This window comes from Hydractinia symbiolongicarpus, chromosome 14, assembly GCF_029227915.1.
Source record: "Hydractinia symbiolongicarpus strain clone_291-10 chromosome 14, HSymV2.1, whole genome shotgun sequence".
NCBI lineage: Eukaryota > Metazoa > Cnidaria > Hydrozoa > Anthoathecata > Hydractiniidae > Hydractinia > Hydractinia symbiolongicarpus.
Genome location: NC_079888.1, coordinates 14,918,287 through 14,981,825, shown reverse-complemented (window position 1 = coordinate 14,981,825; position 63,539 = coordinate 14,918,287). Strand labels below are relative to the sequence as shown.

Genomic DNA, 63,539 nt, shown 5'->3' with positions numbered 1-63,539 from the left:
TTTACAATATTTTATGTATAGCACACTGCCTTAATTGGCACCCTCACCCACGGTGCGATTTGCAATGCAAACACCAAGGAAAGAATCTATAAAACAGGCCAAAAGGTTAGTCAGGTAATAAGAGAAATATATGCAATGAAAAACCACCATTGTGAAGGAATAGAGGCGTGGACAGTTAGAAGTAAAAAAGAAAATATGTCATAAAAAACATCCACGTATCAACATTTAATAACTACTATTATACACATGTTATGTTCAAAAACTGTAAATTGAGTTGCCAAGCAACATCAAATTTTGAGGCAATAATATATCAGTTTATTGCCGTAAAAGCATGTACAAAAAATTTAATAACTTTCACAACATGCCATTCGTCAATTGAACGTCTTTGTCTTTTTTTCTCACCATGCGTTTTTTGTGTACCTATCAAAGTTAGATTTACTTTCCCACAGTTGATTTCTCCAGCTTCACATGCCTTTAACTTCGTTTGTGCAGGTGTTGTTTGAACAGGTTTTTGACATGCCACTGTCCCCAGATCACATCTTTTGGCAAAGGTATCAGGTTGGTTATTCTTTTTATGTTGCAAAGATCGCCTTATCAATGATTTCTTTCCCATTTTCTCAGAATCGACGACAAAGGAGGTAATATCAAAACCAAGGCTTGTTTTCTGTTTCTGTAATGTAATAAATGCCGTTCCAATGTTGTTATTCCCTATGTTCTTTACAATTGGTTTGGGACAAGCGAAATCTGATCGGCCATCCAAACATCTTCTGTACTTTTGCAATGCTATCTTAAGCTTTGCTGCATTTGAGCTAGTGAGTTTAAATATGCAAGGATAAGTAAAATAAAACATTTTAAGTAAATCATGATTGTTATTTTACTTGTAGAACTTTTGATTTAGGCCTTTCAAAGACTTGCTCGTGAAGAAAGCTGCTTGGTATAACATTTTATTTCTTCGTTTTTATGTGATTGAGCCAAAAACTAAAAAATTACCCTGATCACACGCCCGTTTTCTCCTGTATTTCCCTTGATTGGCAAAAACGGAAAAGATTTCGGTAATCAAAAGTGAACCGGAAAATTAATGTTCTGCAACTGAATATAGAACATAAATATGAAAATACGCAGGGAAATATTCTTAGATTAGATAATGTTACTAGAAATTGTAACTAATAATAATTTAAATTTAAACTATATAGATGCGAAATTTAATAATACGCACTTCTCGATAAAGCAAATGTGTGATTTAAAAAGATGCTTAACAGTCTTTTGTTACACCACTGTGATTGAACATTTGATAAAAAACGAATTTTCTCATGGCACTTTTAATATTCAGACTGCGCCTTTTTACACATTATTACACGTTCCTCACAATTCTCCTCACACTGTTCAAAAAATAGAAGTCCTACGAAAACAACATTTTAACTTCCTCATTCAAGACGTTATAGGGATATGCTCATCGTAGTCAAACGCTTTATATTTTCCGATTTAACATTCTATGCCTCGTTTTTAAAGTAAGAAACACAGAGTAAGATGGTTACAGCAGTTGGTAAATTCACATTATAATTTTAGCACTCATCAAGCAAAATAGATTGCTACAGCAGTTAGTATATTTGCAGAATAGTTTTTCAATATTTGTCAGCTTTTTAGAGAGGATTCAAACTATATGGTATTTACTTTATGTATCAAACAATACAAAAAACGGAGTGCCAAAAAGTCGAATGAGAGAAAGTTTTTTTGCCTTAAATAAAAATGAGTTATTTTTAGGATTTAAATAAAGATATGAGAATCTCAAGGTGGCGAGAAACAAAATTTCTCATGGATCGGTCTAGGTCGTTTCGTCAATGTTCGAAAAACTAGATCCTGTTTCAGAACAAACAGAGAATTTTATAAATATCTTAGCAACAAGAAACAAAGTAAAAATAGAAGCTCAGTGTGTTGCGTTGGCTCTGTCATTACTCGCTTTGTTAAGCTTAAAATAAATCGAGCCTAATTGAATCTAATTAAGTTGCTAATACCAAGACTAATTATTATATAGTTCCGTATCATATATTGCAGGTTAGACAATAACGTTTTAACGTCTCCTGGCGTTACGATTCTTTGCAAACTACCATTTTTATTACCTGCATCGCCAACCATAGATCATAGTCTCATATTATTCTATCTTTATTCGGCCAAAAATATCTAGTTTCAACTGTATCACGAGCATTAATTTGTTTTATACATACCTTTAATTAGGTACATTATCGACAACTGTGTTTTTTTCTCTATATTGAAGTGAAAAAGGGTATCCTAGGGTAGAAACAATTTGTGTGTGTTTGCGAGCTTAAGGGCGTCGTCTTAATGTGCACCTATTGCGAAAAGGGAAGGGTGTGAACACTGACTTTCGGCATACAGGAAAATTTTGATATGATTTGTTGTCGCGTATGCTGACGTAGCTCACAAGAATTAGGCAGATTAATATTTAAGAACCTGTTTTAATCTTTACGTGATCTGTAATCAATGCAAAAGAATTTTTTATAATGTAAACACTATGTTGTTCAATTAATACAAAACGGGAAATGAAAGCAGAGCTATGGTAACCTGTTCAAAGAATAGGATTATTATAAGTGGTCGAACTCGCTGAAGCATTGTGTGTTAATAAGCTGAAGGTTGACCCCGGTTTGAACTAAATAATATCGCGTATCGTATTTAAATGGCGGCCTACCTTGTGATAATTTGTCGTAATGGAAAGAAACCAAGGACGAAACTGAACGTTATTTAGGAAGGGCACTTTTTAAATTACTCCAGTGAATATTATCCAACCATTCAATTTCAAAACGGTAAGGGACTTTCTTGACATTCTTCTACGCCACAAATGCTATCGTTTGTGCTTTAGTATGTATGTTTCTGAAGATTTAAAAAAAAATATTTGCCGATAAGTTTTCCTTAACAATTGTTACAGTATGTCCTGCGATGAATTAATGCTTTTACAATTGTTAAATATTTTTCACATTTACCAACTTCAACAGTCATGACAAAAATTATGTTCAACGAAATTATACTGCATAACCTATATAGATTTGCTTCAATCTTTCATAGCTCTTAATAATTCTCATAGGATCTAATAGGACTCGTATTATCTTCTTACAGCTCTAAAACATCCTTCGTTTCAGTTTCATTTGTTGCTATATATACAAAAAGGTTTATATACAAATTTATTAACTGATGGCTACTTTTAACAGATTTATATAGGAAATCCGCTGCGCAGATTGGCCAAAAAGCCGGGCGTTATGCAGCACGGTATAAATTTTAACCTCATAGCAACCAAAATGTAGCTATAATTGTAAACAAGCTATTTTAATAAAAGAATTAGTTACATAGCTAGCTACACATGGACTCAAAAACAACTTAGCTGCAGTATATCCGAAACCTCGCATCACTCAACTAGAAAAACAGCAAAAAATGTTGTTAATTTTAAATCCACTGTGTTTTTTATATTAACATTCATTGCAGCAATGAGCACAAGCAAAACGGCGTTCAATTTTCTTTAAAAAAATTTTTTATACATTATTATTCTATTGTTTTGTTTTCTTATTGTATATATATTTGAAAAAATGATAGAATGAACATTTTCTTTTTCTATCAAACCTAGCTTTTACAACCTTTTACCTTCAATCTTTCATAGCTCTTAATAATTCTCATAGGATTTACTAGGACTTTTATTATCTTCTTACAGCTCTAAAACATCCTTCGTTTCAGTTTCATTTGTTGCTATACATACAAAACGGTTTATTTACAAGTTTATTAACTGATGGCTATTTTTAACAGATTTATACGTGAAATCCGCTGCGCGGATTGGTCAAAAAGCCTTCACTAAGGGCGTTATACCGCACGGTATGACCTTAAATCTCATAGCAACTAAAATGTAGCTATAATTGTAAACAAGAAATTTTACTAAAAAATTGGTGACATAGCTAGCTACACATGGACTATAAAACAACTTAGCTGCAGTATATCTGAAACTTCGCATCACTCTACTTGAAACACAGCAATAAATGTTGATAATTTTAAATCCACTGCGTTTTTCATATTAACATTCATTGCAACAATGAGCACAAGCAAAACGGCGTTTTATGCATTCTATGCATTGATATTCCATTGTTTTATGAACGTTTTCTTTCTTTATCTAAACCTAGCTTTTACAAATTTTTACAAACCTAAACAATATAGCTATCACTTAATAAATACAGTATAAACTGTTTTATCTATCTCTTCTAAAGGAATTTTATCAACCTCGGGTAACATTTCTCGGCATAGATACCTCAAACAGTTTATGTTGTAATTTTCCTGCCAAGAATTATTATTTCCTTTTCAAAATAAATCTTCTATTAATTAAAAGCTTCAAACATTTGGCAAAAAAAATTAAAAAAATATGTTTACTTAAATCCTCAAATCGTTTTCATCTCTAAAAGCTTCGACTGCGTCGTTCTAGAAACTTCAGGCTCGTTAAAAATACCTTGTTTTGACAATATGATTTTTAAAAACGGTATGCCAAGCATGAGCTTGTAATATACAGGCTTTTAAAAGATAGTTCACCCTTTGCAACAGTTCACATATTTCTTCGCTTTGTTATTCTTTTCCTGTGTTTTAGAAGCTATAACTGCTGTAATAAATTTTATGCAAAATTGAAAAATTAGTTTTTTAGAGAAGAACTGAGAAATGCTGAGAACGCAGTTAATTTAGAACATATCCTTTCTGTTTAGACAGGTAAATCGTTACTTTAACTAGGAAATATTTTCGTCTCCTTTGTTCTAATCTCTCATTAACATCATTTACAATTGAATAAAAGTAATTTCCGTCGATATGACTGACTTTAATCTGGCGTATCTGCTAGAGGGCTCATGCTCAAATAAGCTTGCCTCACTAAGAAAGTTTATCTCAACTGTTTACACTTTTTTTACGGGAAATTGATGTATTGCCTTAATTGGTCTTATTTTTGCGGAGCCAAGCGAGCGTAAGCAAGCTGTGCGCAGCAAGGCCCATTTACTCCTGAATTAGCCAAATATAAATGAAAAGAAAGTACGGTGGAGAGTGTATAGGACTTCCGCACCTCGCCCCCACTATACATCCAAATTTTTCAAATTTCGTCAATATTCTCGACGCGACGGCCAAGTAGTTTAATCTAGCCATTTTCTCTTGAATATTTAATTAACCGAGAAAACATGTTTTGACACGGCTTTTAATTCTTTTAAAGATGGCCTGGCATGCGTAGAAGAATAAACTAATTCGGAATGCTGTCTTAGAATACCGCCTTCGTAATTTTTCAAGCTCCCTAATAATAGGATACAACGGACAATTCATGAAACTAAAGAATGTTGATATATATCCTTCCCCAGTACATGTTTTAAAACCAACATGTCCTCCCAAGAATAAACTATGATAATCATACTTTCTGAAATTTAAAAAATATTATGTTAATGATAGTAATTTAGTCTACTTTACAGAACATATTTTGCAGAACAAATATTAACTCGTTCTGCTTTTAATAAAAAAAAGTAACGAGCCACCACGTGCGGAGCGAACGAAAGGAACAACAAAGAATAAATATATATACGTAGCTAGCTAGCTATTAATTCTAAAAAATAAAAGAAATGGAAGATACTGAATCTCGACAAGAAAGTAGTGAATCTAACAAGTTGAGCAATGAAAGTAAGATATGACGGTTGATGTTTTTATAACCTTGGGATAAAACAGAGTTTTAGCTAGCTATAGCTACCTTCATTTTAATCTGTAAGAAAGAGAGAGAGAAGAAAATTATTCGAAACTAGCTAGCTAGCTAAGACCCACTCTGTGTTTAAAATGAAATACCTAGCATTGACAAATAAGTTTTTACATAGTTATACACAGTGTAGCCATAGCTAGCTAGCACAGGGGTGAAAAATTCTCAGGGGTTATCCTAGCACCTTTTGTTGAACTTTTTTATAGTTATAACTGACCTGGCTTTGTGGAAACTAAAAAATATGTCCACTGTTTGTTTATTTTGTGTAAATCGCTACAAAAACTTTTTGTTGCACATCCTAGGCCTGGGTGACTAGCTAGGCAGTTTTGCTAAATGAAATTTATCTGACAAATCAGTGCCCATAAACACGTATGTTACATAAGTTAGTGCCTACTGTAAGTCTTCCAGGTTTACGTCAAAACCATTTTTGTTATTTTCTGACAAGTAACTTTCATCCTGTTTGACAATGATATTTTTCATAAATAGAGTTGGGGACTGACTCCTTCACACAAAAAATCTAAAATCTTAAATCGATGTCACCAATATTTATTCACTGTTTCCTCTTCAGTGAGCAGCTTAATGACATAAGATTATATACAAATTTTGACGAACAGCTAGCTGATAAGATATATAGCTATATATAAATAAAAAATATGTATATGTATATATGCGGGATTCAATCCTGTAGTGAGAGAAAAGGCAATTGCAAACTTGTCTCAGTACAGACCGATAGCTCAGTTGGCAGAGCAGTGGGGCACTAACCCAGTTTTTAATAAATCTTACATTGACATTATTTTTTATTTCTTTAGCATCGTCAAGTCACTTTACATATAAATAATATATAAAGGTAATCAAATCTGAATTTTGTGTTGATATCTGTAATCTTCCTAAACAGGTGGATTTTTTCATAGGTTATTAATCTATAACAATATTCATATTTTTGTGTGTTAAAAGTGGTCATTACAACAGGCAAATCCTTGTGGACTTTCTGATGTGCTAACAATGAATTTTGGGTTATTACAGTATCTTAGTCATAACGTAGTTATGGAAAACTGTTTGTTTATTTTAGAAATGTGAGGAATGCAATGCAAAAAATGAGATTGCAACTAAAAAATACATTGAATGTGGTCATAAAGTAAATATTTTTTTGTTTAGTGTTACCAAAATCAGACATAACTGTTGGGCATATATTGTCTGTATATGCTCAACCTGATGACGATGAAACATTATGGCTTTTAAAAGTAGTGTCTTCAACTGGGCGTAAAATTGAAGGCATGTGGCTGAATAAGCTATCAGAATGTAGATATGGCATTGGTGACCCAAGTAAGGTTGTGTGGAGAATTTCGAAGGATGGTAAAACATACTTACGTTCTTCATGCTCTGAGTGAGGCTGGTGTGCTCCATATATCAGGAGAAGCTCAGCAATTACTCATATCTAATTGTAACTAATACAGTTTATTTTTGTCTCTATGACATAGAATTGTATACTTTTCTATCTATACATAGATTTGTATTGCGAATATGCTTTGAGAAATTTGCACATTTTACAACACATTGTTACATTATTTTACGTAAATCCAAATATACAGATCCAAAAGAGAAACTGCTGATGTAAATTGAATGTATATTAATGTATATTGAAATACATATGATGTAAATATATATGTTTTTGTTCTTTTTTTTGTTCATTAGTGTGGATAAATTTTCAAAATTGAATAAAGGCATGTAAAATTTGCGCTCTGTTAATAGAAGAAAAATGTTACTTGTTGAGAAAATGTCTATATATACGTTCTTTCATTAGGTCATTATAAATAAAAAACAATGTTAAAATCGAATGAATAGAAGTTCAAGTATTCTGGTGATCGAAACTTTTATCCAGGTACTTTTTTTATAATATCTGTATATCTATATAAACGAGTTTTAATTTCTTTGGTCACATTTTATACACATTTTAAATATTGGCTTACACTTTGATCGTATATATTCTTTATGTTTTTTAATTATGCTGTTTTACTTGTTCGCTTGTAATCCTGAAATTATTGTATATCTTCTTATGATCGATTAGCTTTTTAAGTCTCCTTCCATTTGGAAATTTTAATCATTACCTTGATACTATATCTATGTGGGAAATGAATACTAGAAATAAGGGAAGTCCTGTATTAATAACAACATTACCTTAAAAGTACTATTTGTGTGTTTTTATTATTTTATTATTTAGAACTGCCATTTATTCACAACATTCCTGCCGACAACAATCCAAGGTAGTTAAATAATTCACTCTAGTTGTTGTTGTTGTTTTTGCTGTTGTTATTGTTTTGGTTCATTGTACATTGCCAAAATTTTAATTTTGCTTGAATTAAAAATGCGAAAGTTAATGCGAAAATGTTTTTTACTTAAAGAAATTACTATATTATGCATTATAAATTTCAGACATATTCAGGCTATTAACTTCGTGCGTCGACGGTGCACTGAGATCCTAAGCGATCTACAGAATCATCTTGGTAGTACAGATGCTGTAAAGGTCATAGCAATAAATAGCAGAATAATATATGAAGTGAAATGTCCATTCAATAGATGTCAATATATAGGAGGTAAAGTTGACCGTCATATGAAAGCTGTGCACTAGGTTTCAGACAAGTTGGCTGGACTTTTCAAATTAAGACAAGTTAGACTGCTTAATTATTACACGAAGATTTATCATATTGGTCAAGTCAAACCTCTTCCTTGTAAAGCTTGTAACAGGTATATGTTATTTTATTTTTTATTATGAAAAGTCCGTACAAAAATATATATTTTGACTATTTTTACGTGTCTTGTCAATGCTATATTAACGAAAGGGCCTCTCGCCTTAAAGCTCTTTTTTTCCACATTATGAAACATGTAGTTTGTTTATTTTAGATACTTCGACAGATTTATGACACACGTCAAAAACACACTACAGAAAACAGTAAAAGAGTTTTGTCGATTTCCCGCCGTTTCGATAAGGCTTTAAAGAAGAAATATGATAGTTTTTAGGGTTTTATTCTTTTTATGTAACTTGTAAGACCAATTTATTTTTTGAAATATATATTCAGCAATTGGCGCTAATTGTTAAAATCATTTCCCAGCTTGAAAATAGGTTAAAGAAATAAGAAATTTTATTAGCACCAAAGCTTCCGATACTTATCGTGTTCTGTGAGTTCAGTATGAAAAACGTAAAAGCTAGCCTAAATGTGAATTTGGTCGACGTTATTTGTTAATAAACAGCTTAGTCTTTAAAAATAAGAACAAGCAATATCAAGTCACACTTAATTTCTTTTTTGTTGCTTACAAAAAAAAACCTGTACCTAAAAAGGACAGGCAAACCCGTGGATTTTTCCAGTAGTACAGTATAAACGCGTGCATTCGACCTTTCATGAAAAGGAAACTGTAAAAAAAAAATAATTTACAAAGAGGTGGCAAGCCACCGCAATGATGAACTCAACCTGTTAGGTCTTTGGAAATAAGCTAGAGTTGTACTCCTCTAGAGAACATGCCTCAAAAAGCACAATTCTCCCTTTTTACAAGGAATTAATTAAAAAAATATAAAAAAATAAAAAGGACACACACATTTGAAAAGATGAACAGAACTTTAACTAAGGGTAGGTAGGTTTCAACTAATATTTCTGAACCTAAGTAGATGTCTAGCTGGGTCACCTCGAAGACGTCCGCGGACGGTCATCAGCAGAAACTAGACATCCCTATCTTCTTATAATAAACTTTGATCACTTTCTGTTCAACTTTGCTGTTCTTTATTTTTAACTCAGGTAATAATAGAGTCGTTACTCTCCAAAGACAAGATCATGTGTGATCAAACCCCCCTGCTAATATTATATTTTTTATTTTTTTTATTTTTTTTTAACTGGGGTAATAAGTGGAGTCGTCACTCTCCAAAGACAAGACTGAGTGTAGCCAAGCACAATTGCTGACTCATTCTGGTTAAAATATTCTTACCTCAGCTCTTCTAAAAAGAAAACATATGACTCGTGACTGTTAATAAGGCGGTCATCACAGAAAATTACTGCTCTACCGTTGCAATGTATCCACCTGTGAACCATTTGGTCGAAGGCTATGGTTGTTTAGTGACCATTATTTAAGTTGCCGCAATGGTTGATAATAGCCCTTAATTGAAAATTTTTACGAAATTTCACTTCTCCATCTACGGTAAAAGGTATGAAAAGGGTACCAGGGTAAGCAGTAATACGAGAGACAATTTTTGACACAAGGCCGTTGGCACTGGCAAAACGTTTTAGCTGTAAAATGAGATGGGAACCGCACGACACTACCTCTTTTTCAACTAGAGCAGTTTGATGAGCGTTGCAAACATGGCAGAAGTAGGCATTGGTGTGTGACAACTCCTCGCTTTCAAAGAACTTATCTAAAGAAGATTGTAACGTAGGGTGCAGAGAAAGTTGGATGCATGGTGTTATAACTTCTGAGGAGCTGGTAATATGACATGAATTGCAAGTGGTTCATGTCTTGATGCCAATACTAAAAAGACTAATGGCAGACCAGGTAGGAGATATTCAAGAACCTCGGGGACGTCGTGCTAAGCAAAGATACTAAATGCACTTCCCTTCGCAGCTGAGATATGATGTTGCATAGCACGCAAAAAAATGGGAGGGATCAACTGGACTTCTAAAAACAGCCAAACTTTGAAAAACACCTACAAATGCTTCGCCTAACTTTGAGGTTGTTTTGCTGCCAGAAATGGCTTCTTTAACTTTTGGAAGGTTATAAAAACATTGTAAGATTGAGTTTGCATAACATGTGTTTCCCAAGTTTTTTAGACCGCTATTCCTAAAATCCGGGTTAGATGGCAATGCGCCTGTTGTTTTGGAAGACCTTGTAGCAAGTTTTTCGGGTTTTTTGATTTTACAAGAGTTTGTGGCACTTGCGGAAGATTTCTCAGGGTTTTTTGATTTCTCACATTCCATATTTGTAACAAACTTCAGGAATGATTGGAGCTTTTTCAGGCTCAACCCAAGTGGTAGAATTTCGAGACATCCAGATGTAAAAAGAAGCACTCATGGAGGCAAAAGTTAGGGATTTTAATAGGGAACGCAAAGGCTTGTTAGGGAAACCAAAGCGACGAAAACAGGTCCTTACTGATTCTGAACAGAAACCCCTTGCACCCACCTCAATGGCAAAGAAATGCACGATCCATCCATTGTTTTTCATAGCATAACATAGTGAAGAATATTTGTTAAGCTTTCGTTTGTGCCAATATTCCGTATTCTCTTCACATGGACAAGTCAGTTCTAACATAATTACAGTTTTTAATAACGTCTGGGCGTAGTTGTGTTATTGCAATGTATGGTGGAACAACTAAAACGGAATCTAAATCTGACAGTATTTTCCAATCGGAAGCAAGGTGAAGAAGGCCTGGACACTTTGTATGACTCTTCTTAGATGGTGATTGACCGGCTGGAATGAAATTAATTTCGTTGCACTTGGAAACCTTAAGAGGTTCATATGATACAAAAAACTCTTTTAATGCCTTAACCAAAACTATTAAAACCGAGTCATGACATAAGTGCCTTTTGGTGATATATTTTTGTGGTGTAAGAGCCCTAAACCAGCTCGACCAGTCTGATGCAAACCTAAAATCCTTTTGAAATAAGAACCACACACGACGCAGACTAATAAACAAGCGAATTACGCATGAAGGCATAAGAAATACGCTCTACCCAAGAGGAACACAAAGAAAAAAAAGTGGCTACAAGCGAATAACACAATAACAAAACGCAAAGAAGGAAATCCAAGTATTTTTTTTCTTGTCGAGTTTAAGGCCTACATAATCAACATTTAATCAACATTATGTCAAGACATGCTGTCATCAGTTACGATAAAAGGGTACAACTCATTTTCACTAAATCATAAATTTGTAATTTTGGTCGCCTGTTTTTCTCGCAAAATAAAAATATTTTGGGGGTCTAAACTTAAAAATATTTTTGTATAAACCAGAATCTTTATGTCATGTATGTTATATAAAATATTATTACAAAAAAAACATACTTGGCAGTCGTGGGCATGTGCCTTAGCATGCATAATAGATAGAGCTGGTTTAATTGCAATTGAAATGTCAGTTGCATGTTTGCAGATGAATTTCCAAAGTTTACATATTACATCAGCAAAATAAAATGTCACACTGTTTGGAATCACGAATTCCTTCATTATAAACAAGGAATACCTAAAAACCTCTCCTTGGAACATATTTACAGCTTTCTGTCCTATAACATGCCTTCAAGGCCTGTTTTATCTAGCGATTTCGCTTTTCTTTTCACATTTCTTGCTGCTGACCATCGCCCCCACATTGTGTGTCACCCTTGTTAAGTAAAATCAAAACACATTTTTCAAATATATGGATATTACAAAGTATATTTCAATTTACTATTACAGATAACATGAAAAGAGATACATTTAAGAAAAAACACAAACCTTGCTTACAAAAGAGCAATTTTCATATAGTTGTTCCATATATGAATATACTTTTTCATTTGACCAAAAGAGCAATTCACCATATCATGATGGCCTTCTTCGCCTTATAAAAATTAATAATTGTCTTTTATACTTAATGCATTAAAAATACCTTTAAGATAGAAATTTGCACTTGAATAATAAAACTGGTACTTATATGGCAAAAACTTGTTAGTTTAGTCTTACTTGCCGGAGGAGGAATATCTGTATAATTTACAGTTTCCATCTACATGACACCTGTGTTGTTTTACTGTACATGGCGGACAATCAAGCCAGTTCATCTTTTGAATCACGTCTTTCTCATGTCTTCAATATTTCCATTCTTTAAATGACGATGAGAATGTGTTGACATTGATCATGTTTGTCTAGAAAATGTATATATATATATACACGTAAGCAAATTTTTTATTGAGCATACAAAATATTTTCAGAATTTGAAATATGCATGAACTATATATCATTTCTTAATATAGAACAAAGTAAAAAATATTGAAGCAATAAACGTACCCTTCCATAGTATTCACCAATATCACATAATGATGTAAGGAATGCCTTTAAAGAGCTACCAGGCATTCTGCTACGAAATGCATCCCATAATATAAAAACATCTTCTTTAATCAGATGATTAATGGAACACGGACTCCCAGGCCAATACCCTGATTTTAGCACTGAGCTAATATCAAATGGGAATGCCGCCACAGTCTTCACATAAATTCTATATTTGAAAATGTCATACCGCCCTATAAATATACAATACACATGGATATAAATTAATATGAATATATTGAAAATAACGTTATTTGTCGCATATGTTTATCTGACATACAAACCTTTCAATGTAACCACCATACAGATATCATCAGTATCCTCTTGTCTTATGTTTTTTCCATCGCAATGCTCACAAGAGAAACACTTGAGCTTTACGGATTTTACTGCAGCATAAAAAACAATATTTACATTATAATTATTTAGTTAGGACAACCTCTTCAGTTCCTATTGGCACAGTTATCAATGAAGGTGTGAAAGTTATAAAAGCAGTGCCTTACACTAAATCATTATACAATAAATGCTACTGTATACATGCCTGTTGGTTCAATGTCCATGTTATCATTTATTGCTTCCAACGGAGTTATACGTTGTTGAATTCCATCCAAAAAGAGCACTGTTACAGCAATCATCACATCTAATGACTGCACCTCTGTCATTGCATACAGAACAAAACCCAGTAAGTTCTTCTACTGCCAACATAATTTCCCAAATTAAAGGTCTATTTCTTCGCCACTTATCTTTATTAGATTTTGTTCGGTCAAACCAAGATTTATTTTTTTATTTTTTACTACCAACTGGCCGAATCATAGTCCTTAACAACTCAGTGCTCCTGGTGAACACATCTTCCCTTCTATTAGGAATTTCATTGCTGATTTCAGTACCTTAAAATAGATGTAATTATATTTATTTTAATTACTTTATTACTAGCTTGCTTTGCCAGATTGAATGCTCTTTAGCAGCTGGGTAGTTATTGTTAACTTAGTGGATATATAATTCAAGAAATATACCATATATATTTTCAGTATTATTGACAATTTCATTTGTTGCAATACTACTTTCAGGCGTGACATTATCTAAAAAGAAAACAAAGATATAATATGAATGCATAGCTATCATTTTCCATTTCATAATTTTCTCTTCTTTTATCCAAAATATATAGGAGTACTGGCACAGTACTGCCTATGTATGTATAACACCTAGAGCAAATAACTCTCTGTTTTGATGAGTATGTTTCTGCAGTTCTATTTCTCGGCTTTGTTTTCTTTTTGTACCTGCGTTTTGGTATTACGTGCTACTCGAGTATTCTTTCTCCAGTCTTGGAACTTCTGCTGTATTCATAAAATCTTGCTTTTTTTTCTGGTCGGTAAACCAGGTTTCAGCAGTGTTTGCAAGAGTTTGTGAGCTATAATAATGAAAAAAATTTTTCTTACTGTAGTAGGAAGCGAGAACAAATTCAAGGAATTTCTGAAACATTTAAAACCGTCTAGCTGCTAGCTCAAGTACAAAAGTGAAGAAAATGCCCACTGAGCTGAACATGTGTTGTATGCTATAATACACGGTACAAAGAAAATTCAGTGGCAAACAGATTCAAATTCAAATGCAATAAAAACATGGAAAGAGGTTTTTTAGGTAGTTTTATAGCTTTAGGACTAGGGTATATCATATCCTACTAAATATTATACTGGCCTGGGCTGGGGCCCATAATAGAGCTCATAACATTATAGCATCTAGCTTACCTTCCTTCACCTCCCCGCGAGTCCCTTCAGCTTTCCCACTTTTACTGCTATCCATGTGAATAAAATTCTGTTCATATAACCAACTAGTTTCTACTTATTAATGTCATCTCACAGCCATCAAACCAAAACGCAAGATCTGCCACAATCTGTGTCAATCTGCAATATGCCTGCCATTATTATCAACAATCGCCTAATGAAAATCACGGCAACCAATTTACACGGTTTTTTCAACTTTATGACTGAAAAATTTATCCGAACCAGTTAAGTACATATGAGCGCATTGGTATCCAGCGGAAATATGATTATCATAGTTTAACGCAAATATTAGAGAGTATGATTATCATAGTTTTTTTTCGCAATGATGGGTTGTTAAAACAATCAGACCAGTATAGAAGCAGGAATTGGCGAAGTTCTGTAACTATCGAACATTTAAAATCATTTAGCCTTCTGGACTGTCTTGTTATTTCCTTTGGTATAGTACCATTAAACTGCTGAAAATTGTCAGAGAGTTGACCAATTTGTCTTGATGAAAACTTATATATACGAGGATCTTTTTTAATACAGTAGCACTCGCCTTACTACTGCTACACAAATTATATGCATATAGCCCAATGCAAAATTCCTGATACATAGGATAGGAGCATCCTCAAAAAAAGGCTTATGTTTTATTGAGATTTTCTCACCATGAATTTAAATCCCATTTGTTTCCGACCGACTTTCTAAATAAATTAGATATTGTTAGTGGGTTTACAATTGGGATTTAGGTATAGCTGTGGCTACAGTATTAAAAGTGTGAGGAGCTGGTAACAATTTTTTGTTATCAATGGGCAGATCGTTATGTCCATTGGTACGTAGCAGCTAAAGGCAAAAATCATTTTAAATAAAAAATAATCATAGATTTCATTCAGGGCACCTTTATGCATGGCTATGATACTTACTAAGTTTTAATATTTATCTATTAGACACATGTATGCCATATTTTTAGGTCCCATAGCTTTCAGAGGCATTGATATTGGCCATCACTAGAAACTACTCCTAAAAATCGCCATAAAATCCTAATAATAGGGAAAATAACTAATATTTGCCTTTCTGAAACTTCAAGCAGATTGTAAAAAATCGCTATATAACTAAAGCAATTTAGTTTTAAGTAGATATTAGCATTTTGAGCAAATTTTAAGCTTTTGATGACGTCACAAAAAATATGCTAACGCAAACAAAAATTTATTGCTGCCTTTTTTTCCCTTTTTTGAAGTAGTAGAAAGTGTCCCTAGTTTGATTGAATTTGGACAAGCTTATGAAAAGTTATTACGGGGCGCCGAATAGGGTTAAGCCAAGAAAAACATTGTCTTTCAAAATTTTGTATCTTGTGTACAACCAAGAATGACAGCGAACCAAGCCAACCTAGCCGTATATGTCCAGGCCCTATGTTCTTACAAATATAACTTGCAACCATCCTAGCAAGTTTATATAGTATAGATAATTACATTACACGAGGAAAATTTTTTTAAGTTTTGATGCTGTCTCGGGTTTAATTATGGAGCAAAGTGAACCTGATTAATTTTTGTTCTTTAGGAAATGTAAGAAAAAGAGAATTTCCCCCCTAGTATGAACCAGGTAAATTAATATTGCTGGCTTGCAATGTCCGAAGGAATAACATGTCTCTTATTGTAAACTACATGGATAGACTTTTTAATATACGCTGATGTTATATGCTTCGACTTTCTCTTAATCTATTTCAGACCATTTGTGATGAAACTGTTATAAAAGAAGCAAATTTCGATCCTACAGTTGATGATGGTAACGATATGACACTTCGTAAGGTTTGTAATACGTAGTTAATTTAACACGTTGCATAATGTAATGCGTAATGCCTTATTTTTTGTTTTTACAAATTTATTCACTTACGTATAGTGTCCAACCATAAAAGAGATTAAGTTGGCTTGTCAAGTGGAGATAATTTAAAATGTATACGTCTTGTAAAGAATAATGAAGAACGTTTTAAATTGATGCTAAATTACCTATGCGATTACGTTATTTCATTAGGCTGTTGTTAGACTTGACAACGATGACAATTTGGACCACCTGGTGAAGGCAATAATGCTAGTGTGCTCAATCATGTAAGTAAATAGTATAGTGTGGGGCGTGGTGAAGTAATAAAGATTTTTTTGTCAAGATATTTGGTAACGTATTTTAAGATCAAAAGGTACACTGATTCAGTTACTTGTTTGCTTGTTGCTGTTTTTTTGTTTGAACGAACCTTAGCTATGGCTGATATTACTCTTTCTGACGAAGTATTTGATTTGTTGTTGCTTTAAATTTTAAGATGTCATTAGGGAACGACTCTGGATTATTTAGAGACTTCCCTAGCATATGCGACACAGTAAATGAGGACGTAGAAAGTTATGATGACGATGCTGAATCTGTTCAGTCTACAAAGAGAATATCTTTGATTCTTTATATTTTATATCACAGAATATCTAATAAACAACCGCTAATCTAAGCAAGACAGGTCTAATCTGACTTCAATAATAAAAACAAAAGTACAGGACTCCACATATTAAAAAATTAAGACGGAAAGTTTAATGAAAAAAAAGGAGGTTTCTCTCCAAAGAATAAGAAGCCGCTGAGGAACTTCTGCATTCTCCTTTTACAAGGATAATCGGAAAGGTAATGGATTTCGACTGTACAGAAACAAACACGTATGAATGTGGAAACATGAGGATTGGTAAAATTCACTCATGCTTGGGATCTGGTGCATGCACTTGAGTAAGTATCCCCTGCCTCCCGCAAGAAACTAGCCACATTCATTGACACTGTCTGCCAAAACCAATAACTGTTGTTAAACTTTGAGAAAAGAAAAGTCGACAGCAGCAAATCGTATCGTTGTTGCCTTGAACTACTGACGCTATTTTAAAGGAATCGATTTACTGTTGGCACATAAATCAAAAGAAGGTTTGCGAATTTATGACAGAAGTGACGCTTGCTACTATTGTGGAGAAATAGTGAGCAAACTGCCACGGCATTTATTTCGCCACCATCAAAAACGAAGATCTTGTCAGCAGTATCTTGGCTCTATCCGTACAGGTTGTAAAGGAGGCCAAGGAACGCAAATTGATGATGAAGTGACAAAGCAGGTGGCTGTTGTGATATAGCTTGTCTAATGACGGCTGGTTAGATATTATAGAGGTTGTAACTCTCCCTTTTAAAAATGGATTCTCTCAGAAAAAATAATGACCATTAAAAAGGGCAAAGCACAAAACACTAATAAAAAAACATTAAAGGACTTATCACTAAACTATCCTTAAACGGATAAATCATAGAATAATTTCTAACGAAACAAAAGTAAACTAAAGCATGCAACGATCTGTGCGCCAGGACTTGTGAACCTGGCTGTAGCTTTACACGTGTTAAATTCTACTCGAGACGTTAAGAAAATAACGGGACTTTTTTCATAATTCTAAGGTTGGTTAAGCTGGTTATGGGGACATAATTGTTTGTAGACAGTCGAATGAAAAAACAATCTGCTTGGGATTTTACTTTTCTGGTGATATGAAAAGGCATTGTCATAGATGCGTGCAGAAAAGAGTCATCCGATAGTTTTACTGGTATTCAAAGTCAGTGCGAACTGGTACTTTACCCACATAAAAAGCCAGCTGGAGGTTCTTTAGAGTTGGAAGAGTTTGTTGTGTGACCCATTAACAATGATGAAACTAAGCACTTAGTCATGGAAGACGAGTTAATCCTTACCTATGGTTCTTTCATTGTAAGTGGGAAAGGATTAAAAAAGGCTTCAAACATTTCACAGAAGATGCGAATTTTAGGCGGACTCGTTTTCGAAATGCGTAAAAACGAATCCATGCATTGTATTTAATTAAAAGGTTGTCTTCTTCACAAATATTTTTATTTGGTTTTAGAAGCAACCAAACGTTTGGCTGGGTTTTCCTTCGAAATGATGATGGAGAAAACGTACCTAGCTTTTAAGGGGAAGTTCGGTCAAAGATTATATTTTCATAATCAATGGTCATAAAGGAAAAAAAACAATACGATAACTTATTTTTTTGAAATAATCTGTGTTAACCACACGTAAAAACACCTTCGTATACTGACCCCTTTACGTTTTTTCGAAGGGTTGGTCGAGTTTGAATTATGACGTTTTATACTTCAAAAAGCGAAGTTTGCTGTTAGGAATTAGGTGTAATTACATGAAGAAGCGTGTTGTTTATACATACTTATTATTTCAATATGCCAAACTGTGCTGCCATCGGTTGTACAAATCGAAGTAGCAATAATAAAAAAACAAAAAAGGGTAAGGAAAGCGAGGAAAATAAGGAGGTAGACAACGAAAAGCTTACGAGAAAGGAAAATGTAACAATGAAAGAAAAATCCGCGTAGTATTTTATTAGATTCCTAGTGCGAAAAAAGATAAAGAGCTTCGGAATAATGGCTACAGAATATAAAAAGAAGTGGTACCTTGCCGAAAGTCTCTTGGGTTTTATATTTGTTCTCAACAATTTGAAGCAGAGTGCTTCGAAAGAGATTTACAAGTAAGTCCTTTTGTTACCTATGTTTCACCAAACAGCCAAACTTTGTCTTTCTCGTATTTAGAAACATTCAACACAGTTTCATTTATTATAGCCATTTCCAAACCAAAACCATGTTAATCATTATATTTCCTCCGCATGTTCGCATTTTCTTTCTCCCAGTGCTGAATGTTTTTTTCACATCAAAAAACCCTACAAGAACATGTGCTTTCGTAAGACAGGGGCAATGAAAATCTATTATTTTTAAATTTCTAGGCTGAATTAATGGGTTCCCCACCGGGAAAGAAATTAAAAGATGGTGCTGTTCCGACCTTGTTTAATTTTACGAAACAGCCTGAGAAACATAACAGAACAGTAAAAAGAATCGAAGACCGAAACGACAGGTAAAATAAGTGTCTATATGTTTTTGCAATACAAAGGGTTGGTTTAAAATGAAGTTTTGTTTGGTTATCTTCTAGCTAATTGACTCTATGCTGGAAATAGACGCAAGTGATACTACACAACCTGAAAAAAACAAGTAATGGAAACCCAGACTGAAACAAATGGCATTGATAAATATGGCAATGCTATCAAGTCATTAAAGACATTTCAATGTCAATCATCACTATGTGTGAGTCATGAGAAGGTTAGAATCTAGTTGCTACAATAAAAGTAAAGATTCCAAAAGCAAAAAAAAAAAAGAAGGACAAATGTTGTAATACCAATTTTTCGTTCTCACCCGACGTAGAAAAAATATCGATGTCTCTCATAGAAGAATTTTCAGAATACAAGGAAGAAACAATTAGTAATGAGAAAAGTCAAGACGAATCGTTCAACTTGGAAAATCTACCAGATAGTGAGAATGATATCGACTCCTATGCGGACATTCCCAACCTAAACTGCACGTGTTTTATCGTTTGTTGGTCTTGCCTTCTACCTCTGCTACGATTTTGTTTCAATGTTTTAACCCTATTTGGTCCGGGTTTTTTTGAACATACTATGACCGGGGGGAAGGGGGGGGGGGCGGATTCCCTCAATAACTTTCCATAGGATTGTTCCAATTGGATCAAACTTGGCACACTTATAGTACGTCATAAAAGGCACAAAATGGTGGCAAAAATTTTTTGCTTGCGTCAGTACATATTCTGTGACGTTATCATAAGCTTGAAAATTGATAAAAATGCAACTATCTGCTTAAAATATAATTACTTTTGTTCTAGAGCGAATTTTTACATTCTGTTTGATGTTTCTGAAAGCTAAATGAAATTTTTTAACATATCTTCCGGTTTTTACATGAAGCGGATAAAAAATTGCCAAAAATTGCCCGTAAATTCGTTTTTTCCGATTTTTGGGTAAAATCCGACAAAATCGGGAAATTGGATTAATCACGTGTCAAAATTATTCAAAATGATTCTTCTTGATGAAAAAAAGTTGTGTTGCAAGTTTCAAGTTCTAAGGATAATCCTAACAGGAGTTATTACATTTTCCCCATATCAATATCAAAGCCTCTGAAAGGTATGGGACCTAACAATTTAGCATGCAGGTGTTTAATAGATAAATGTTGAAACTCAGTAAGTATCATAGCCATATAAGAAAGCAATTAGGAGTTATTAAAAAAAAACCGTCAGGGGGGCGGAATCCGCCCCCCCCCCGGACCGAATAGGGTTAAGCCAACTGAAATGAATAAAATTGCAGTTAAAAGGACTCAACTAATCGTACATTTGTTGTGCAGTGATCATCATGCTGACGAATGGTCATCGCAACCACTGGTGAGTAAGCCATTTTAATTTCCGGTAACACACACCAACGCGTTAAAGAAATGATGCAGATCGCAAAAAATACATTTTTGTCCAAAACCACCTTTTACGAAATACAAAAAAGTACATATTCCAAGCGATTCACAAAATATATTTTCGGAGAATACGATTTCAGTCTTACCTAGAAAGCAAAAAGGTACTACACATAACAGGCGAAGGGAGGTGTGATTCACCAGGTTACAGTGCAAAGTACAGAACTTGCACGTTACATAATTTAAAATCAAATGAAATAGTTGACTTTCATGCAGTTCATGCCGGCCAAGTTGGAAATTCGTCACGCATGGAAAAACAAGGATTGATTGTTATTTTTAATTGATGGCATTGCAACTGACAGGCACGTTCAAATTCGAAAGTACACGCGAGAACGGAAGGATATCAAACACCATTTTGTCCGGAAGTACATGCGAGAAGAACGTTAGGATATTAAACACTATTTTGATGTATGGCAAATGGGAAAAAACATTAAAAAGAAGTTGGTCAATTGTGCCAAGAAAACAAATGCTAAAGATTTGCTTCCTTGAGTAAAAGCTGTCGCAAATCATTTCTGGTGGTGTTGCGCCTCTTGTAATGGTAACGTGGCAGAGTTACGAGAGAAATGACTGAGTTTGTTATGTCATGTAAAGAACAAACACAAATGGGAAAGCAACAAAATATGTGACAAATGTGAACACGCTAAACTATCTAAATTAGAACAACGATCAAAAAAATGGTTGATGGAAGGAACGCCTGTCTACAAAGACCTTGAAACTGTAGTTTAAGTCTTTGTTGCGTGATTTAAAGTACTTCGTCGAGTTCAAACAGACAAGAAAATTCGAATTTTACCACTCACTCTACAACAAATATTGCCCAAAGAGGTTACATTTTACCTTTGCAGGAGTGATTGCTAGTCACAACTCGCCGTTCTTAGCTTTAATGCAGGAGCTGGCTCCTCCCACGCACAAACATCGTCTGGAGAGCATCACTATAAGCAACAATACTCGATGATTACAGACTCATGGGTTGTCAAAAAAGTCTACATGGAAAAGTAGAGGATATTGTTAGTGAAGTGAAGCATTTGGTTACAACTAAAGAAGGGTACCCAGCTCCCAAAGTCGGCGATGTTCCAAATTATATAGCGCCAAGAGAGGAACTAGATAAAAAAGAAGCCATTGAAAATATGAAAACAAGGTTTACATAGTAATATTTTTTTTAATATTAGTATTCAATCCCTTCTTTAGCTCTAAGGTTGAAGTTGGTTCTTTTACGCAGAATCAGAATCGTGTTTTCATACAGCCGTTTGTCGTCGGATATGCTCTCCGCAAATGGAATATAAATACTATTTTCAGATGGATATTTAATACGAATTGCCCATAAAGCACACGACGGTATAACTTTTTGCACACCTTCTCTCAATCTGCTATGTATCCACCACGTGTACTGTTTATAACCGGCAAAACGTAGTGAACTAAAAAGAAATTGTGATATAACACAAGTTTGTTCTGAAGTCCTTTCTTGCCCTGAACCCCTAAAATAAGATGTAATGAAAAAACGTAACAATTATCCGTGTGCGTTGTACGCCCCTAAAATTACTTAGGGCAGACAGTGCAGTGGTTAGTACTGGTTTACACTGACAAACCATCCCGAAAGTTTCGGCTTCAGTTATACATTGTTTTCCTAAAAAGAAAATCTTAAAAAATGATCCCCGTCTCAAGTTTTGATTTTTGAGCGCACGTTCTCATTCGATTTGTAAAGCTGAATATTTTTTTGGGAGATTGTTGTGGCAGTAGCGAATGATAAATAAAATATATGCAAAGGAGAGTTTAATGTTTTTAAGAAAACACTCATGTTACGCAAAATATTTTGAAAGAAGTTTTGCGTCAGTTGACCTGTTCGTAGGCATATTTTTTATCAACGCAAAGAGCAATATTTAAAGGGAATATGCAGAGTTTTGTTATGGTTTTAAACACGAAAAAGAAAATTATGCTTGGCTAATTTTTTTGTTTATTTTACCTTTAAAATGATTGTCAGGAATTTCATTTGTATCCCATTCACTGTACGACTTAATTGCTCTACAGTGACCAACGCATTAGCATCAGTTATTATTGCCGATCCTTGAAACTTCATTCTCTTTGTCATCACTCGGAACTACACGTTTCTAATTTATTCAGTTCTTCCAAAGAAAGTTCTGGTTCAAAATTAAAGGGTCTGAGAGTGGATAAATCAGGTATGTCATCATTTTCATCTTCATAAGAACTTGAATCGCTTCGAATTTAATCCATTGCTTACAAAACTAACACTGTATTTTCAAAGAAGTAAGTTGTTACAGATTTGAAAATATAGCTAGACAAAAGTAGATTGTTCTAGCAAATCGTGTAGCCTGTGTTGTGACTCTTTCATACGATGCAATGTCTTGAACTATGAAACGTCACACTAGAGTTAGAACCCAGCTTTTTTTCAGACGCGCTTTTTAAAAAACTTTGTGTAAACATTGGGGACATTTTCGAAACTCCAAGTTTAATGAAGTAAAGTTTTATAAAATAAAAAACTTTTTTTTGACCGAACTTTCCCTTTAACAAACTTTCTTTGGCTTCAAAGCTTGCTTACGGCCATGTTAATGCAAGGTTTAGGGTTGAAACAAGGGGACAACGGAGATTGCAAAGAAGTTTCATGAGTTAAGAAAACTTTACAATACAGCAAGCTGCACTGAAGTATCTTGTCTACAGGGACGGTGGTTGTAAAAACTAGGATTCGGCTCCCAGAAGAAGGTGCTGAATACACTTTCTTGCTTCTTACAAGCATGAGTACTGTCCAACTTGGAACTAAAGCTATTTTTTAAGAAAATCGTGAAGAGAAAAACAATCCTTCTATCACAAACAATACGACAAAAGACAGAGCTAACAGCATAAACGGACTGGTTACAGTTTGAACAGATATAGAAAAAATGTGTGTCAAAAATATATTAATATAAAAAAGAATTAAATAAAACCTTCCTGTGTGACTCTGGCTTTCCACATGTGTTACAGGGCCCCAACATTCAGCCTTACACAGGAGGTTGTCACGACAGGACCACCCTGTCGATATTTTGACTAAGGACGGCAGGGTTGTTAAGGTAGCGGTATTGTAAATTACACCTCTTCTGTATAAAGCATTTTTTTCAACTTTCCTTTAAAAAAACATTATAAAAGCATACATGTACTTGTTAATATAAAAGTTTGTTCTACAATATTATTATTAAAAAAGTATAGTCGAAAGTCTTAAAAAGTGGGTGTGGCCAACTGTGAAGGGATTTGTCTCAAAAGTTTACAAGTTTACAGAAAAAAAATATGTCCACATATTCACCATAGTCTGAATTTAAATCGCGTGTATCATTTTTCTCAACTTTAATCGTTTTTAAAATATACCGTAAATGAAGAATGAAAATTACAAAGTGCACGCACAATGATAAACTCGACCAGTTAAGTCTTAAAATTTAAATTCTAGAGGTTTTGCTCCTCTAAAGAATATGCTTATTTAAAGGAACACAATTCTTCCTTTTTCCAAGAAGATAATTGGCACAAAAATTGAACAAACAAACAGACAGAGAGAGTAGGACAGGACTTCTGTAAAGGGTACAAGGGTTTCGACTCATATTCCTGAACCAAGGTGCCCAAAATGTCTAGCTGAGTCACCTCAAAAGAGGTCTGCGAACAGTCTTCAGCAGGAACTAGACATTTCTTTTATCCATAACTTTTCATCTGTTCTACTCTGTACAATCTTGTGTGTCTGGGGTAAGAAGTGAAGTCGTCACTCTCCAAAGAAGAGATCAGTGCAGTCAAACCCCCTTGCTGACATAATGTTTTTTTTTTTTGTTTTTTCCTTTTTGACTGGGGTAATAAGTGGAGTCGTCACTCTTCAAAGATAGGACCTGGTACAGTCAAACCCTCCTCGCTGGCGTAATTCTTTTGTTTTTCGCTTTTATTTTGACTGGGGTAATAGGTGGAGTCGTCACTCTCCAAAGACAAGACTACAAAAAAATAAAAAAAATAAAAATAAATAAAAAAAATAAGAATAGTCAAACCCCCTTGCTCACATAAGCCGGAAGTTGTGGTGCTGACTGCAATTTACCTAAGCTCTTCAAGGAAAAGGATGTAAGGTTGTACACCATTAAGCAAGCTTTGTTTGCAAGGGACCACTGCTCTGTCGTTGCATCGAAACCACTTACCATGCACTTGGTTATAAGCAACAGTAGTGTATGGCCATTTTTCAAATTTCCAGCGTGATTAATTACAACCCTTAAGTTGAAGTGCTTGCGACAAGAGACTTCACTGTCTACGGTGATAGGTATAGAAACGGTGCCCAGGTAAGATGCGGCAGGAAAACAAACCTTGGACACAAAAATTTTGTTATAGGCAAAGCGCTTTAATTGCAGAACCAAAATTGAACTGCACTCTGCGACCTCTTTTTCAACTGTTGCAGTTTGGTGACTATTGCAGTAGTGACAGAAGTACGAGTTGACACTTGACAATTCTTCGCTCAAATGGACATGGATGGAATGTCAACGGTGAGAAACTAGAGATCATTTGGCTATTAAGACGACCTGCACCAGATACTCTATTGGAAATGGTTTCTTGCTCTTGCCGTAAGTCATCATCTTGCGCCAAAGAAACTTGTGTTTGCCTTGCATAGATTTATGCTCATGTAACTGTGTTGATCAAGGATCAGACAACGACGAGATAATTCTCGAAGATGATGTTGAAGTCGATAGTTCTGATGACGAAAGTGAGGATGACACAGAAGATGAAGAAACTTTATTTTCAGATTAACATTAATATTCTTGGTTTTTAAGTATATGTTAGATAATAAATTAGTTAGTGTATTTCCTGTCAAATATTTGATATTTTCTCATACAGAGGTTTGGTGACAAGATTTATGCGCATTAATATCATAATTACGGAGCCGAAAGTAACTTCAGCGTTATTGAGTCCCATTTTGTTTTACATTTCGACAAAAAATGCTCACGGCAATATGTTTTCTGTGGGGTTTTATAGTTGTGGCTGTTAGCTTTTTTATGCTGTGACGTCATTTCTAAAAATAGGACAAGCAAGACAATTCAAGAAGGCCAGTCAATGTTTTTTAAATGCTTTTATATATACGATTGTGCTGTGTGAATATCAGAAGTTCTCCTAAATTTCCCAACTCACCGCCCCGACTGTTAGGCAAACCAGGAAGGGTCGAAAGCGGTATCTCGTATAAGGGATCAATTAACACTGAAGCTTTGTGGGGATCTAGGGATTCTTTAGGAACATTAAGCCTAATAGAGCATTTGGGATCCAGCAGATCATTACCAGCCTGTTAAGGATTCTTACCAAATGCACGGTTTGCATTGCGGATCTTCTATCGCTTTTTACTGTTCCGTTCTCCCCGGCGTAATGTTGTTAACTTTAATTTAACATTGCCTAGCGAAGTTTGTAAATGTTGCCTCTGCATTAAGTCTGACACGTTTTACAGTTGTTGAATAGAGGAATTTTTCTCTTTTACCAACGAGATGGACTGTAAGGCACGTCTGTTTAAACCAGATAGGGCATGTCCGGGTTGAGCCTTAAATCCAAAGAGAAGGGAAGCATGATGGATTCTAGAATTTCCATTCTTTCTGACAGAGGGTGAGATCATAAAAATAAAACCTTTTTTTTTTCCTTTCTCTTTCAATCACTTTTGCATCCAAATTCGCTGACAATTAAAATGAGACACGCGAATAGAGATCAAACACTCGTGAAGCCGAAAACGAAAGTTTCATGACGTCATCTAATGAATTTTTCAAACAGATCCCTTTTAAGAAGAGTAGGCAACTAAAAATTTTACAAAAAAATTATTCAGGGATAACTTTTTTATTTCGACCTGTGATTGTTTGCAAGAAATTGAAAATGAAAAAGGTTTACAGTAACGCAAGCTGCACTGAAGTATCTTGTCTCCAGGGACGGTGGTTGTCAAAACTTGGATTAGGCTCCCAGAAGAAGGTGCTGAATACACTTTCTTGCTTCTTAAAAGCATGAGTACTGTCCAACTTGGATCAAAACTATTCTTTAAGAAAATCGTAAAGAGAAAAAGCAATCCTTCTATCACAAACAATACGACACAAGACAGAGCTAACAACATAAACGGACTGGTCACAGATCAAACATAAATAGAAAAATGTAATGTCAAAAATATATTAATATAAAAAAGAATTAAATAAGGAGAATATTTAATTATTCATTAGTGATTTAAAGTGAACTTGCAGAACTCTTATTCAACATTTTTTGTGCATACGAATGCCTCCTGTCATAATAAAACAAAATTAATAATTCTCAAAGCATTTGTTTCTAATATGATAATATTTTTGTCACGTCAGGGGGTTTGAGGGCATAATATGAATATAAATGTTCAAAAACAGAATAATCGAGAAAACGTTTCTATTCAACTTTCATTTTTGTTTTGTGAAAATATTTGTGACAATAAGAATATAAAAATGTCAAAAGCAAATAAAACACTGCAGAAAAAACAGCAAAGGAAACCCAGACAATCTTTTGTCGTTGGAAGAACAAGTTAGAAAAAACATGAGAGATGTAGGGTAAGCAGTTTTGATTTGTTCAATAAACAAGCTTTCACCTTGTTTACATTCTTTCAAATAATTCAATTTTTATTTTATCTAGATACGATGGCAGCCTGCTCATTTCTACACTAAAAGATGCCGTAAATATTAGAAAGAAAACATCGAAAACATCAAGAAAAATTCGATTTTCTTTTTATTGCTATTGGGCTAGAAACCTCTTGGTAAAAAAAATAATTCGATTACTTCCACTCTCGATGCTATCCTATCTTCGATCCTTCTGTACAGGAGATATAGTAGGCGAATTTAGAGAGGTTAGTAAAATAAAGCTAAACTATGAAATTGAAGTATAATTGTTTTATATAAAAGAATTTCTATTTTTCTTTTAGAACGCATACGAAGTTTCAATGACAGAATTCTGCGGATCTTTAGAACTTTCACTAATAACAGCATGAAATATAAAAAAAATATATAAAAATGAGAATGAAAATTACAAAGTGCACGCACAATGATAAACTCGACCAGTTAAGTCTTAAAATTTAAATTCTAGAGGTTTTGCTCCTCTGAAGAATATGCTCATATAAAGGAACACAATTCTTACTTTTTCCATTGTCAAACGAGGAAAAATATGAAAAAAATAAAATACATAAACGCAATTATTTCTTTTTTCGTTTCGAGCCACACTCTCTTGTTGAACAGTTTGACTGAAAGCCCCTAACTTGTATTGAGTATGCTTCTTACATCCTGCTTCTTACAACGCGGCCGTTTCTTTTCCTTCCGACGTAGTTTTGCAGTTTCTTGGTTCTTATACTCAACATTCTTCATGCGCTCATTATCAATTGCTTTCCACTTATTTGACATGGTTTCAGTGTAGTGCAGGGAACATTTTTTGAATAAACTTGTTAGGGTGTAATTTATACCATTATTGAAGGACGCATACACAAAGACTGATTCCAAGCGATATTTCTTCAGTACAGTTGTTTTGCTCCTTAGGCACAATTGCCCAAATTAAGTGGTGGAGGGATTCGTTTGGATTCTGTGTATAGCATTGTTTTACACCTTCTAAAAACTCCTGATTGGTTAAACGCGTAAACAGTGGAATCAAAGCTTCGCGAACAGCAGGTCTCAGTGGATTTTTCAACGGTTTATGAGCATTAATGCCTAAGCACAAATCACGGTTATAGCTGCAAGATGTGGACCCGACTGGGCATCTTTAATTGTCGTGGATCATCAGAGCAACTTAAATAATGCTCTAGAATTGCCCAAACAGCCTCTGACATCGCTTTTGCATCTCCCTTATTATCGCGGATTGATTTACCGTAAAAATTCTGAATAACGTCACACCTCCTCCTCTGCCTCCAAAACTTTTTCCATCAGAAAGTTTTCTGCCCAAAATAATAAATAAAATCTTTCCACTCTGTGAAAACTTGATTAGACACGGGTCACAGTGAAATCATACATGATACATAGACCATGTAATAATCTCACACTTAAACTCTTTTAAAAGTGATCTCAATCCAGTTCCCATTCTTTTTGTATTATGATTCACGGACTCATGTTTTTTGATATTCATGCATAACCACATGCTTACCATCTATAGCACCAAGGCAATGGGAAAATTCCATTTTTATCCAACTTTATGAGAAATCCTTATCCATTCCTTAACTGTTGAGGGAACAGCAACAGAACCTTTGTCTTGATGAATGTTCCAAATTACAAAACACGTCTCTCGGATTATTCGACTTACAACTGACGGACTTACTGGATAACAACTAGCAATTGTTCCTTGTGCATCACCAGTAGCTACATACCTTTATGTAATACAAAGTCATTCACTGAGTGTTGCTGCGTCTCGAGTTCCAAAACTCTTAAATGCTAATGGTGAAACCCAAGACAGAAGTTCTTCAATTCTCCTTTGGATTTACGTTCTTTAAAAAGTCTTCACATCCACATTCTTTTTTAGGAATTGGTTTTCCTCTTTGAGCGTGCTGATACATTAACATTACTGTTATTATCTTCAGAGAATAGGAGCAACTACATCGCAATGCAGATATACCTGGGGTTTTAAGACAGAGATGTTAATGAAAAAAAGGAGGTTTTTCTCCAAAGAATAAGAAGCAATTGGAAAACCTCTGTATTCTCCCCTTTACAGGGATGATGGAAAAGCTAATGCATTGCGGCTGTACTGAAACAAACACCTATGAGTGTGGAAACATGAGGATTGGTGAAATTCACTCTAGCTTGGGATCTGGTGCGGGTCCTTGAGTAAGCATCCCCTGCCTCATGCAAGACACCAGCCACATTCATTGACAACATCCGCCAAAACCAAAAACTTTTGTTAAACGTTGGAAAAATGTTAACAGACGAATATCACCATCAAAAGAATGTTTCATTCACCGGCCTAACCATGTGCATTCTCATAGAATGCATGTGCATTCTCATAGAATAAAAATGAGCGATATCAGCAAACTGTATCCCAGTTTTCCGAGTGCACCTGCGCAAAGCGCCGATATGCAGGATGAATGACAAGTCTTTAGGCTTAAAAAGATAGAGGAAATAGAGCAATATCTACGAAATGAAATCAAAAAGCGGAACAGGTTTGCCAAGAAGTTTAAAATGCATAATGCGTGGGTACGCTTCTGCGACCACGGTCTGCTTGGTATAGGCGTGATTACGTCGGGACTTGGTATTGGGGCTATAGCATCGGGTATGGCGGTTCCCCTAGCCGTTACCATGAGGGGACTCACGATTGCAGCTGGAATAGGCCAAACCGGTCTCCGGAATGCTTTGAAAAGTCTTGGGGTTAAGAGTAAAAAGCATGAGGGGATCAGGCTATTGGCCGAATCTAAACTGAACTCCATCATTGATCTCATCTCAAAGCCAATGGAAAACGGTGTGATTAGTGACTACGAGTACAGTTTGATCAGCAATTTTTACAGTGTTCCACTTACTCCATAATCTTCAAGACGATCATCTAGGGCTTAAATCTTCCGCTCATTCTCCTTCTCCCTCTCCGATTGTTGTACTAATGTCAGGGCCATGAGGGGTATGGAGATGCCGATACCGGCCATAAAGGTCATCAATGCTGCAGTTCCGAAGATATCAAATTTTGAATGACAGCTGATGCACATTTGTTATACTAGTATCTTGCAACAAGGTTGTAAGATAACGTTTAGCACCAGTATATATCATTCCGATAGGGTCCGAAGCTACATATTGGACATATGTTGAGGTACATTTCTCGCGTCCTGAACCTTTTTGGGACACTTAAATAGGTAGGGATATTTTTCAACGGCCTTGCCGCACATGTCTTGCGTCTTGAACCCATTAGGGGCATCCATGAGCACCCAGGGCATACTCTCAACAGCCTCGTTGCACGTGTATTGCCTCTTGAACTGACTCATTTATATGTATATATGTAACAAAGCCCGAAGATTGCTGAGCAGCTACTGCACATGCATTGATTTAATTCCCCCTGCGCTAGAATTTTAGACTCATTTGCTGCATTATATAACGTCATCACTTACTAGGGATATACCCTTACTATGTACTGTATTATACAGAATAACCCCTTGAATTCCATGGCTGAGCACTACATGGTATTGGATGGTACTGGATTTGTTGTGACGTCACTGCGTGCGCGTACGCGACTGCGCTAGAACATACATTTCCCAATCTCTGGCGTTAATGAAGTCTTTAATAATCTGAAAATTGAGAAGATTAGCGTCACCTTTGAGGGAGAACCCAATGAACTCTATTCGCATGCCATGCTTCCCAAAGATCATCTCGAACAGATCGTGAACATTTTCGGTGCCCACAATAGCAATTGGCCAATTCTTCAACGAAAGATATGCGCTCTTCAAGGATTTCCGAGCCTTTCCTAACGATAATCTACATGGCTCCGGAAGACCCCTACAATGCCTGAGTGATTGCATCACATTGCATATGACCAAGAAAGCCGACGGAGTTGGGGATTTTAGGTGCTACGTTTACCTTCTGCAGGATGCTCAGCTGAATCTCTTATATGGCAGGTTTCATAGCGTGGAATACTAATGACCACAACTCGTGTTTGTCCTCCAAGGGTAAAAATGAGTCAATATGGAAAACAAGAGCTGTTCAAAATGTAATAGGGATCTTTTGCTAGATGCATTTAGGGTGTTGGGAAATGCTCAAACTACAAATACATGCATCAAATGCCTGCATAAAAAGAAGGCGTAACGGGAACGTAACAAATGTCCTCATGATAGGCAAAGATCAGAGTGTAAAGAATGTGCAGGGTGTTAAATATGCCACCATCAAAGGATGAGGGCCTATTGTAAAGAATGCGGGGGCAGTCAGATTTGTCCCCATCAAAGGCAGAGATGCATCTGCAAAGACTGCAAGGGCAGTCAGATTTGTCCTCATGAAAGGATGAGATCTCGGTGTAAAGAATGCAAGAGTAGTCAAATCTGTCAGCATAAAAGGAGGAGAGCTTGCTGTAAAAAATGCAAGGGTAGTGAAATCTGCCAGACTGAAAGCAGGAGAGCATGCTGTAAAGAATACAAGGATAGTCAGATTTGCCCTCATGAGAAATTAAGGTATCGCTGTAAGGAATGCAAGAAGGATAAACAATTAGAGGGAACCAGGAGCTGCCCGAAGTGTAAAAACGTGTTGGGCCTAGATGAATTTAGAGTGCTGAGAAATGGAAAGACGGCAATAATTTGTATATGTTGCCAGGATAAAAAGAAGGAATCACGGGAACGTAACAGATGCCCCCATGGTAGGCGGAGGTCTCAATGTAAAGAATGATGCGGTAGAGATATATACCAGCATGAAAGGAGGAAGGCTTATTGTAAAAACTGTAAGGGCGGTCAGATTTGTGAGCATGAGAGACATAAGGTTTGCTGTAAGGACTGTAGGAAGGGCAAACAGCTGGAATAAATACAGCTTTATTCTGTGGAATATGAGTGACCACAACGCGTGTTTGTCCTCTGGGGCAAAAACCAATCAATATGTATGAGACTAAGAGCTGCACGCAATGTAAGCGCTATCTTTGTTTGGACAATTTTAGGATCAAGGGGAATGGTCAACTAACAAAAATGTGCATAGCTTTCCCGGATAAAAGGAAGGCGTCACGTGAACGTAAAAAATGCCCCTATTAAAGGCAGAGATCTCGTTGAAAGGACTGAAAGGGAAGTGAAATCTGCAAACATGAAAGGATAAGAACAACGTGTAAGGACTGTGGGTAAAGTCAGGTGTGCAGTGAACATGGTAGGATAAGATATCAGTGTAAAGAGTGTGGGGGTGGAAGTTTCTGCGGTGAACATGGCAGGCGAAGATCCCGGTGCAAAGCCTGAGGGGGTGGAAGCATCTGCAAGGATAAAAAAGTGAGGGACTATTGCAAAGAGTGTAAGGACACGTTTTTGCGCGGCAAAAAAAGCAAGATTTTGGATAACTAAGTTTGACGTGGCTTGAGAAATATAACTTGTAGCGTACAACTTTTTCAAATTATGGACACAATTAGAAAAAGATTGAAATTGTGTCCTGTTTTTTCCCTTTTTAAAACAATGTTTTGTTTCGGAGTATTAAGTCATTCTTTTCCGGAGCAAGACTGGAGCAAAAAAGTCTTTCATAAGATTTGAGGTAAAAAATCTTTAGATTTTTTCCATTTTAATCCCAATTTTTTTAAATATTTTTTATTGATATAGGTTTATTAGGTATTACTGCTTTCGATTACAAAAAAATATATGAAAAAAAGAGCAAGTTTGGAGCTAATAGTCCCTAGCAATAAATTTAGCGACTAACTGTAATAGAATGGTATCTTACAAAAATCCCGAAGTGTTCTTTTATTTTATGTTAAACTATTCTTCAAGCTGTGCATTTTTCGGGTATTTGAATATCTATAATCCGATGTGCAAATGTTAATTTGTGCAAAAGCATAAAGCGTATTATCATTAATGACTATTTGCTGCAAAATTGCTCTTATTTTAGTCTATTTTCTCATATTTAGTGTTATATTACAGTTCACACTATTTAAAATGTTAATAAATTGTATGTATCGGATTAATTGTTAGGTAAAACATGAATATTATTACGAAAACTACTTTACTCAATATCTACTCTAAAATTTGTTCAAACTTGCTCCTCTTTCAAATTTTCCCATCAGTAACTCTTATTTTACGAGTCCAAATCACTAATTTAAGTATTTTAGCATTAATGAGCACTCGTAAAGTGACAATTCACTCCAATCATGCTCATATTCTGAAGAATAACTATCTCAAATCATGCTATGAAAATACATCTGCAACATAGATTTTGTAGCAAAAAGACTATCACAGCTCCAGAAATGTTCATTTATATGATTTTCCATAATTTTGCAACCGAGAAAATTTGCCACGCAAAAAAACATCTCCGTAAAGAAAGTCAATTTTGCAAGCATGAAAAAAGGAGATCCACCTGTCAAATTTGCGACACTGTCGGACAAATCGTTGGTGTTGTAAGAAGCCAAACCTACCACGCCCTGAGGGAAAACAAGGAGCTCAGTTCCCAGGCGTACTTAGGTTGCGATATCGCTACCCTGTAGGCCCATATTGACAAACAGCTTTCCGAGGATATGAATTGGGACAATTACGGGGAGTGGCATATCGATCACAAGGTGCCAATTTAATATAAGGAAAACGAGGATGCTCCATCGCTTGTCGAGGTAGGGAAAAGACTGCACTACACCAACACGCGACCTATGTGGATGAGTGAGAACATTTTAAAAGGCAATCGTTTGTCTCAAAATAGAGCATGGCGACAATAGCTGTTATCGTAGCAGGTGCTGCGATAAATGCATTTGTATTCAGCGGCACAAACTTCTTATTTTCTAAACTTGCAGGACACGGTGTGGCAGAGAGGAAAAGACATGATAGGGTGATGGAACAACTACAAGCCGCCCAAGCAAAGCGGATACAAGATAGACAAGCCAAATTAGACTGGTTCAACGAACAGCGGGAACTGCAAATAAAGGCCGGTAAAAGCCTGCGTGAATTGGATGACGACATGTACAGCTATTGCATTGCTTCAGACAAGAATGTCCGCAATTGAAAGATTTCTAAGTATCCTTAAAGCAACAACAGGATGGGAATTTGGCCTTCCTTGTTGGCTCCCTATCTCTACTAGGGTTTGTTGCCTATAAGAATCTGTAGGAACGTTTTTTTGACATATAATGTCAGAAGAATTACCACATATTGTTACCAATGAGGAGGCTGAAAAGCTAAGCAATATCTACTACACCCCGGAACCTCTCTGGACCGGGAGCAAAGCCATCAAGTTGCTCGCAAAGAAGAGCGGTCTCTCATAAAAAAGGTTACTCATTGTCTGAGTAAACAGCTCTTACGGCACATCAGGGGCCCAAAACGTATCGATTACCTTCATTGACCCTGTACCTGAATATTATAGCTGATTGTAAATTGATTCCTTTGTAGATAAGCTTCCAACTTTTTGATATTTCACTACCTTTTAACATACAGCTGAAAGGGTTAATAGGGAAGAGCTTTAAAAGCCTGCCCTTGATGCGGTAATTTTTACTACCCACAAGAGAAATTTGCGCCTGCTTACGACATATCAATGTCAAACATTCCCTCGAATAGATCACGCGTATCATCGTTGGGTAACGTAAAATGGTTGAGGTAAAAGCTCTCAATGCCTAGGGTATGGTCCCTGAATCGCCACCAGGCATGTACAGCATTCGGATCATCGCATTCCGGTTTCCTCGCTGTCATATTAGGGTACATTGCTTTTAACGTGTTTATTCTTGCACCGAGTTGCTACGCTGGCATCGGATCATATAGTGCTTATGTATACCTTTTTTCTATGCTCGTGAGGATCGTTTTTATCAACCACACATAGCACAGTATCATATTGATATCTGTGCGAAACATATCTTTTTTTAAGTCCTGCGTTTTCCTTAGTCCGTACCTCACGTTCGTCCTCGAGTACCATGAGCTGACTATCTCTGCCGTCAAGATCATAACGACGGCAATATCTCTGTCCTCAAGGGCCTGGCGCTGCTTCTCAAGTTGGTCTTGTAGTTTTTTCACACCTGCCCGGGTTAACCATTTGATTAGGCCCACCGCCCTAGGATTTTTTGACCTACGCAGAATCTCTAATGCGTCGTCTAACGTCACAAAAGAGTCATACCTATTTTGATCTCCTTTTAGTAGTTGGTTTGTAACCAACCCTTAATCACGGCGTGGAAGGGTGGGAATATCTCGATAAGACTCTTTTCGATGACCAAGAAACGTCCGAAATCAGCGCGTTTAAACATAGGTTGATCCTGGTTGTTGACCAGGGTCCTTATGGTTCCTGTGTTGAACATAACTTGCGATGACATCTTTCTAATATATCAACGTAAGCCAGAAGATTTCACTTGGGTCATTCCAATCTTCCAGGTCCCGGGGTGTTCAAGCCTTACGTATAGGCATGCATGCTTGGATTTTTTCAATTCGGCTCTGATATCATCCCAATCTGAAATAAGGTTGGTTTCCTCGTCTATCATTTTCATGTCACTCCTCTTAGATGGGTACCAGGCAAAAATCTGTTTCTTTTGACGTCTCAAATTTTTATGTAATGCAGTATACGATTGGGTTAACAGCCAAAAGTTATGTTTGCGATGCCTTCCCGAAATAGCCAATTTAAGTAGGGATTGCCGATGCTTGTCGAGGTTTTCATCAGGTATGACGTCGTCAATCACAAGTAACGTGCCCTCGGACGCCAAAAATGAGGACAATTTTTGGATCCATTCAAAACGTTCATTTTCGGGGTCTATCAGAAACACGTAAGAGTCCTTCCAAAGCGAGTCCCTCTACAAAGAGGTGGTATTCCATCGCAGGGTAGGGCAAAGTATCACTATATTGCGGAAGTGCTTCCTATACTCATTCCTGAGTAGATTCAAAACACGTTGTGTCTTGCCACAACTTGTCGGGCCGGTAAAAATTGAAGTATGCGACTCCTTCACAACATCCATTTATTTAGTAGTTGCTCCATTTTCTGTCGTGAACTTTAGGAACATATTAAGACGCCACCGTGATTATTAACCAAGGACTCTCGACAGGCAGGGCAGAGTTTGGTATTTGGGGTCCTATATTCGATGGCTAGAGTAGGATAGGATAATTTTCCCTGTAGGCATCGCAGTACCTTGCGGTACCTTTGGATTAGTAGTGCCTTCTCCTGGCTCTCTCCGATGAGTTCAATGTACCGGGTATAATGTCATATGTCAACAGTGTATATAGAAGTAGACAATTCCGATCCTGTTGAAGCCCTCTAATCTCTTTGTCAATAGCAAGAGCGTCTACCTTGTGTTCGATAACATGGTCCTTGCATTTGATACGCCGCCGTTTTCCCTTGGCTTTATCTAGGCAATTTATACAACTCTTTGTTCGACTACTGCCCCTAATCATAAACTTGTCGGGGGCTAGAATGTGTTTGCATTTTGAACATGCCCTGATCTCTATTTACTATCCAGGTAGTAGCCTTGTCTATTGCCTTGGCAACCTCGGCGAGCGTGGGCTGCCTTCCAGTTTCCACATACTGAAACAGTATCTTATGGTGAACGTGCAAATGCTTTTAGAGCACCTAGGTACGAACCTCGGAAAACTGGCTTCAATATAACCTCTACAGATAGTCATGAGCTCATATAGAGGGTGGAAGCCGGTGCGTATGTGCTGCCCCTTGACATTTTCTTTCCAGTTAGGCACCATGTTCATGTTTTTGTAGTTTGACCATTTACCTTGACCTTAAAATTGTCTGGGGCACTTGGTTCCTTCCATATTGATTTCTATCTTCTCCATGGGAAATAGAAATTTTACTAGACGCTCATTTAGGTTTTGGCACGATACTCGCGGGGAGCCATCCCTTCTTCACAGCCGTCTCACGGCCCGCCCGACCTGCAGAAAAATACAACACCATTTTAAGAACGTCATTTGTATCCATTCTTGTAGATGGACTTGTTATACCCAAACATTCCTTACCTGCCATGGCATAGGCAAGGGTGAAACTAAGGTCTACGACTATTTCGTACAACATGTCCAGAATCTCCTTCTCTTTAGGGGTTACGTTGCTTGCTGCCATTTATTTAGTGTCATTTTTTGAAAAAATCCAATGCATCTTAAGTATTTCGATATTTGGCTGGGATTTATCCTGTTTTCCCTGCTGGGGCTCAGGTGTGATGTTTTGAGATTTGTTTCCGGACCTATACCACCATATCCCGACACCTATGGCAAGCACGGCCAGCGTACCGGCCCCATAGATGTGAACCGACTGTACGGAACTTGTCCCAGAAGAGGCTTTGACTGCAGGCTCTACAGTATCCTCTTGTTGCTTTATTTCTTCCTTCCTCTTCTTCATCAGTGCAGCCAACTTGTGTCCTTGGGCCACACGACCAGGATGCTTTGGTGGTTTTGTAATGACTCTCTCTTCTTGTTTTTGTCCCTCCCCACTCCTTTTATTATACCACCATCCGAGACTCTTCCTCGTTAGTCTCTGCATCCTCCTTTTTCTTAGACATATGTCTCGCCGTGTGTCATGCCACCAGGACTGGGGCAAGACACCTTCCTATGGTGCAGTACACCAGGATACCAAGATCTGTCATAGAGTGTCGGATTATAGGGTATTCTTCGATATCTCGACGTAATTCATCTACATTGTCGATGTCGACGAAGTTCCCATTCAAATTTGCATACAGGCTAATAACATGGGTAATCAACGCCTTTGTGGTATTCTCCCTTTTCTCTTGAAGCTCACGTTGTACATACACGTTATGGACTTTGTCGATGGCCTCATCTGGAGCCTTGTTGACAAACCCTTCTGTGCATTTTTCAGGTAGGAGATGGCCCTTGCCCTTCCGTAGGGCTTCCTTCAGGACTTGGAGTCTATCCATAGGTTTCTCTATCTGTTCGTATTCTGCAGAGCCATTGTCAAATACTCGTGCAATATCAGACATTCTCTTTGTTATACGTCTATATTGAAAGAAGCAAAACGCAATCAGTGCATGCGGTAAAAGTATAGCGATATGCAAACACACCTCCCTTTATTTCCGCGTAGACATCAGGCGGTAACGGCTACGGGAAAGTGTCGTAATTTGATTGTGTTGTACAAGCCTTTTATCATCCTCCCTGTTAAGGGCTAATTTGTTGACCTTTTGGGTGTAGATTTGGTGGTTTTTGTTTTGAATCAACACCTAGCTCTTGTAGACGTCAACGCCCTCTTCCAGATATCGCCGATAGTCATCAAAGGTGATGGATTTTTTGGTTACGCATCTCTTCATGCCCTTCGTTTTGAGATCACCGATCTCTTTTTTAAGGCTCTTGTAGGCATATAGTTTGGCCCTAAGAGTTATGAATTCTGTCATGATCTTTCCATTTAACGTCCTTCATGAGGCCTACGACCTTCTTGTTTTTCCCTACGGGAAGAGGTCTTTTATCTTCCGCACTATAGGCACTCGTATTGAAGTGTGTCTTGACGTCTTGGGCAATGTCACGGTAAAAGTCTTCTATTCGTATGTGGAATACAAAGCTGTCTGTGTCCATGTAGCACAGTTGCAATTTGCTACCGTATTTGGGTTGTATGAAATCATAGTGAAACTCATACATCACCATTTTTGACATATCTAGTATCGCCTGACCAATGTATACGGCTTGTTCATCTTGACCTCCGTCTTGCCCTTTTCAACGGTGCTTTCTAAACCGACTTCCACTCTTGAAATTAGGCTTCATCACGAGCTTCATGTACTTGTCCTCATTGGTGACCAGCTGAATGTTGCGGTGATTTCTAATACTCTCCATCGTCTTGTCAAACACGCTCAAATTCATCAGGTTGTAGAAATCCTTCTCGAACTTGTTTTTGGCAGTTGTTCTCAGGCTCGTGTTGTGATCTATATGGCCCCTAAGCCATGGCTTTTGGTTGAATTGGATGACCCCGCGTACTCTCTTCAATTTAAGCACAGGTTTTAAGGCCTCGTAAAGGCCTCTGATATGTACCACGTACTTTGGTTTGTTCTCTAAATTTGGTACTAGTTTCTCTACCCTGTGGACCGTCCTGCGTTCGGGTAGGAACGGCAACCCGTTATGCCTGTCGTGTAGCCTCTCGGGGTAATCGATATCAACTTCTAGAATGTACCCATGCTTATTGTCCATAACGAAATTCTCGATTCGCTTTTCTGTAAATGCCTCGACGTTCGATACCCATTTGAAGTCGTCTGTTGGTAGGTCCTACCTCATAGCCCATCCGTATAGGTTGTTCGCATCTAAACACTGGGGGTAGGAGGATTCAACCTCTGGATCATACTGGTCTCCCATGTACTTGTTGCTAGCCTTAACATACTGGTGTACAGCTTGGGTTATACCTCCACGGATACTTTTTTCAAACATCGGGGTCCGTAAGGAGCTCTAGCCTGATTCGAGTATACTTAAGTGCCGCCTTCCATGCCGATCCGGGTGTACTGTAAAAGTGTGCAAGATCAAGCTTGTAGTTTGTCAAACACACGTCTAGGAGCGTTTCAAACACGTCGGCCAATAGCAGGACGTCTATGGTCAGGTATATGTCATGGTAGTCCCCCATGGTGAAGCTATCACCTTCCGGGGTTATACACTTCCATACTATTTTTGCGCATTGATAATCTTCATCACTAATCCCATTCATTTTTAACTTGCTGTAAAATGCATCCTTGGAAGATAGCTGTGCCTCTTCAAATCGCTGCCAATCGTCCATGTATTCTTAAGGGTGCACGCCTTTTCGAAGAATCAGCCTGAAGGTATCATCTTTGTCGATGAACGTTAGCATGGATGGGACGTTTGCCTTTACCTGGTCCCAATTAAGTTGCTTAATGGTATTCGAATCGCAATTTTTACACCAAAACTTTGCCATGTATTCAGTGTCTATGCTATGGAATTGAAGACAGGTATCTGCACAGTGGCAGCATTTCATTCCAGCGGCGTTTGTTCCAATGAGGTTGCTTGCCAATTTTTCTAGACTTGAGGGCATTATCTACAACTATCGATATACCTAATCTCTATGGTTTTATACGTTTCTCCATCGGCATACCCCATACCTGGCAGTGGTACCTTGATTTTAACGTTGAAACTGATATATTTCTCGGTATTCTCTGCGATGCACCCGATGTCCTGTGTGTCGTATTTTCACCCAGTTCTTGGATAAACAGGTGTGAGTCGTATCCGCTTAAATTGTGGAATATCACAGGTATATGGCTAGGTATCTTGTATTTCATGTTGCAGATGTTATGCGCCGCTGGTCTCGAACTTTGTGGTTATTCTCACAACCGTCAAATGGCTTTTGGCAGATGTGGCATATCGATGCCTCGTCATATTCTCTTTTCAAGACCTCCGTTAGAGCAGCATATTTTGCTGCGGGAAGGTATTGAATAGCCTTTTAACTTTATCCTCCAGGTGATTCACGAACGTTGTCACACAGTCCTCACCCCTGTACACTGTTAGGGAATCTGGTACACTTCCATACGGTACGTGCTTCCTCAGCTTTTTTGTCTTAGTCTCCCTGGCATCTTCTACTGGTATCAATAAGCTATCGAAATCTGCATATATAGCAAAGGGTACCTTGATCTGCATCTGACCATCTCTATAGAATAGCCATTTTTCAGCCTTTGTTAGCATTGTTATTTTAACGGCCTCGTGGTCCTTGCAATATCTTTAGTGCTTGTTCCTCCACTCAACCGTCTTGAAGCGATGTAGGCAGTTCAGGCAAAAATGCATCGATTTTGTGTTTTTTGATGTCCCACTGCCTAAGAGTCGTGAAAGACTCTTAACAACCGTGTAGTGGGTCTTTTTATCATCGATGATAAGCGGAAGAGTCACCACCTTAGTACGTCTGTTGTGCACCGATCGACGTAGGATGTTGGTCTTCTTCCCCATTGTATATAGGATGTTTACCGCAATGTCCTTGTTATTGTCCTCAAACTTTTATATACTCTTAGTGCTTGTAGGGAACTCTATACCATCCCAATTATAGAGGTCTGCGTAGGGACTCATCTGAGATATTCGATTCGGGTTCCTCCCAATTTCCTCATGATGTAATGAAGCTATGATATACCACTTGAAACAATCCTCGTCTTCATTTACCGGGTTAATGATAGCCTTTTTCGAAGGTATCCACTTGGGTAGCGCTATATATGACGAACCTCTCGTTAACCGCAGTTTATGAAAGTCTACATCGCGGTGTATGATTCGACTGATGGTGAATCCGCTTTGGGGTAGTGCTGGATGTTCTACATGTGTTTTAATCTGAGCAAACATTCTATCCAGCAAGTCGTCCACGTTGCTACCCTGGAAGACTGAGGCCATTTTACTTTTGAAGACTTTTTTTACCTCAATATTCTCATCGTTGGCCTTCTCCGAGTTTGTTTTCCACAGGGACAAATGTACCTCCCCGAACGCATATCTTTTACCTGGTCCTCAATCAAGGTTTTCACGTTTGGTCGCACCATCCCTATATACATGTCGACATCAGCTCCTCCTACACCGGGAATTCTAAAACTTCGAAATGTCTTGTGGAGAGCATGCTTATGTTACTGAGGCGTAAAATCTTATAGAGATCATATAGATCTTGGATGTCTTCTATATAGTCTTCCTCGGAATATGCATTAATAGCGGACATCGAGCAGATGTTTCACAAAGTGTAGGTACGACCAGCAGATCGAGACGCTCATAGGTTTGTTTAGAGGAATAAGAAAATCGACAAAATAGAAGATTACAAAATTTCAACCTTTTTTGGAAGGCAGATTCGCTCTGTTGTACCAACTGGGCGTTAAAGAAAATAGCAACCTACGAAAAGAACAACTTTGAAAACGAAGTCATCAAGGCACTCAAACAAGATTTTTACATGGATGACTTTCTGAATTCTGAACCGACTACTGCAAAAGCGATCTTCATAGCCACTCAAATCACTAAGCTACTTAAAACAGGAAGTTTTCGACTTACGAAATGGCTATCAAATAATCGAGAAATCATGAAAGCTTTACCGCCATTGAAATTACCAAAGAAAATTATCAACCTCAATTAGAGTAATCTGCCTTTCGAAAGAGCCCTGGGTGTACTATGGGACACAGAAATTGACGTTCTACAAATCAAATTGGTCTTAAAGGAGTTGCCTTCTACCACAAGAGGACTCTTTAGCTTCGTGAGCTCAATATTCGATCCCCTCAGAATAGTAGTTCCTGCCGTCCTGGAATAGAAGTTGATCGTGCAAGATCCTTGGAAACGTAAAATTGATTGGGATGAAGATTTGCCCAACGATTTCTAATACGATGGAACAAGTGGAAAACCAATGTCAAACAAATGAATAGCATTCAGATTCCAAGATGGTACAAATTTCACAGAACAGAAAATCCCAACATTGAACTGCACATCGTAGCGTATTTCAGAGCTGAAAACGAAAATGAAATTAATTGCTGTTTCGTTATGGGAAAATCTCGTCTCGCGCCAATGAAAGAAAATTTCTTTAACGATACCAAGGTTGGAATTACAAGCAGCAGTTATAACTTCAAGGATGAAATGTGTGATAACGAGCGAAATCAGCTTTAGGGTCGATAGCGTTTTTCTTTGGAGTGATTCTCAAAGTGTATTAAGCTATATACGTAATGAAAGTTCTCGTTTTAGTTAGTATATTGCACACAGAGTCAACGAAATACGTGAAAATACACAAATTAACAGTTGGTACTTCATACCTGGTGTGCTGAACGTTGCTTTCGATAGCACCAAAAACATCAACTTTGGAATATTGTCTACAGAATACCGCTGGATAAAAGGCTTAGAGTTCCTTTGAAAAGTGCGAAAGGATTGTCCAGTGAAACCTGAAATCGCCGAAAACACCGTTAACATTGCTACGACACAATTGGTTAACAACAAAATTTTCCCCGTGACTAAATGGAATCACTACTCATCATGGAGAAAATTGATTCCACATACAGCATGGATTATCAAACTTAAGTCGAATTGGTTAAAGTGGAAACGAGACTGTTCATAAATAGAATCGTTTACAACCTTAACAGCATGCAATATCTCAGATACCGAATTAGAGGTTTGTCGTATCTCTCAGATAGAATCGTACCCTAATGAATATCGATCCTTGAAGACGAACAACGTTATTTCTAAAAGTAGCTGGATCTTGCCACTTCAGTCTCGCTTCATATCAGCAATTAATCCGAGTCGGTGGACGTCTCAGTAGAGCTGAACTTCCAGAGAATGTGAAGCATCAATTTATCTTGTACCCAAAACATCCCATAGCAGCACTGGTAATCAAACACATGCACGAAGTTAACCAACATGTCGCAAGAGAGCATATCTAGCAAATGTCCGTCAGCGCTATTGCAAAACATCTGGGAAAAATCTAACTCGAAAAATTCTTCGAAATTGTTCACATTGTAAACGTGAACGTGTCAAGCCTTAAGCACCATACATGAGTGACCTACCAAGGGAGAGATTGGCGATCGGCGAAAAACCATTTACATATACCGGTATTGATTACTTTGGACCCATCATGGTTAAACTATCTAGAAAAACTAGATCAAATGCAGTACTAGCGCAACGGTATGGTGCGATTTTCACATGTCTTAACACACGAGCCGTTCATCTCGAATTAGCCGGCGACCTATCCACAGATGGCTTCAAAATGTCACTAAGAAGGTTCTATAGTCGAAGAGGAAATATCAAGATTATCAGAAGTGACAACGGTACGAATTTTATTGGAGCGGAAGGCGAGCTAAAAGAACCGCTATCCCAGTTAGATTAATCGAAGGTGACAAAGATGTTAAGCGATTATAAAATTGAATGGAAACTTTACCCTGCAGCTAACCCATGGATGGAAGATACATGGGAATCGATCATAAAATCAGTCAAACGTGCGGTAAAGGTCATTGTCAAAGGCCGATTATTCATCCCTGGAATTTTCTGTGAGAACGAAATTAATCTTCGCAAAAAGTGGCGATCAGTGCAAGCCGCAAAAAACATGTTTAGGAGCAGATGGGTACGTGAGTATTGCCGTTATTACCGTGGAGAAAAAAATGGCTACAAAACAGTCGAAACTTTCGTGTTGCAGACTTAGTAATTGTTCAAACTGTCAACGTTCCTCAATCATATTGGCCCCTAGCCCGAATTACCTATGTGCATTCAGGTGACGACGGAATTATACGTTCGGTGCAGATGAAAACGAATAGTGGCACGATTGTGTTTGTTGGAAGAGTCTGCTGATTAAATTCATTCGAATATTCGCTCTCTCTGGGTGTAGAGGAATGGAGTGGAAATGCCGTGCTTTATGTCTACTTTGCCTGTATGGCATTTTATACGAATGATTGTAATTAGAAACTTCGCGCGGTGCTTTCTTCAGTTGAAACAAAGAAGGCATAGTAAAAGGTCGAAGTCTATCTTTAAGTCAAGCCCGCTCAAAATCAAAGTCAGTCTATAATTCGAAGTCCGCCAAATCAAAGTCTGCAAACAAAGGTAAATACAAGAGGAATCCAGCGTCAGTACTTGTACGCGATACAACAGTGAATTGATATATTTATCAATTTTTTACGTTTATTTTGTACGTTTATTTTGTACGCTTATTTTATACGCTTATTTTATACGTTTTTGTTATTATTTTAGCTTTGAACTCAAGTCGAAGTTAAAAGTTGATCGAAAATTTGTAGTTATCTCTTCTTTACCGTACCCCATATATTGGACCTTATAGCAACAGGATAATTATATTAGACATAAGAACTTGTTTATAAATCTGAGAATGATCTGGTGTGCAGTAAATGTGCAGTAAGTCAAAAACAACATGAAGATTTAAATTCTAAATACCTCGTAATTGTCCTAATTGATCACCTTTTTCGGTTTGCTTCTTATTTTATCAAGTGTTACTACAAACACACCTTTTCATGATTGGGCGTATAGTCTTCCTCGGAATATGCTTAAAAAGGAAAATTAATTAACCATTAACTTGTATTTTATTGAGCGTTATCAATGTTCACTACGCATGTAAAAAGTTTGATTCTGATTAAACTGATGGTATGTATAGAGAATTGATCAGCAAATGTGCGCAAACTATAAACCTAACAATCCATGCATTTCGTTATTTCGTTGCGTATATAATGTTGCGTTTGCTCGCCGTTAACTTTAAGAAGACCATACCTTTGTCATGTATACATTTTATTGTAAAAATAAAACAAAGAGAAAATGATATCGCACTTTAAATTTCTTTATGTATTGGCTGCGTCCAATGTGGTGCTATTTTACTCATTTTTACCAGTTGTTCTACTCGTTGTCACACTACTGCATATGAGAAATCAGTAATCAAATGTTGAACTCGGACAAAGCTGTTAAAAGGCAACGACAATGACTTTAAAATCGTATAAAGCTATTAATAGCCTTACTAAAGCTATCAATATAGTATTTTTTACCAAGTACAGCTCCTCTTGTTGTTCTTAATTTCTCGTTAAAAGAAACTGTTTTTTTATAGTTTTGATACATTTTGCAGATTGTAACTTTTCGTACCACTAAAACGAATACTGTCAAACTCTAAAGTAACTAAGTACAAAGGTTTTTGCATGTTCCATTCAAATGGCAGGCTCTTCCTCCACTTTTACTGTAACAATCTAACTTTATCACCAGACATATGTCTAACAATGCTCTGACTTGCTTGCTTTCTTGCATGCTTGCCAGACAAATTGGCGTTTCGTTGATGACTGACAAGACTGCATTAATTGTGCGCTGGAGTGAGGATCTAATACTATGTGAGTACGAGCAGAATGCGCTACCGCTACTCCATTTTGTCTCTATTGTTTGAAAGCAGTGGCAAAAAAGAAAAAAAATCATTATCAAAAAGCAAATATCATGAACAGGTTGTCTATAAGTGCGAATAACTTCTTAAATCTCACTTTTTGAATAGTTTGTTTATGACTGTCCTTAAGAGTATCTGTTTATTGTTTATATTGTGCAAGAATAAAGAATACCATCAATGACGGAGATCTTCTATTACCAATCCTGCAGTCCAATAGCTCTTTGACAGCATGGACACAACAATCGTTCGCGAATTATGTCGAGTCTGACAACCTTACTCGAAAAAAATAGCAAAATCAACAAAAAACATATAACTTCTGCAGATATTACACCCGTCTACACTAATTTTTAGTGTTGGTACAACAGTTATCACCGCAGCAATTTCGCTACCTCAGTCAGCCACAAAATTCATCTTTCAAAATTGAATGACGGGAGTGGGTAGAAGCAAGACCCATGCCTTTTGTACACGATTGAAGATTGCGAATCAAGAATGCTTTTCTATATATTAATACGCCTTGTGTGTGTGTGCGCACGGTGAGGCCATTGAAAAGAATTACGGGTTTCCTGCCCTAGGTCCGATGGTCACTCCTTCATAAGCGTGGGCAAGCGGGATCTCAATCCTTTTGTTTTGGCTTTGTAACGGTTTCTTATTGTTATCATGTGACGTTTTTCGAACGCGTTCATTGGTTCAGAACGTTCGATTAAGAATCTAATTCTTTTACGTCGCTAAGAAAAAATAAACAAAACAAACTGTGCAAAAGAAAAAAGTTTTTGTTTACAGCGAAGAGATTTACAAGGTAAATGATTTGCTAATTTGCATATAAGGCTACACCTTACCTAGGTTAGGTATGTTTGTAAGAACACCAAACTCCAAAAATTACGTAAGCATTTGTTTTGAACCTACATGCTTTTTGTTTAACGTGTGAACCACGATATTGATAAACGACCTTATTTTTGCTTCATAGCTTTTCTCCAAATTTAGTCTGTAGCCACATTTTATGCATTTAATTTATAAAATCCTGTTTTATTGTTTTGAACCTACATGCTTTTTGTTTAACGTGTGAACCACGATATTGATAAACGACCTTATTTTTGCTTCATAGCTTTTCTCCAAATTTAGTCTGTAGCCACATTTTATGCATCTAATTTATAAAATCCTGTTTTATTCTGAATTGTAAAAATTGTAAAAAAAGGTGATTGAATTAGCTAGCTACATATCGAGTAATGATTTGTGCCTTATAAGAACATGTGTATACATAGTTATTGTAATTACATAATATGCTGAAGTTTCCGGCTATAATTCTCTATTATATAGTCTATTATACTCATTTTTTGGAGATGTAACAGATACATCTTTTTTATTTTAGGACAACTTAATCTTGTGTGTACGTAAGTAATGGCTGGTAGCAATGGGTTTAGAGTAGTTTTAAACTCATTAGGCAGATTTGTTTTGCAGCGGCCTGCTAATAATACCAACCATTCTAATAATAATATAGATAGTAATAATGCACCAAATAATATAGCAGAAGAGTTTGAAAATGATCCACTAGGTAATGTTAGTTCTTCCTCCAGAATATCCACCTTACCGCATGTTGAAGTGAGAAGTCGACGGTCCACCAATACTTCTCGCATGTTAGCACACAGGGCATTTGAAACTCCTGCTGAAGCGGAAGTTAGAAGGAGGCGCAATGCACAGCAGGTAGCTGCTGCGAGGAGAGTAGAGCAAGTAGGAGTACGAGAAGAGAGACTTGCACGTAATGCTGAAAACATGAGGCATGTCAGAGAAAACGCACGTAGAGTTTTTCATAATATTGCAAGGGATTTTGGTGTTGTTTCTCAAACTTCTGTACACACACTTGGTCCTATGTCTGACACATGTCCATATTGTTCCAGTAAAAAATTTCAAAATGAAGGAAATTTTAAATGTTGTCAATCCGGTAAAGTAGCCCTTCCTGAATTAAATGAATACCCTGAAGAGCTGACTCACTTGCTTACGGGAAGGGAGCAATTATGTAAAAATTTTCAAACAAATATACGAAAATATAATTCATCTTTTGCTTTTGCCTCTCTAGGAGCAAATATAAGACCTCCACAAGGACATGGGCCCCCTTGCTTTAGGATAAGTGGACAGCTTTTTCATCGGTCTGGCTGTTTGCATCCTCCTGAAAATGTTACACCCTCCTTCAACCAGTTGTATATAATAGATTCAACAGAAGCACTTAACATTCGTTTGAATAATCCAGCAAATGCCGAGTGTTTAGAAGAGGTAATGCACATGCTTCATACTGTAATGGAAAGAGAATCTCCTTTCAGTGCAGCGTTCAAAAATATGTTTGCAGTTGAAATGGAGGAAAATCAACGAGCAGTGCGTGAAAATCGCCCAGCTTCTCAAGTAACGATGCGAATGCTCGCTGGTGGAGATAGGAGGCGATATAACACTCCAACTCAAGATGAAGTAGCTGTGGTATTTGTTGGCGAAGATGGTGCACCACCGACCACACGAGATATTGTAATATATCCAAAGGATCGACCATTAACTAATCTCTCTACGATGTCGGCAAATGTTGACCCAATGATGTATCCCGTTTTTTTTCCAAGGGGAGATCCAGGATGGTATAATAACATTCTCCACGTTGAAGAACACCGCACAGCAAGACGTCAAACAGTAACAATGTTACAGTTCTATGTGTATCGACTTGCAGTAAGGAATAGCTTCAGTTCTATTCATTACGGCAAAAAATTATTGCAGCAGTACATTGTTGATGCATATACTAAGGTTGAAGGTCAACGTTTAGATTTTATACGCAGAAATCAAGCGCAACTAAGAGCTGAGTCTTACCAGGGCTTGGTAGATCATTTGAGTATCAGAGCTGACGAAAGACAGCTCAATCCAGGACGTATTATAATTCTTCCATCTTCATTTCAAGGTAGCCCAAGAGCAATGCGTCAAAATTACATGGACGCAATGGCCATTGTTGCAAAATATGGAAAGCCTGATTTATTCTTAACTTTCACATGTAATCCAAATTGGCCAGAGGTTAAAGACAATCTCTTTCCCGGTCAAAGTCCATGCGATCGGCCAGACCTTATAGCAAGGGTCTTTAATTTAAAATTGAGAGAACTTCTTGCAGATATACACACGCGAGGAGTACTAGGTAAAACCATAGCTTATGTTCATGTAATAGAATTTCAAAAAAGGGGACTTCCACATGTCCATATGCTTATACATTTGACTCACGAAGACAAGCTCCGCCATGCTGATGATATTGATACCATAATATCAGCGGAAATTCCTCTTGAAATAGATGATCCGCAATTATATAAAACAATAAAAAGTTGCATGATTCATGGTCCATGCGGACATTTAAATCCTGTTTCTGTTTGCATGGTAGATGGGAAATGCTCCAAAGAATTCCCTAAAGATTTCTCAAATTCCACAGTTTCAAATCGTAATGGTTATCCAAAATATAGGCGTCGTGATAATGGAAGGACTATTACTATCAGAAATTCAGATATTGATAACAGATGGATTGTTCCTTATAACCCTTATTTGTCAAAAAAATACAATGCTCATATAAATATTGAGGCCTGTATGACGGTTAAAGCTGTAAAATATCTTTATAAGTATATATATAAAGGTTTTGACTGTGCGAATATTCAGATAAACGAAAGGTTAGATCATGATGAAGTAACAACTTTTCTTGATGCAAGGTACGTATCTTCTCCAGAGGCATGTTGGCGTCTTTTTGCTTACAATTTGCATGACCAATCACATGTTATATTCAGACTAGCTCTTCATTTGCCAAATTATGAAAGGGTTTACTTTCGTGAAGGTGATGAAGCAGCTGCAGTTGAGAGAGCTGAAAATCGCCTTTCTCATCTCACTGCTTGGTTTCTACTTAATCAGCAAAATGCAAATGCAAATATGTACTTATACACTGACATTCCGTACCATTTTGTGTTTGATAAATCACAAAATAAATGGAAGGTGAGAAGAAGAGGGGGTGGTAAAATTATCAGCAGAATGTATTCTTCAAACCCTAAGGAAGGTGAAAGATTTTACCTTAGAGTGCTATTGCTTCATGTTCCTGGTGCAACTTCTTTTGAATTTTTAAGAACGTTCAATGACCACTTGTACCCAACTTTTCGCGAGGCTTGCCTTGCAAGAGGTCTTCTTGAAGGTGATGATGAGTGGGAGAGGACGTTGGAAGAAGTGACTGCTGTCGGTTCTCCAAGGCAATTAAGGCAAACCTTTTGTTTCTTACTTACCCATTGTGATTTAAACAATCCACTACAGCTGTGGCTGGATAACCGCATGGGTATGATTGAAGATTTCAGTCGTACTATGGAAGAAGTTAATGCAGAACTTGCTGCTCTAAGCAATATAGCAACAACTATCAGACAATCAGGTAAAAGTCTTGCTGATTTTGGCTTACCAGAAGTAGAAGAACTTCCAGCAGACCCAGATCCGGATTTGGGTTTGATAGCTCAAGACGTAGCCCAAATTCGACCTACATTAAATCGTGATCAGGTGAATGCAGCAGATACCATTATTGGCGCTGTAACAAATGTTTGTAATGGTAATCCACAGAACTCCCGCTTATTTTATCTAGATGGTCCTGGTGGCACAGGAAAAACATATACTTACAACTACATTATAAAATATTTGCAAAGTAGGGAGATAAAAGTAGCAACCTGTGCTTGGACTGGAATAGCTGCAACTCTTTTGAATAAGGGTGTCACTGTACACTCTTTATTTAGGCTACCCGTTCCTATAGTGGATACAAGTACGTGTAATTTGTCTCCTACAAGTCATCAAGCTTTATCTTTAAGGGAAAAAGATCTTATTGTATTTGACGAGTGTAGCATGATTCCAAAGTATGCTTTACAGGCTATTGACACTATGCTTAGAGATATTACCAACGTCAATCTCCCTTTTGGAGGAAAAGTTGTTCTTTTAGGCGGAGATTTTAGACAAATTTTACCTGTAGTCAAAAAAGCAAGACCTGCAGAAGTGATTGATGTATGTTTAAAGAGCTCATATATATGGCCATTAATAACTTCTTTTCAACTACGGTTAAATATGCGAGCCGGACTACAAGAGCAGGAATTTGCAGATTGGCTTTTGCAGCTTGGAAGTGACCAACTTCCCACAAAACCAGCTGATCCTTTTAGGGACTGCATAGAAATACCTCCTACTTGTGTATTAAAAAACAGTGAAAATCTCATCGATATCATGTTTGATGGCATTATTATTGAAGACTATTCGTCGAGAGTTATATTATCTGCGACAAATGAAGATACGTTGCAGATAAATGATGAAGTTCTTGAAAAGATCCCAGGGGATGTAATAACATACAATAGCGCTGACTCTGTTGTAGCAGATGATGTTGAAGAACAAAATTTGTATCCTTTAGAGTTTTTAAATTCTCTTACTCCGTCAGGTATGCCACCACATTCTCTTAAACTAAAGGTTGGCGCGGTAGTAATGCTGTTAAGAAATCTTGACTTAAAATCAGGATTGTGTAATGGCACAAGGTTAGTTGTGCGCCACTTAAGGATAAACACAATTGATGCAGAAATATTAACTGGTATAGCGCAAGGTCACAGAGTTCTCATTCCAAAGGTTCAATTAACGCCTTCTGACACTGGCTTACCTTTTCAGCTCCGAAGGCGTCAGTTTCCGTTGCGATTGTCATATGCAATGACAATTAATAAAGCACAAGGACAAACCTTTGAAAAAGTTGGGATTTTTCTCCGAAGACCTTGCTTTTCTCATGGTCAACTTTACGTGGCTTTTTCAAGGGCGCGTTCATTCAACGATATTAAAGTTAAAGTGTTAAGAACAGACAAACAAGGATATGTTTTAAATAAATCCTACACAAAAAATGTTGTTTATCAGCAAGTACTTTAGTCCAGCTAGCAGTAAGTTTTTGTCATTTTTGAAATTGAGAAATGTTGCCTGTCTGGCAGGATTTTGCATCTTTACATGCACATTATTTTCCGTTTAAAATTGTTAGAATAAAATTTTTTTTAAATTTTATTTTATTGTAGGAGTTGTTTTGTTATATCAAAATGAAACAAAAAATACAAAAAAAAACAAATTTTCAAAAAAGTTGTTAACAAGCTTTAAGTTCTTTAAAAGCATTCTTTTTAGGACAGTCAATTGTTAAAAATTACATTATTTGAATTTTTACATTATTAATTCACAAACATTTAATTGCACAATTTTTTTCTAAAATTGAATTTGTTAATAATAATCTTTTTTGAGTTCTCGCTTTCTTTTTTCTGATTAAAGTATGATGTTAATTCACAGTAACCAGGTGGGATGAGATGATTCCTGCGCAAGATGATATGATTCTTGCAAGAAGAATGCTATGGATTAACATTTACTTTAAAATTGCACACAGGTGAAATTTGAAAAGCACTTTTATTACATACAGGATTTCAGTGCAATCCACTGATAAAAAAAACGTCAATAAATAAATGATTTAACTCAAATTTAAAGTCTTTCACTTTAATATTTTGCTTTGCATTGCTTTTCAATGTTCACCAACTGTTGTCAAGCGCTTGTACTGTAATATGCAAACAGTTTATTTCATATGTTATATCCAATGACCTCTCCTCTATATATATAAATATCGTATATGTCAGCGCAAGAATAGGTTTATAGTTCTTAATCAAAACACCATATAAAAGAATTGGAAATTGGAAAGCATGTGTAAATAACTGTCTAGGCAAGTGCAATGTGAAGAACTTGATAGCTTTAATGTGTGTGCAAGCCTAAAAAGGGTAGAATCATAAAGACTTAGCTTTATGTCTTTTTAGGTGAAGTGCAAAGACCTATGGCTTACCTTCCCGTGGTGCACTTCGTTAAGTGGATTTACCATATTCGTAGCAGTTCTTTTGGAAATAATATTGGAGTTATTGTTCGCTCATTTGACATCTATAAATTTTTAGTTCATAGAATTTTTTTCGGACTTAGAATTCAGTTTTTAATCAGTTTTATATATATAGTTCATGATTACAAATAGACTGCATTGTTATGGTCTAATTTTTTTTTATTTTGACTTCTAATATATATTTTGGCAAAACATCATCGCTTAGAGCTAAGTAATATTACTGAAGAAATGTTGCAAATTTGACTCTTATTGTATTACAACTTGGATTTTCATTGTTCGTACTTTTAGTAATGTGTATATAAGAACAAGGCTAAATTGCAAAAATAAAAGATTTACAAAAGTATTTAAACCCTTTAATTCGTTAAATTTAACACTTTACAGACCCTTATAAAAGCCAAAATGTTCTTCTTATCGAATTAATTACGTCGATTTATTTGATTAAAATAAAAGTTAGAGACAATTGTTTTACGTTTTTGCAAATTTGTACGGAACCAAAAGTAACTTCAATCTATAAATGAACAAAATTGTTTTAAATGAAATGTTTTTACCCAAAAAATTGCTACGAATAAGGAACTTTCCATGAACTGAAAGCCAAGGCCTTTTTAAATTGCAAAAATGATAGCTTTGTAGATCTAACCATTATTATAAACGGTAATAAAAAATTAAAATTTTAGTAGAAGTGAACCTGCGCATTATCTTTAAAAGTGCTGCAAAAATTATGGATCCAGTGGATTAAACCCACAACCTTTAAAAAAAGTTTTTTTTATTCTACTTTCAAAGTGTGTTATAATACTTTATAAAGTTAAACAAATGACGCACATTTGTTTTAGGTAATAAATATATTAAAATGGGTGAAATAGAGCTAGATTTTGAGATGGATGATTTGGAAAACAATAGTAAGTATCCCACGATTGTTTGTATAATTATCTTGAGTATAATAATCCATGTAATTTTATGTAAGCAGAACAACAACTGACAAAGTTTGCTTGAAAAAAAAGCTATAGCTTTTCGATTCAAAGTATTATTATTAGAAAATTTGCAAAAATTTACACTGGAAACAAACTTTGTTAATTCTTCTTTAATGCACATGTCAATAATTAATAATTCACAATTTATTTTTCCTCAAAATTCTATTTATCTAAAAGGACACAGCCAAGAATAAATGACTTTTTTTGCTTAGTTATGGAAGAAGACGAAACGATAATAAAATTAAAAAAAGAATTATGGAACATGCAAGAATGTCGTCGAAAGGAAAGTAATTTTTTTATTATACTGATGTGCAATCTCAAGGAAATACTTTAACGATTATTTTCGTTTAATTAAACTTTATTTGTCTAAGAAGAACACATCTAAATTTAACTACCAATAGAATGAAAAATAAATTACTTTTATATTATTTTCAAATTAGGTATTGAACAAGAAAAGTCCTTGGTGACGTTGAAAAAAGAGATTGACTTACTGAAAGAGGGGCGTGACAAGGAAAGTAAGTTGCTCATATATACTGTGTAAACTCAGTGAAGGGAATATCGATTAAAAACCTTTTTTTTTATATTGACTTTAATAAAGTTTTACCAATAAATCTCCTTAGTTGCAGATCATGCCGACGCTTTGCGTCAAATGAAAAAAGAAATGCGAAGTTTAAAAGAAGAGAAAAGAAGGGAACGTAAGTGTCATTATACGTTTCTATTAGATAAAATGAAAACACATGACTATAAACTCATGTGTGTACATCATTTATCATTTTTATTACCTAAGAATGACCTAAAATTTCAGTGTTTTAATGACAACATCGTAGACTGTTGCGAAATCTTTTAACGTCATCATTCAAACTTTCTTAAAAACGTTCTATCAACAAGCATAAATTTCATGGTGAAAAAGGACAACTTAAATCAGCACATTTCATGACTTTACAGTGCAGATATTATATTATGTCGAGCAATTTAATTTTTAATTTTAATTACTTTCACAACTTACCTAAAGAGATCAATCATAATTACAAATTTCAATTGTTACTTAAATAGTAAGTAGTAAGTAACATAAAATTGAGGACACCGTTAGCACTTGCACGTAAAATCTTTGATTATTAGAAGTTTAATTTTTTTCAGAAAAGGAAAAAGAGAACGACGAGCTTCGTGCTCGCTACAAAGAATATAGGGATGAGAACCCTGGTCCAAAATCTGAAAGATCGTTTCAGTTTTGGAAACATAATGGGTATAAAGACAGTGAAAAATTCAAAAGGAGCTGGAAGAAACAACTAAATAAAAAAACTACCACCAGCATTACAACTAATGATAAACAAACACAGTTCCCCGAAACACAAGAGCGAAGTCGACCCTGCACTGTTGTGTCTAATTGCCATGACGGAACTATCACTTTTCATTTTGGAAAATGAATCTTTTGTCATGGTGATGAGATCGACAGTGCTTTATAATTAAACATGTTTTCAAACAAAAATAAAATTCTGCGGAGTAAAAACAATTCTGAACAGACTTCGTTTTTGTGTTTCCTAACAAATCCATTTGAATTTACACAAGTCGTATTAATTTATAGATAGATAACATGGAGGCATTCAAAAAACAGTTTGTTCAAACATTTTAAGGCAAATACAAATTAGTTGACGGATGAGTACATAGTAATGACTATTTGAGCGTTTTTGAATGCCCCCTATTGTGTCACGTTGACACTACAAAGTAGCTGTTGAGAAGTTTTCATAACATATTATTTACGGAACAATTCTCTTAATTGAAGTTTCTGTTGCGATTCCAGATGGCTTATATTAAATTACCCATTTTCAACTTCATTTCATTCTTATTTTATTGTCACATTCTTTTACTCACTAAGTGATAAAACCTTATTAGTATGTAATGGTTTATTACATTCCACCGTTTACATTATTGTGTTCGAATCTTTCAGATAACTCCTATTTCTTATCGTTAATAAAAGTGCGAGGATAAGTTAAAGAGTTTATGTTGTACAATAAATTAAACAGGTAGTTTAATATAGCACACCAGATTTATTTGTCTTTCTTTCTGACTACACCTTCGAAAACACAATTGTCCATTACAGTAGGTGATTATTTCCTTTTCCACACTTCTCCATACCACTGTTTTCTTATGTTGTCTAACACATGCTCTTCTTTCTTTTTTAGGTGAAGCGCAAAGTCCCATGGCTTGCCTTCCCGTGGCGCGCTTTGTTAAGTAGATTATCTCTTGTTTAAGGGATAATCCACGAACTAAAAGTCAGGGCAATAAAGACATTCCAAAATTCGTTTTTACCTTATGCATCGCGGATTACGGACATTCAATCAACTTACACATACCAAATGTAAGATTTTTTTTATTACGTATATTGTTTTAGCTGTTTTTCGTCAATAATAGAATTAATTGTCAGTGTAATTCATAACAGACTTTCTTGACGTGGTATTATGTATATTTGTTAGTCGTTGAAATGGTTCTAATCAACAATATTTTCCATTGTTCCTTTGATTAAAGTGGATTTCTCCACGTTCTCCATGTTCTATGTTTTTATTTGGCACCCATCATATGGACTCGATGAGAGATTCAGTGGATTCTTCCACGGGACTTCGGCTAGTGATTAATGGATAGAATTAAAACAACATGTCTTAAACCATATTCACAATGGTAACATTTTTACCAACGTGATTCATAATGAAGAATACAATATTAAAAACGGTGACGATTAATATTAAAAAAAACTGATATGAAGATAATACCTGGACTTCTCTAATAAACTCTTTTTCTTATTGCCTATAAATCAAGATCAAGTCGTGGTCTTTGTATAGAATAAAAGAATAGAGTGAAATGTTCACGAATAAATCTACCTTGACTATGAAGGGACTTTCACTTAAGTTTCATGTCTCATTACTAAATGTGCCTTAAGATTATGGTACACCAGATTATATAGATTAACAATGTAAACTCAATATTACTTCTATATGATTCTAATAAGTCCTATATAAAATAAGCTAAAAGCTATTCAAAGTTAATTAACGCATAATATATTTTGTCGGTTGCACAACAGAAAGCTTTTTATGAACAAGTGCACCATTACAATATTGTTGTTAAACCAGTGATGACAAGATCAACAACCTTCAGAACGCTCCAATAATCCAGTGAACGTCTTTGTTGTTGCTTTTGTACACCATATATCTTAAGGCGCATAAATGCTACCCGTTTGGTTCTTGCTTTTTCTTGTGATCCCCTTCCTTCGGATTTGATTGCCTTTATACCTGTGCAGCGAAATACCGAGGTGCCAGTTTTGCATTGTTTATAAAGGCTCACTTCTTCTGTTCCATTCTTACCAGTTCCAGTTTTCGTAACATTACCATAATTGTTTGGTGAAGTCGCTGATCGTTTTATTCGCAGTTGCTTTTCTCTTTTCTCAAAGCTTACAACAAGACGGTCAACATCAAACCTATATCTTGCTTTATATTTTTTCAAAACGATCAGAACTTTTCCTTGTTTGTCATCCCCTGCTCGGTTTTTAACAATTGGCTGAGAACAATTGGCATCGCCAATTGATTGACCCTTCAGACAAGTGATATATCTCTGTAATGATGCCTTAATTTTTTTAGCATTCGATTTGGTGAAAATAAATGGAAATGTTAATGAGAAACCATCGGTAGAACTTTGGCTTACGATTTCCAGTTTGATTTTAAACTTTCCCACCAGCTTTAGAAGATTATTTTTCCATCGTGGCTTTATTGTAACGTCAATTTCGTTGGTCGTCATGCAACTAGCTGCAATGTACCGAGGCAGTTTGTTGCTAGCCCAGCACAACTTTGTTTGATAGGATTCCTATAATTAGGTAATATGCACATATAAATCGAGAAGAAGTTATACATATAGTAACGGAAACATAATTCAACATTAGGGATTTTTGATTAATATTAAATTTCATACCTGTGCTAACATCCAAAATACCAAGACGATAACAGAAGTTCTTAAACACAACATAATTAAAAATTTGCGCTGGTTAGTCCCACTTGGTACTTCTTAGGAGCTTTGCCCTCTTTAAAAGTTTCCTTGTAAATCATGTTTTTTTCGTTTGTTTTATATGATTCGCAAAATGAAATAAAATTCCCCAACTTTCTTCTAATGCTATTTTGTATTTCCCTTTCTTGAATGGAAGAGGAAAAGGCACAGAGCAGGAAGGAAATAGTATCAGAAAAAAAGAAATAACCCAACCCAACCCAACACATTTTGCAGTAAATGGGCACCCATAGAAAATGCTACCGGAAAGTTGTCTATGACATGTAAACAAGAAGATGACGTAACAATTTTTTAAAACATTGTTGAAATAACTTTCCTCCGATAATATTGATAGCAGATTTTGTTAATTAACATAGCTTTCCAAAGATTTCAATTAACATTTCTATAGAAAAATGGTATTTAATTTACTTATGTGCTAATACAATTATAAATGTAGCGATAAAACGCTTATAATGTCAACACATACATTGATGTGGCATAGAAACTGTACAAAGAACGTAAGACGTATTGTTCGAGTTTAAAGGTTGGGACGTTTCGCTCGTGTGCAAAATATATATATCCTGTTTCTGATCAAACGAGACAGGAAATATTTTTTAAATAGAATGGGGTATTAACGCAAAAAATTAAGGAGATTATTTGCCTTTTTACAGTTGTAAGTTGTCTAACATTAGAAGCATATATCATACTAGCAGTTTTAGTAAACAGAGTCATTTATGAAAATAACAATGATAAAATACTCTAGAGAATTTTAAAAAAACTGTGCGCAGCAGTTGTGAACACGTTGTTAAAAAATTCGTGGAAATTTGGCGGCTATTAGAGATATAAAAATTATCTAAACGTCCCTTAAATTTTGTGACTTTATTGGAGGCAGTGATTAAAAGTGTAAGCGTTGATTAGACTTTTATTACGTATCATCAATGTCTATATTATTAATATATGTATTTTGTCTGTGTGTGGTGAGCGCGAGAAAGAACCTTATGCTACGGACACACAAAACAGCAAATGCAATATGTTTTTATTCATTGTTGTGACGGGTGCATTTCTCCGTGAGTTAAAAAAAGTAACTTTGCGTAAAGGGGTGGTATTTTCTGTTCAAATTCACGTGGAATGTTCCAAAGATTGATGACATCATCTTTAAGTATTACAAAACTGGTACAGTATCGGCTATTTGTCTTCTTTTATTATTTCGAGAAGATTTTTAGAAAGATCCTTATTGGTGATATTCAACATTTATTTCTATAGGTACATTAAATCGAAGGGCGTCTAATGAAAGGAGTTTTCATTTTAAGCATTACGGTACATTCACAAGAGGCGGAGATTTTGTGAAATTTCGCTCTTGGAGTTTAGTACATTTTTGAACAAAGTATCTTCTTTCCAGTACTTCTTAGGTTCCGTCTTAATACAAAAAATGATTTTCGCATTGACAACGTTTACGTATGGTAAAATATAGCGTAGAAAAAACTTTGCTTGGTTTAGCATACAGGGTCATCTTGTTCTGTATATATATTCATTGCGAAGCCTTTAACCCCTCCCCTACATCTATGATATTCTGAGGAAATTTAATTTTAAAATCTTCACACACCTTCTTACACCTCTTTGCATTTCCAAATTATGCTCAAAATATCTTGGGATATAAACGACGGGTTATAATCTAAAGACCGTGATACATAGGACTGGTGCCCATTGAATTGTCCACGGTTTAACGACTTCTTCTTTTAAAATGCTGTTATAATTTTAGAATAAGTATATTTGTTTTAAAGGTCGAACAAACGAATACAAAGCAGAATCTGCTTCCTTAACAGGTCGTGTATAAAATTACCTATTCCTCAATGGGGACATTTGTAACACGATGTGATCACTGGAAGTAATAATTGTTATGAGAATAGGGTCCTTTTTGTACAAAAATGGTTTCTGTGTGTGTTTAAAGGCTTATTTCAGCACCCTACGTATTTGTTTCTTCACATTTGATTTTTCTATAAGAAAATTTATTTTTTTGCTATAGCAGTTAGTTTTGTAGCTAAAAAACAAAGAAAATTATACTGACAACCTTACTCCAGCAAATACTATGGTCGTTCGCACAAGTGGGAAATTTAAAAATCCGGTATTTTTACAACATTTTTTCCTTACTTTTTTCACTTAATGCATTCACACTTACTATTTAAAGTGCGTGTCCAGCTTCGTTTTAAAAAATATTTGGAGTTCGTTGATAACTCGTACGCAAAATTTCATTATGCGTTCATTGTAGAAATTTGGTAGTTTGTTCACGCAACTACGTACATAGAGTGTTGACCAAGGTATGTCAAGCAACCGAAACTTGCTTCTCCATTTTTTTCATTCAACCTGCAATACACAAGCATTTGATAGTATATACATGTATTTTCTTATATTTCATTCGTCAATCCCACTCTGTCATTAGACATGATCATGTGACTGTCTAATAAAGTGCATTCTGGTCGGCAGGACAATGTTTGTAAACATTACTAGTCTGACCTGAAAGAGTAACACACGAAAAACACACAAATCTATATTTAACTATAGCTTTTTCGGATGCATTTCGATTCAACTTAAAAAGAAGAATTTCGGTAACATAAGAAATTACATGCTGAAATACTAATCGCAAGCCCGTAAAATTATCCACACAAATTCACCCTTTAGAAAATTCCAAGAAATCTCCATCATCGTTACTTGCGGCTACCATCATGTGATCATTAAAGTATGGCCTAGCCAGTAGTCCATTAATAAATACACGGTTTCGTCTTTTGTATAAATTTCATTCATCATTGTACATATCTCGGGAATATTTGTTCTATTAATTCTTAGTGCAAAGTAGCTATTAGACTTTAGCTCATTGGAAATATCTGTAGAATTTGCCCGCGTCGCACGAATCTCCTGCATCGCATTTTGTGGATCATTAATCACCTATTGCCCTGAAGTAATTGAACGAAGCAGAGCGTCAGGGGTATTATTGTCGATATTCATCCATATATTCACTTGCTTGCTGGTTTAAACGATGTCCGAAGAAAAGTGGTCACTAATTTTTTTTAACGTGTATTTATTTTCAATTATTACTAATTAAAAGGGCTGGCAAGAACACATTGTTGCGATCTTAGTGGCCATTAATATTCAATAACGACCTGCTAAACATTATTATTGTTACTTTTGGTCCGCGTATTTATGCACTTATCTTCTCCTAACTTTTATTTCTTGTTTATTTTTTTTTTCAATTCTAAAAATTGTTATCGTGTCAGTATTACTTTATTATGCTCATTAGACTCACTGTGTTAAGTATTCCCAAGTTCGACAATATAAGGCATTTGTAAAAGTGAAATTTACATTTTGTGGGCGTTTTACGCCACGTGTTACAATTAAATTGAAGATAATTGAATCATAAATACTTTTAAAATCTAATAAGTTAGTAGTAATAATAGTAATAACATTTATGTTGTAGATTTTTGATGATCCTTGAAAAAGCCCTTGGTAAAAAATTACGACCGCGGACTTTTCCATGGGTCATCAAAAGTCCTTATCGCTGTTCACTATGTGAGCATCGTTATTTTTACCCTTGATTAAAAAATTTAAGAAGATATCAAATCACCTGCGTATTTCTTGCTAGTAGTTACACAGTATTATTATAGCGGGAACACTTTAAATTGGAGAGACTTGTCCCTTTATTTTTTATATCCTTGGCTACAGAAAGATACACACGAATTGAAAAAGAGCATACAATTCATTTCTTCTAGTATAAAAAGTTCTGGATTCCAAACTTTTTTATCTAGATTTTTTGTGTCTAACTGTGGTTAAACAAATTTAAGTGAAAGTCTGATTTCACCATGGATAATCACATCCGTCCACTGTATTGTCTTTAATAAAATTCTAATGCATGTTGCAACTATTAGAAACAGAAAGCATTTCCATGGTAGAAATAATTTACTCAATAAGCTACTTATAATATAATTACCTGCCAACTATTGAGAAGCGCTTGATATTGTTATACTGTATGTGCTAAAAACAAACAGATTTTTGTTTTATTTTGTGCTAATGGACCTCTGCAAATTCCCTTTTTAATAAAAATGAAGGTCAGAGATTTTAAAAAAGCGAAATTAACGTCATAATTAACTTTTTTACCTTCTCCTTACAAATATTTACATTAAGGAGTAAACAAGAACACTAAATGCATACATCTCTTACATTAATTATTTCAGATATGGAAAACAAATCAATGCTAGCATGACTCATCCATATATATTTAATTGGGAATGATAACACCAATCAAAATCATCACAGAGAAATGTGAATTGTAATCACTTATTTGTATTTTATAAGAACTCTACTAAAATTAGCAAAAATTATAAAGACGTTTACACAAAATTGGATACAAGTAGCAAACTTATTTTGAAAATCCGTTTTAAAAAAGGCATTATTACGCATACATTGATTTTAACATTATGTATCTTCTTTGTGTTCTCCAAGATAGGCATTCACACTGATGTTTGGAGCTATCCCTCTACTTGACTGACCCAAATAAATATTTAGTCTGCATAGTTAGGTACAAGTTTGACATTAGATCTAACAATTCCGTCTACGCACACGGTTGTTGGATCTTCATCTTTATTAATTTTGGAAAGGTTTTCTACTCTCTCTTAATAAACCTTTGACAAACCTTTCTACCAAGCTTTTTTTAGCATTTGAAGTGATAGGTCAAAGTTAATCTACTTTTAAAAAAATGAAACAAAGATGAAGTATGCACTATGCTACTTTTTACTTCGATTGTATATCACATTTCGGCGTGTATTTATACAGTCAACGCTTTAGTTAACGGGCACTCTAAAACGGCACACCTCTAGTTAACGGAAAAGTTAACGCACCATCAAATATAAAAGAATTTAGTTAAGCAGATTACACTCCTATCAGCGAATGGCTTCTTATTTCATATAATAAACTTCTCTCCTTGGAGTACTCTCTAATTAGCGGATAGGGAATTAAATACAAATTTTTATTTATCTCTCTAACAAAAAGTTTTAAAAAACATTTTACCTGCTACAAAAAATTCAGAATAATGTATTATTTACAATATTTTATGTATAGCACACTGCCTTAATTGGCACCCTCACCCACGGTGCGATTTGCAATGCAAACACTAAGGAAAGAATCTATAAAACAGGCCAAAAGGTTAGTCAGGTAATAAGAGAAATATATGCAATGAAAAACCACCATTGTGAAGGAATAGAGGCGTGGATAGTTAGAAGTAAAAAAGAAAATATGTCATAAAAAACGTCCACGTATCAACATTTAATAACTACTATTATACACATGTTATGTTCAAAAACTGTAAATTGAGTTGCCAAGCAACATCAAATTTTGAGGCAATAATATATCAGTTTATTGCCGTAAAAGCAT

General features: G+C 35.9%; 4 protein-coding genes and 1 long non-coding RNA gene across 5 annotated transcripts; 4 read left to right on the top strand and 1 right to left on the bottom strand.

Moving 5' to 3' along the window:
• Window positions 1-6,794: 6,794 nt before the first annotated feature.
• LOC130625321 (uncharacterized) lies at window positions 6,795-8,777 on the top strand. The gene is made up of 3 exons (XR_008981700.1): window positions 6,795-8,016; window positions 8,186-8,497; window positions 8,654-8,777. It is a non-coding gene; the product is annotated as an uncharacterized LOC130625321 (long non-coding RNA).
• Window positions 8,778-12,257: 3,480 nt separating this feature from the next.
• On the bottom strand, window positions 12,258-13,202 carry LOC130625319 (uncharacterized). Its single transcript, XM_057440378.1, has 3 exons — window positions 13,084-13,202; window positions 12,761-12,993; window positions 12,258-12,618 (listed from the first exon to the last, which is right to left on the bottom strand). The coding sequence occupies exons 1-3, from the start codon at window positions 13,100-13,102 to the stop codon at window positions 12,562-12,564; spliced, it is 309 nt and encodes a 102-aa protein (XP_057296361.1). The 5' UTR covers window positions 13,103-13,202; the 3' UTR covers window positions 12,258-12,561.
• Window positions 13,203-31,691: 18,489 nt separating this feature from the next.
• LOC130625318 (uncharacterized) lies at window positions 31,692-33,389 on the top strand. The gene has a single exon (XM_057440377.1). The coding sequence runs from the start codon at window positions 31,722-31,724 to the stop codon at window positions 32,205-32,207; it is 486 nt and encodes a 161-aa protein (XP_057296360.1). The 5' UTR covers window positions 31,692-31,721; the 3' UTR covers window positions 32,208-33,389.
• A 14,235-nt stretch (window positions 33,390-47,624) lies between these two features.
• Window positions 47,625-52,142, top strand: LOC130625216 (uncharacterized). The gene has a single exon (XM_057440276.1). The coding sequence runs from the start codon at window positions 47,625-47,627 to the stop codon at window positions 52,140-52,142; it is 4,518 nt and encodes a 1,505-aa protein (XP_057296259.1).
• Window positions 52,143-53,959: 1,817 nt separating this feature from the next.
• LOC130625825 (uncharacterized) lies at window positions 53,960-56,363 on the top strand. Its single transcript, XM_057440941.1, has 4 exons — window positions 53,960-54,026; window positions 54,311-54,385; window positions 54,539-54,613; window positions 54,719-56,363. The coding sequence occupies exons 1-4, from the start codon at window positions 53,978-53,980 to the stop codon at window positions 54,943-54,945; spliced, it is 426 nt and encodes a 141-aa protein (XP_057296924.1). The 5' UTR covers window positions 53,960-53,977; the 3' UTR covers window positions 54,946-56,363.
• The last annotated feature ends 7,176 nt before the right edge of the window (window positions 56,364-63,539 follow it).

What these genes read in the sequence shown, in the direction of transcription:
- LOC130625216 (XM_057440276.1), top strand. Translation starts at nt 47,625, where the DNA reads ATGGCTGGTAGCAATGGGTTTAGAGTAGTTTTAAACTCATTAGGCAGA.
- LOC130625319 (XM_057440378.1), bottom strand. An exon ending in TTGGTGAATACTATGGAAGG is followed by an intron (nt 12,619 to 12,760) that starts GTACGTTTATTG and finishes TACATTTTCTAG; the next exon opens with ACAAACATGATCAATGTCAA.
- LOC130625825 (XM_057440941.1), top strand. Translation starts at nt 53,978, where the DNA reads ATGGGTGAAATAGAGCTAGATTTTGAGATGGATGATTTGGAAAACAAT. An exon ending in GGATGATTTGGAAAACAATA is followed by an intron (nt 54,027 to 54,310) that starts GTAAGTATCCCA and finishes TTTTTTGCTTAG; the next exon opens with TTATGGAAGAAGACGAAACG. An exon ending in AGAATGTCGTCGAAAGGAAA is followed by an intron (nt 54,386 to 54,538) that starts GTAATTTTTTTA and finishes TTTTCAAATTAG; the next exon opens with GTATTGAACAAGAAAAGTCC.
- LOC130625318 (XM_057440377.1), top strand. Translation starts at nt 31,722, where the DNA reads ATGAGGGCCTATTGTAAAGAATGCGGGGGCAGTCAGATTTGTCCCCAT.